General features: G+C 38.6%; 1 protein-coding gene and 2 long non-coding RNA genes across 6 annotated transcripts in view; 1 reads left to right on the top strand and 2 right to left on the bottom strand.

Annotated features, from left to right (window-relative positions):
* The window catches only part of TSPAN8 (tetraspanin 8), an 18,762-nt gene extending 904 nt beyond the window's left edge, over nt 1-17,858 (bottom strand). Inside the window, exons 1-7 of the mRNA XM_064655659.1 lie at nt 17,650-17,858; nt 11,996-12,058; nt 8,854-8,982; nt 8,163-8,237; nt 7,971-8,078; nt 5,565-5,714; nt 2,347-2,430 (exon numbers count right to left, since the gene is read on the bottom strand). Coding sequence (XP_064511729.1) covers nt 2,347-2,430; nt 5,565-5,714; nt 7,971-8,078; nt 8,163-8,237; nt 8,854-8,982; nt 11,996-12,058; nt 17,650-17,709 — 669 coding nt within the window. The 5' untranslated portion in view covers nt 17,710-17,858. The remainder of the gene's footprint in view (nt 1-2,346; nt 2,431-5,564; nt 5,715-7,970; nt 8,079-8,162; nt 8,238-8,853; nt 8,983-11,995; nt 12,059-17,649) is intronic.
* On the top strand, nt 271-5,134 carry LOC135414656 (uncharacterized). Of its 2 annotated transcripts, XR_010430771.1 has the most exons (3): nt 271-2,940; nt 3,109-3,379; nt 4,408-5,134. It is a non-coding gene; the product is annotated as an uncharacterized LOC135414656 (long non-coding RNA). The 2 variants fall into 2 exon arrangements; XR_010430770.1 differs by having other exon boundaries at nt 271-3,379.
* A 20,770-nt stretch (nt 17,859-38,628) lies between the features above and the next one.
* Nucleotides 38,629-71,694, bottom strand: LOC135414654 (uncharacterized). 3 transcript variants are annotated; one of them, XR_010430767.1, is made up of 5 exons: nt 71,602-71,694; nt 68,959-69,033; nt 65,905-66,049; nt 52,558-52,685; nt 38,629-45,084 (listed from the first exon to the last, which is right to left on the bottom strand). It is a non-coding gene; the product is annotated as an uncharacterized LOC135414654 (long non-coding RNA). The 3 variants fall into 3 exon arrangements; XR_010430768.1 differs by having other exon boundaries at nt 38,629-41,523; XR_010430769.1 differs by having other exon boundaries at nt 38,629-39,012.
* Between the last annotated feature and the right edge of the window lie 395 nt (nt 71,695-72,089).

The raw sequence follows: 72,089 nt of genomic DNA, 5'->3' as shown, positions 1-72,089 counted from the left end.
ATAGTAAACACAGCTTTTGTTGAGTCATCCTGACTTACAGAAAGTACAGGAAGTCCATTTCTGTCTTCCATCTTCTTCCTATCTGAAAGTTGCCCACATTCTTTTGCATGCTGTGTTCTCCTCCTTTCAGGGATATACTGTAATCTGGTTTATGTCCACTGCTTTGTCGATAAATGCCAGGTTGACAGGCTTGCTGTCAACCCCAACAATTTCCCTTTGAAATCTTTCTTCTTTTCCACTGTCACTCTCTTTTTTGTAAATATATGTGCGAAGTGTTATGGATACAGGTATACATATGTGTGTGCCTACTGTATACAGGTACACATTTATACACGCACCCCATCATTTTGAGTTGCAAATGATCATGGAACCAACATTTTATATTCATCAGTAATAGATTTGGGATAGAAACACTGATTCCACTGAAGAAGGTGTTACTTAGAATAGAAAATTCAGTAGGGTCACCTCCTGTGGTGGGAATTACTGGGTGAAATTCCACAGCCTGTGACAGACAGCTGGTGAGATCAGAAGATCAGAAAGTTTCCTTCCAGATTTAGAATTAACCAGTCTGTGAAGGTGTTCCACAAAAGTGGAAAGCATCCAATTGACATTTATTGACATGAACACCAGCATACTTAATTTACTTAAGGAAGAGGTAGAGAAGAGGATATGTAACACCAGGGGTGCAGCTAAGACAAGGGGATGGACTCACAGCTGGAATAAACTGACAGGGCATGCTCGTATTTTCACTTGCGCCCAGGTGAAACTGGGCCCTTCTTTTCAGTATCATTTCCACTAATAGGGTGAGCTGAAACCAGTAACAGCCCACAAGTGGCATAATGGAGCAGGCAGAGAGGGGAAGGGCCCTTCTTTTTATCTGGGGTTTTCCAGAGAAGAGAGGTTGTTATGCATGTGGCCTTTGATTTGCAATTGCTTGAGAAGACATAATAAATTAATATCTTTGGAAAGGCTAAATGTTTATCAAGTATAAATTGCCAGCTGACAATTTGTACCAGCTGAGGCTCATATTGTTTATTCAAGTTGTTTTCTAATCCTTTTATGATTGGGAGAGGCAGCCACCACAGAAAACGCCAACTGGAGAACAAGAAAGAATGATGGCCAATGAACTAAAGGCTACAACTCACATAACTGCAGTAACTAGAGCAAAGTGACTTATAACTTGCCTTAGGGATACAGATGTAATTTTACACTTTTATTATATTTTTAAGGCCTTTTAACATTGGTGTATTTCACCTGTTTTTCCCCCAAAGCCAGTATATGAGTGAGAGATCTGACCTGCCACATATAGCTTTTTAGATGCCATGAAGTCTGTGCCAAGTAAGAAGTTGGTGGCCTGTCTGCTCCCAGTCCTGCAGCTACGTAACTCTTCCCTGCTTACTATTATTTTCCTGGAAGTGTATTTTTGAGTTGGGGCTCTTGCCCACTCTTCTACCACAAGGAGCAATCCTCTGCCAATAATGTTAAGGAGTTTTTACTTAGAATAACAGAATGAATGCTGCACAGCAATCTTTGTCATTTGTGCTTTTCTCTCAAACATCCACTGATGGGGAGTGGGGGAGGAGGGAAACCAAGGAGGAAGAGTGAAAAGGAAAAAAATGACCAAAGAAAGCAACATGATGAAATCCCATTTCTTTGTTATTTTCTCCTAATCAAATCCAAATCAAGTAGCTGACTGGATAACCTCACCTATTTTCCTCCTCTCTTCAGAGAAAATTGTGCATGTTATTCTTCAGTGTATGATGAGGCAATTAAAATAAACAGTTCACATACTCTGAATTTTTTTACACACAAGCATGGAGTGTCACAAGTGTGCACTCAGACACATTCATGCACCATCTTGATGGCTAAAGTATGCCTCAGAATTATAATTTAGTTCTACAGTTTCTCCATGATACAAATATGTAGTTTAGGGGCTAAGTTTTCTTAGGAGATGAGTTTTTCTCACAAAAATAAAAAAAAGAGGAGGAAAAGTCTGGCTATTCTGCTTTATGTCTTCTGGCGCTATATATGCACATGCCTGTCTGTCCACCAGTCTCGCTATCAAGCCACAGCCTGGCTGCAGGACTGTCAATTTTTTTGCAGAAATATTCCCATGTGATAAGCTTGCACAGGCAGCAGGGTGGTCTGATCTCACCTGAAGTTCACAGCACAGCAGCCATATACTGTTTATATGAAATAACAGTAAGATTATAGCAAAGATGAGAGCCGGTTTTCCCTTGACTATTAATTGAGCAAGCCAGGTGTTTTAATCCCATTCCCAGTGTATTTCTAAGTAGAACATATTGCTTGTCAGCTACTAAATACTTTAATGGTGTACTCTCATACCTCAATAGCAGCCAGTCCAAAGGCGATCCCCATAATTATGACCAGATGGTCTTTAAGGTATTTGATAATCACTTCTCCACAAGGCTGAAAATAAGACAAAATGATTAATTACAGATAAGCAATATTATCCTAATATTATCCTAATACTAGGAGTGTATCTGCTAAAATAACTCACCCATGCTTTCTCCCTTTAATTCTGTGTTAAAGAAAGGTTATTTGAATTTACTTTGGCTTGTTGCTAATGAACACAAAATCACAGCTATGTGTACCTGTCATGGTTTGAGATGATCCCCCCAGGAATTGGGGGCTCTGAGGTGATTGGGTGCCAGGGCAGTGTTCCCTGGAGAGCCAATCACCACTTGTCGTGTTCGCTTCTGCTAAAAATCATATATACACAGCCACCAGAAGCTGCTGGCAGGTTTTTTCTGTTGGTGTCTGCTGTGTGTAGGTGTAGAAGGCCAGGGGGTGGCTGGGCTCCTTCTTCCCCCTCTGGGGGGGAGGGGAGCCCTGCGGCCCCCCAACTCTACCTAGGCCAGAGTTACAAACAACATTTAGAGTGAGTGTTTATGAGGGATGTGACTCACAGCACCTGAGGTAAGAGGAGAGAGGCAGGCCTTGCAGCTAAGCCCTCTTCCGCCCCCTTTCTGCAGTTAAGCTGTGGAGGGGGACCTTTTCTTTCCCTCCACTGTAAAGTGGAGGAGAGGCTCAGCTTTTGAAGCAGAGCCGAGTGGACAGGCTGATAATGAAGCAGCTCGGCGCTAGGGAGAAGAATCCCAGGCGAAATTGGAGACGGGCCAAAAGAGCTCGGGAGTTGCCCTGCCAAAGCTGACCGGGGCAGCCAAAAACTGACTTGGAGGAATGAAGATTCCAAACGCCTACTGTGATAAGCTACACTACAGCAACAGTGAACCGAGGTACGAGACTGAGAGAGAGAGAATGACACAGCAGAGACTGACATGGGACCGAGGAGAAAGGACTCAAAGCTACCTTCTTGGACTTCGTGAGGAGAAAGGACTTCAGCAACCAGCTGGAGGTTGGTGAGGGAGTGTTTCAGGTTCCCGAACACTCCCACGAGAGAGAGACTGCATTACATATCAGCCTTGAAAGGCTTCTCCTGGACTAAAGTTAAAGGGAGGGGCTTAAAGGACTGATAGAAGTGTAATACTATATATATATATATAGTTGCCTTTAGTTTGTATAGTATTTATTTGTGTAAATAAATGTATATACTTCCCCTTCCCCCTATAGAAGCCTCTGGCCTGAAAGTTTCTCTCCAGTGTTGGGATAAGTTGTGGGAAGGGGTGGGGGGAAGCCTGGAAATTGGATTCTGGATTTCTGATGTGGCTCAAACTGCCACAGTACCTTATGCTCTGAGAAAGATATCTAGTCATTGCCTTCCCAAATACAAAGATAAATTTAGTACCCGACCATAAAAAGGTAAAGTTTCAAACAAAGACATACAGCTGTAATGCCTAATGTTTGCATGATTTTCAGTTAACAAGGAAAGAAGTGTTTGTTCTTACTTTCACTTCATAATCATTCACTGCTAGGAAAGAGCCAATGCAGCCATGCCAGATCTGAAGAAGAACTTCAGTTTCCCACCAATCTGATCTTTGGATTTGAAGCTTGAAGGCTTATTATTAGAGTCTGGCTCAACTGAAAATATTTGGTTATAAAAACTGGCTTAAAAATTAATTTTGTCAAATGTTTGGTGGTCTTGGGCTGAGGGTGGAAGGGAGTGATCATAACTGAAGTTCCATGCAGAACTACTCTCCTTTTGAATATATGCATACATTTGTTGTTACAATAACTACATTTTCTCCAGGCATTGACAATACTTCTGCACACTGTAGCAAAACCCAAGTACAGCTTAAATTCATCAAAATTACATTACTGCTACAACACTACAACTACCTTCCCCTTGAATATAGTTATATTCTTTCACTTTATTTTCTCCCTCACAATAGAAGGAGAAGACTAATGTCTTTTAGTTCATCTGAAAACCACTCTCATTTAAGCTGACTCAGAACTGCACTGATCTTCAAATCTTTTTTTTCCCAGATCACAAGAGTTGGATGTCTCTACTAGCATCTCACACAACTATGAAATCTTTGAGTTCACGTGAGCAACATCTTGCACCTGCCGAATTTCATTGATGGCTTCTCGTGTGTCCTTTGAGGGTTTGCCCAAGGCCAAAATGTGGCCAAAACAGCCTCTCTATAAATATCTTGTTTCTAGATTGGGTTCTGGCATCCTCTACTTAACCAGACTGTTCCTTTGCTTTAAAAGAGTGTTTCCTTCTGTGGGACTACACAGGGAGGAAATTACTGTTTGGGCAGAACTTGACTAGAGAGCTGTGCATTTACAGAAGTGTACAACCAGAATGGACATCAGCTAATATCTGCTTTATGGAAGGTGCACACTGGCAAACTTTGCACCACTAGCATCCTAAAAATTAAATTATTCTGTGGACTTTTTTTTCTTTTTTTTTTTTTTTTTTTTTTACATATGCGTAGAGCCCGAATTTCCTTGTAAGGAGACAGGTAAACCTTGAAATTAACTAGTTGAGATCTTTACTGTCCATCTACCAATTTTTGAGTATTCTTTCTTGTTGCCTGTCATCAGATATTTGTCTTATTAATTGTTACAAAGTTTTCAAAAGGCTATAGTTGTAGGAAATCACATTTTAAATATGTTGCCATGAAGCCTATAACATGTAAGGTTTCTTCCCAGCAGATCCTGCTAAATGAATGTGGGGTTTTTTATTAAAGGATTATAGAACTCCAAAGGTCTTGCATTTAATGTGCTCATTTTTCAATATCCCTTAGCAAGTTGAAAGTCTCTGAGTCAACATATCTACTACCAGAATGAGCCTAGGTGGGAACATAACCGTCTGAGGTAGGAATGAGAGCCAAAGGGTAGCTGACATGCTACTCTGACCCAGAGGTACATCCTGGCCTCACAGCCACAATATTTTTTCACCAATAGTAACCATTGCAGACTGCTGAGGCATCCCAGGAAGAGGGAGGAGGAGAGTATTTCATGTATTCACAGTAATTTTTTGACAAATGGCACAGAGGCATCTGGGTAAAGAAAAGAAGACAAAATTTTGCTTTTTTGGAAAGATACAGAACTGCTGACTATGCCAGTCACCAAAGACAACCTTGGGTTAAAACTTGGTTTTGTGGAAAGAAGATGGAACATTACATTTTTCTTACCGTTTTATAGACGTATCTGCCTTGAAAGTTGAAGCAGAGGTCTTGCGCTGACGTCTCTACTTCACACTGACAGATTTGATAGCTACCAGAAGGATTTTTAAAATTGTTTCCCCAGTCTTCAGGTCCATTCAGCAATCCACAGCATTGATACTGCCGGAAAGGAGGAAATGGGGAGATGAGGAAAAAGTAGTGATATTCAGTTTGAGGAGAGTAGGTGAGTGAGCTGAGAGGAACAATGAAGGACAAATTTTCTTTTATCTTTTACCATGTGGAAATTGGCCCAAATTGGTATGTCGCGAACACCCTGTACATTTAGTGTGACTCTTGGGGATGGTCCTCTGCAAGGCTAAGGGTTGGGCTCGATGATCCTTGTGGGTCCCTTCTAACTCTGCATGTTCTGGGATTCTATGATTTCCATACCAGTTATAAGAATGAAAGTGCACAAGTTTAAAAAAAAAAAAAGAAAAGGAAAAGAAAAGAAATAGGGGAAAAAGACCTGGTTTTCATGATAAAGTGCTCAAAAAACATTAACATACTATAAAGCCAGTAATTGTCAATGCTAGAATGGAATTGGAACATAGAACAACACTGGGTATACTATTTTTTGAGAATCAAGTCTTCTTTTTGTAGTTTATACTTGCAGAACGTAAGTAACAGCTCCAGTAACATCCACATTTCACATCTTGAAAAACCAGGCTGGAAATGTAAAATTCAGACACATAAAACTCTAAAATCTAGAAAAACAATAGTGATCTTTGAACGATCCCTTTAAATTAGAAATGATCTGAGGAGACCAGGGCTCCATTTGGGGTTTGTGAAACCTAAACCAGGTGCAATTTCTTGTTCCACTTTATTCAAGCCACTAAAGCTCGGGGGTGCAGACCTGGGTTTGAGGTCCTCCCTTTTTTAAAAAGCAGCTGGAAATGTTCACATAATTTTGTATAAAAGCAAAGGCTGCGGGACACAATAAACCAGTCCTGGTCTATTTAAAAATTAATACAGTCATTATGGGATTTTTTATTTTGCTCACCCTTCAATCATCTCTCCAGGGAGTTCCCTATTATATCAGAAGAAATAAGCTGTGTCAGAAGCAGAGGACAAGACTGGGGGTGGAATGAGGAAGAAGAAGTGGAAGTAACGTAAGACACCTAAATATTGTTTCTTTCTTCTTTTTCTTTCGTGCAGCAGTATTTAAAAACATAGGAATTAACTGTAAGTCTATTCATCAAAGTCATCACCCCTTAGGAACTAAAAAAATAAATCAAACAGCAAGCATTCTGTCAATGTACAGTGTGAAGGAGCAAGATTCAGGATGGGAGAGGTTCCAGGCGTGGAGAAAGACATACAGCAATTGACAGGACTTTATTATATGGACTTTACTGTTATTATGTGGTTTCATTGTATTCACATTACACAGTGCACAGTCTGGACTTGCCTGGTCTTGCCACGAGTTTGCCTGCTCCCTGCTTCCCCGCTCCTTTCTCTGATTGGCTGAAGAAGCTGCAGAGAGGAGACAGCTACTATTCGCCCCTTCCACATTCCTCCCCCTTTTGCCTGTGCCCCTATCCCGATTTGTTCCCCTGTTTGTCTGTCTCATGCTCCACCCCATGTTCTGGCCCTTTCCCCGCCTGAACTGATAAAAAATCCTGGGCACACCTCAATAAAGCATTCCATCTGCACCCTACCTTGTCTCCTGAAACCATCTGTGCTGTGTCACGGCCCCATCCCCCCTCGGACCGTGGCAGTACAGATCCTTGTACTAGTGGAAGGGGAAAGGGTTTACGCTGTCGGTGATATTAGTGAGATTCAAGGGTATTCTCTGTGTGATGCCTAGGAACAAGCTAGCACTAAGTGTCCATCTGCTGGAGTCTTTGCAGCTGGGGGAAGCCAGGAAAAGTATAAGTACAATAAAAACAAACCTCTCATCATATTTTCTTCCCCCTTCTCAGACAGTAAGGTGTGTCATTTAATGACAATAGGATATTCCAAAATTAACTACACTCCTGAAGTTTTCCTCATCCCTGGAGTAGTCTTTCCTCAAGAGTACTGGATGGTTCTTATTTGGGACATGGTGAAAGATCAATATTCCTTCAGAAGGGAAAGCTATAACAAAGGAGCAGGCAGCCTTCTCATGAAAGAGTTTAGCTAACTGTCAGTCTCACTTGCATGTTGTGTGTCCTTACTTCATTGCTCTTATAAACACTATTGTACAAAGAAATCATTACAGAAAGACCATGTCATATCAAGAGAACAGAAGCATCTTCTGTAGTGTTTTAACTTGCCTTTAAGTCAGACCTTTCCCCATTTCCAGGAAATACAATTCAAATCTACAGCAGAGTAGTCATAAAATGAAGCAGAGATGGAACGGACAGCAACAACCCCTGCCCTTTATTGCTTTTTAATTACCTTTCTCTCAATTTTTTGGAACTTCTCCTGAAACACTTTAGAATCTTGTGAGGAGCTTTGCAGTGCATCCACACTAGCCATTAGAGTCAGGTTAACGGATGCCTCAACCTGCAGGTTAAAATATATTATTATTTTTGGGGTACAAATAAAACTCTGTGAAGACATCAATGAAAATATAGAATAATACTGTACCTGAGATCTGTACACTGCTCCTAAAATACCTCCTGTGACCTGAAGAATCAGGATAAGAAGCAGTCCAATAAAAAACTAGGAAAAAAAAAACAAAAAGGGGAGGAAACTATAGTACTTTCAACCAAGATGACATAATATCTTCTAAATTACCGTTAATCTTTCATGTGCTTGAGAAACCATGTAGGTAGAATGCAATTCCAGTCAGAGCTGCTCCACTTATTTCTTCTTTAGTGATAAGAAAATGAGGTGCTCGAGACAGAGTGTGTGCAGCTTGTGATCATAACAAGGTGCACACCAGAGCGGTGCCAAGGTGGGCAATGTGTACGTGAAAGTTGTTGGGCAGGAGGACACGGAGGACATTCTGGGTGGACCAGCAAAGGGAGCAACTGGGAATTTATGAAATTAAATGGGATAGGTAGTAGGGGAGGATTAACGGAGGGAACTTTGGTGATGGCTGGATGGAAAAAAAGCTCAAGTCTCTCTGGACCCTCTCGTCTTGTTGATGAGACCACCCATCATTTTTACCACACTAGAATTCAGAAGAGGCTCAAGCTCAAGGTAAGCAATGATAACATATGATCATAAAAGTGCTTTTGGTTAAACTAAAAGGCTCCCATACTACTTGCAAGGACTTTATCCGTCAAATGTAGCTGTGGTCTGCTAAAGGTAGACAAATGTTTTTCTTTCCTACCAAAAGCAGCATGCACCGGCTCTCCTTTACAGCACCACAGCACCCCAGAAACCCAAGGATCATAATGATGGAGCCCACGGCAATCAGCAGATCAACCGCTGCAAACGTACTGCTGTTTATCTCCAGCTCCTGAAATGAGAGGAAAAAAGTCTTTCAACTACAAGAAGGTCCTCCTAAAAATATCTATATCCCCCAAAACAAGATAGTCACTTCATAACTGATAAGTGAAAAGTCTGGCAACCACAGAGAAATTCATAAATAAACAAAGGTCTAATGCTACCTTCTTAAATGTTTTAGTGGGGAGCTCAGTAGAACCTGGCTTTTCACAATCTTTGTTTCTACACAAGATGAAACTCAACTTACCAAGTAAATAAAAATGTCTTGTCTTTAAAGTGGTTTTCAGTTGGCTTTCAGTTGATGAATCTTTGCTTTTTAGTGGAAGTAGCAAACTTGATTATCTCAAAACTTCTCCTATATTAACCAAATGTTAAAGAAACAAAACCTCTGTTTGTCATTAGAAGGCCAGGAACAAAGTCTGTGGCTGTTCCTGAGAGAACACTTCTCAGAGCAATGCTGGGTATATTACAGCATTACAGAAATAGATGTATTTTCCAAAGGAGCTTTCTTTTTCCTTTTTTTTTTTTTCTTAGGCATGATCTCTAATATTACCCTCAGAGATGAGGACTCTATTTTGATGTGTGGGATGTTCACTAAACAATTCATATACCTCAATATTATAAAATATCAAATTATTCAGTTCCCACAGGACTGACTAAGGCCAAAGGCCAAAATAGAGGAAAGCATTCAAAGGATGTTTTCCAGTGTGACTGGTGCCAAGATTAGCAAAAATGTCTGGAAATTGTCACATTTGTCTTCTGATAATTGCAAAGGTATATCGACAAGTATAATTTGAAGAATGCGTTGTTCTTTCCCCTTCCAAGTTATTTATTCTTAGAAAGCTCTATTCATCTACAGCCAAATCCTTATGCTCTGCTCAATTATTACTCAGGAGAAATATACATTGGTTTTGAATGGGAACTTTGCCTGCCTGGAAGCAAAACTGTGAGAAAATTCTTTCAATTTTGGTCCCAACTTTTAATTCACAGATTTTTGGGGAATACTAAGTGACACTTCAGGAAAGTAGTTTGTCACACATTTAAGTATGTTTTTCTGAATAGGAAATCTCTCAAAAAATAAGAAACGATAATAGTGGTTGTGGTTTTCCAAGCTCCATTGTACCATCTGAGCCATCATTCTAGAGACTGTCAACTAGCAAGTATGGCAATTTTAGCTTCTAGCAAAATACTGATTGAGGAGTGAAAGTTGTTATTCTTCCTCCTCCACAGGACAGAATGGCAGAGCTCTCCACCATGACTTAATTTACCCAGTGACACAATGTCGTCATGAACCAAGTTCTCTTGATCTGTCCTCTGCCAGTCATGAGACATCTGGGATTGGCTAAAGGTAACAGTGTCATCAGCCAAATGGCAGGAGACATATAAAGCTATTTTCCTATCTCCACCATCTTTTTATTACCAGATGGGAAAATACTGACTTAAAAACTATTATTCTTAACTGATGGACTGTGCTAGAGCAGCAGGGCAGTGATCTGAAGAACTGCAGCTTAATCTATACTAAAGCCTCAAACTGAAAGCTGAAAAAAATGTTTCCATCTCACATCAGGCCATTTTTTCACTTTTATGACTAGAAAGCCTTTTTGAAAACAGAAGAATAAAAGTTAAATTTTCCAATTCATTTGTATTTCTATGCCCCAAATTCACATGAAGGAATATACTGCTTAAACCTTAGAGTAAGTGCCACTGGGTGCACACTGGGCAAAAGGGCCCACGGGAGCAAAGGGCCTTTGCCACAACAGGACCAATCTCTGCTGCATGTCTGCAAGACCAAGGGCTCCTCAAAATTGTATTTTTCCTAGCTTTGAAGAAAAGAAAGTCATAAAGTCTGAAGTAATTTAATAACCCATACAAAAATGCAGGAGGGGAACTCAGGGACTCTTGTGCCCTCTAGGAGGGCTGTCAGGACATTTTAATGTGTCCAGCTCTGGGCCCCTCAGTTCAGGAAGGATATTGAGGTGCTGGAGCAAGTCCAGAGAAGAGCAACAAGGCTGGTGAAGGGACTTGAACACAATTCCTATGAGAAGAGGCTGAGGGAGCTGGGCTTGTTTAGCCTGGAGAAGAGGAGGCTCAGGGGAGACCTCATCACTCTCTACAACTCCCTGAAAGGAGGTTGGAGCCAGGTGGGGGTTGGTCTCTTCTCCCAGGCAGGTATCAGTAAGACAAGAGCGCACGGTCAAGCTCTGCCAGGGGAGGTTTAAGTTAGATATTAGGAAGAAATTCTTTACAGAGAGGGTAATCAGGCATTGGAATGGGCTGCCCAGGGAAGAGGTGGATTGTCCGTCCCTGGAGGTTTTTAAGATGAGACTGGATGTGGCACTTAGTGCCATGGTCTAGTAACTGCAGTGGTGTTGGATCAAGGGTTGGATTGATGATCTCAGAGGTCCTTTCCAACCTGGCTGATTCTATGATTCTAAGTAAAGATTTTTGGGTAACTAAAATTCTTTCTATATAAACATGAGGGAGGAAGGATACGGTGTTTTTAAGGAGCTGTTGAAAATAGAAAAAAATCCTTGCTCTCTTTCAAAGTTGCAGTTACTAAGGAAATAAGAATTGTATTATTGAGAGACAAAAATATCCCCTATAAATACATGAAGAAACCCTAGGAATATATATGACTATACTATTCTAATAGGGAAAAATATTGAAAATCTGTGAGCTGCATGGCTCCTCATTATTCTAACACTGAAATCAATAACATCATTAGTTTCCATTAAGGGAGAAAGACACATGTTTTCAAGCAGAAATCTGTGTGCATCTGCATGAAACTACATTAATAATACTAGCAGACACTTCTTGTAGTCACATATCTCTGCTTGCATCAATCACTTTATCTGACTGCCTGCACCATGTTGTTTAATCTTAACATCATAAAATACATTAATCTTTACCCACACAAACCACCTCAACAAAAACATAGAAAATTTTTGGAAATGAAGATGGTAAATTGAAATGTATGTAGTAGCTTCCACATTTTACATGGTGCTGGTATGACTTCATGCATTTACCTGCTGAACATCTTTGCTAACACGTATCCATATGGAGACTCCCAAAATAATGGAACCACACAACTGCAGGAGAAAACAAAGACAAGTTAGAAAAGTCAACAATTTTTACTAACATTCAATATCCAAATTGCACCAGATGCTGTCCAAACTTCTGAAATCATTTGTTTGGCAAAGTGAAAGAAACATGAATTGCTGGAGCATAGAATATTGATTCATATGCAGGAAAATTTGGATCTTCAGGTATGCACCAAATCCCTGACATTTCTACCTCAGAGGACTACACATTTCCTTGATGATTTATAGACGTGGTTGGGAAGCACACAGAAATTCTGTCAGATCCGAGAGGAATATAAATTGCTATTGTATGTATATAACATGTCTGTAAACAACATTTCTTGTATAATGGAAATGTGAGATTTGACAAGGGATGTTTGCATAAATGTTATTTCTAGATTTATTCAGGACCCATATCTAGAGACATATTCTCTGTGGTAAAACTACCAGGAAAAGTTCTAAATAAAGTTTTTCTGCTGTTTCCAATGCAGCAGTATCTGGCCATCTCCAGTCCTTAGAATAGTCCTCATAAAATGCCAGTAGTAATTATTTCCATTATATTTTTACAGAAAACAACCATACTTGGTCATGTACATGTGAATGTTAGACCAGAATGACTTGCTTAAAGATGTTGAAGTCAGGGAAGATGAATCCCAGGTCCAGATACATTACTTCATCACTAATTGAGCTCCTGTTTCATTATTTGTTGAGGTACTACTCCACTGTACAACAGTCACCCTATTCCTAATCTTGTTCATCATGATTCTAACACAGAATTTCTCTTTATTAGACGTTGGAGACAGGTTTTTAAGAGGCTAATGAGGAGTAAGAATTGTGCCTACTGAGACGATTGGTAGGAAAGAGAGATCACTGAGGATCAGAGATTAGTCATATTTAGAATTATCTTCCTGTATACCATTAATACTGAAGTCATAAATTGCCCTGAAATGTTGTTATGAGTTTCCCATGAAGGCTGGGACTATTCTTAACCTTTTAGAATTAAAATAATTATTTTTATGTCTTTTAGATCATTTTTCTTTAAAAATATTTTCCCCTCAAAAGTTTTCATATAATATTCAGCATCAAAGACTATAATGACTTCAGCAGATTATTTAATATGGAACAGAGCCAGCACTTAGACATGAGTACCACATATTTTCCTACTCTAAGTAAAGCTCCTGTAAGTACCTTTTAAACACGAAAAGAAAAGCTGTACAATCAATGACAGCTTTAAAACATTATCAAATTTAACTAGAGCTCCCAATGAAACCTTGTGAATCCCACTGAATCTGCCTAGAAACTGATTGTATCATATGACTCTACTTTTGGGTCTTGTTCAGCAGCACTATGTGGCTATCCGTCAGACAACATGGGCTCGCTAATGTGAAAATTTCCACTGATGCATCTTTTGCTACAAATCCAAACAGAATTTGGCACACCACCTTTCTTGTTACGTAGGACCTCCCATAAAAATACAGCACAGTAGTAGAAGTAAATATAGCTAATGTACAGGAACTTACCAGTCACATGGGAATACTACAGTATCTATTTCCTCCACGCAAAAGAAGAAACATCACTTATAAATCAAAATTTTAGTAAGCAGTGTATATATTTTAATTTTATAAATAGAGATGGTTTAGTCTGATAAAAAATGTTCCATTTCAGTAAAATCTTAACATTTTGTTTCTGTTTATTTTCATAATATACAAAGTGTATAAGAATATGCAGAGAAAAGTTTTGAAATTACAAATAAAAATGGTCTGTTCCCAAAGAGTCCAAGTTGAACATTTCAAGTTTGCTGGAATACTCTATCTTAATTTTTAAGTTTTCTTAAAATAAAGTTTTAACTAAAGAAACTTTCATATCAAGAAATTCCATTTTTAATGAAACCAGTATTTTCCGACGGAATAAAATTAGTGTCTTTGCAAAGGTCCTCACCCATTTTCCCAAAACTAGATGGCTATTGTAGTTTTGCCTCAACTCTTGATAAAGAATCAGTGATCTTATCTCAGTCTCATGAACTGAACAGGAACAAGACTGCTGTATATCAAATTTGATTGATCCTTCTCTTCTCAAGCCCTTCAGTCTTGGCCTGACGAAGAAATACAGCCTAGTTAAATTAATATCACCTCAGATGAGCCTGCTGTGATTCTGGATCACCAGTATATCAAGACTCTGCACTTCTCATACACAAAAATACCAAACCTATAGGGAATTCCCTCCATTGGCACACACTTTTCAGGCAGTTCAAGGGTATCAGGAGAAGCTTTCTACAAGGTTGCTTCTGTTCAGGAAAACATTTGACTGGAACACTTCCTTGAGATACCTGAAATTAACAGTACTAGGAAGGTTTTACAGAGAATGCAGTCTATGGCTCAACATAACTGCTAAGCTTCTTTGCTACTTCCAGGAATCGAGATGTTCAGATGTAAGGTTAGGAAAAGGGGCCACTTTGTTTGTAGGTGGAACTACAAGTCCAGTACAAACAACTGATCAAAGTTACTCTGTTAAAAATCATGTTGCCTCAAATTGGCATTACATATCAATATTTAGTGAAAAAACCAAGGTAATTCTACAATTTTTTGTGATGTGGCATAGCAGAAGCTGACACAATAGAGGCAGCAGGTGAGACTGGATATCCTGCAAACTCTGAAGAAGCGAAATAGGAAACATCTGGCATATGTGTGAGGTTTAATGCACAAAAGTGACAAAGATTAATTTAAAGACTATTAGAAACTCCATATAGGCACTCACCTCCAAAGTACAGATCTTAAAAAACCCATGATCAGCTATGTTTCAGCAAACTGGGAAGATGCAAAACTCTATTGATATGCTAGAGCCCAGCATGAGCTCATGGGACTGTAGGTTCCCAGGGGACACATGTCATGTAGTGAAGCCATAGTCACTTTGCAGAGCTATTTTAGACTATTCCAGGACTCACACACTTAGTGTGATGCTGTAAGAGCTGCTTAGAAAAATGCATCAGAAGGCTAGGAAGCCCATTCCTGAGCCTTCTAAGAGGGGACACTCCCAGAGAGATTGCAAAGGGTGTAAACTGAAAGGACACTAGGTAAATATGCAACTGTCATTTTTATCTAGTTAAGGTTAAAGTAACCTTCATTTCCCACTATCTGTAATTTTCCACTTGTCAACTGCTTTGTGCAGTAGAGAGAGCAGCTGTGACACCAGTGGATGTAGAGTAATCACTGTTCCCTCTACCTTGCTACAGCAATTTAATGATTTCCAGGAATTAGAGACAGAAATGTGAACCATTGTACTCCTTAAGCCCATTTTCCTGTTTGCACCACATCTGTTCTTTCCAATCTTGATAGTGCTAAACACCATCCTTTAAAAAATCTAAATATGGCTGCATGCCTGTCCTCCTCTCTTCCATTCTTCCCTATCGTGATAGTGCTAAACACCTTCCCTTAAAATAATTAACTACAGCTGCATTCCTGTCCTTGTCTGTTCCATCCAGGCAGTCATATGCACAGCAAATGCTCTCAGCATATTCTTCCTCAGAATACAGTATGGATTTTCCAACTTTGGCATAAAGATAGGAAGTTTGTTTCACACATGCTACTTTTAAGACTCCCCAGGATCGCGCCCCCTTCTTTTTTTCCCTAGGAAACCAATTCTGGAGGCATGGGGCATTATTCAAATGTTCATTTCAGAAGTAGTTTGGAACTTTTCTAATGCTAGTCTGAGACATTTGCCCCTGTTTTAGCTTACAGTAAATACAGGTGAATGTGAACAGGTATGCTGAGTTCGGTTGAGGTAAAGTTAATTTTCTTCACAGTGGCTAGTATTGGGCTGTGTTTTGGATTTGTGCTGAACACAGGGTTGATAACGTGGAGATGTGAGACACGGTCAGGACAGGTGACCCCACTTGACCAAAGGGATATTCTGTACCATATGACATCATGCTGAGCATATAAAATGGGGGGAAGAAGGAGAAAGGGGGGATGCTTGGAGTGATGGTGTTTGTCTTCCCAAGTAACCATCACATGTGATGGGGCCCTGCTCTCCTGGAGGTGGCTGAACACCTGGCTGCCCATGGAAAGCAGTGAATTAATTCCTTATTTTTTTCTTTGCTTGTGTGCACGGCTTTTGCTTTCCCTACTAAACTGTCTTAATTCACGAGTTTTCTATCTTTTACTCTTCTGATTCTCTCCCCATTCCCATTGGTCAGAGAGTAAGTGAGTGGCTGTGTGGTACTTGGTTGCTGGCTAGCGTCAAACCACAACAACAGGAAAAACTTCCTGAGGGGCAGGAATTCCAATTTAGAAATGTACGGATTTTTGTAAGTACTGTTGCAGAAAAACTTCAACACAAATGTCAGATATCTTCAATCTGCCTTTATAGAGGTGGAGGGAGAAAATGGGGGAGACAGTCCAAACCATTGCTGCCCTGTCAGGAATTTGTTTGTAAGGTCCAGAAACTATAAAAGAATTTTGTTAATTCTTCTAATTTTGGCTAGCCACAAATTTTCCAGGGCTACTCTTTGTGGTCCGTTTTGAATGGTATCACCTTTCAACTTGTATAAAATCTCTTGAGGCAAAGCCCAGAATGTGGCTAGTAGTTCCACTTCTGGTTTCATAGAATCATAGAATCAGCTGGGTTGGAAGGGACCTTCAAGATCATCAAGTCCAACCCTTGATCCACTACCGGTGCGGTTGCTAGACCTTGGCACTAAGTGCCACATCCAGTCTCTTTTTAAAAATCTCCAGGGACGGAGAATTCACCGCTTCCCTGGGCAGCCCATTCCAATGTCTGACCACCCTCTCTGCAAAGAAATTCTTTCTAATATCTAACCTAAACCTCCCCTGGCACAACTTGAGACCATGGTTTTAGTGAACCTCTGGTGAACCTGACAAACCTCTGTCAGGAAATCTGAGTGAGGTTGAACCATGAGAGAAATGTTCTTTAATTCGAACCTTTCCAGAGCTTCCAGGACTTGAAATTCTTGCAAACCAGCTGAGATGTCATAAATACACAAATATGGTTCAAATAACACTAGAAATCTGCCTGCTGCCCTGTGCTGTATCAGCCTTGATACAGCTATTTGGTAATACTGCCAGCTCATACCATCTTACAGACATTTACTGTCCACCACCAGAAACGAATTATGTACCGAATGTAAAGCAAAGAACCACAAAGAAAGATATGAAAACCATTTATCAATTAGGAGGCTAAAAAAATCAAGTGAATTTTCCACATCTTCTGCTGCAACTACATTTTCAAGATCATACCATTTGGATGCAAGAAGCAGACAATAAAAGAAAGAGAACTGTAAGTGGAAAGTCTGTTATCTTCTGAGTAATGTCTGTTGACATGAGGGGCACAATATGAACAGGGAGACAGACGTGTGGCTTGTCTACTTTTGAATGTGTAAGGAAAGGTATTTAGAAGGAAAAAGACAAAGGGAAAGGCAAAACTTAAACATATTCTCCCCTCTCTGATTAAGAATCATACTCTGGTATGTTCTATTTTCTTTCTATTTTATGTTCTATTTTCTTTACAATTCCTTTAACTGCAGCATTCAAATAATGGTGAACACATTTCATACATCACTAATAACAGTTTAAACATCAACTTACCCAAAATAAAAAGTTGAAGATGAACATGGAATACTTCATGCAGCTGCTTACACCCGCCATTTTCAACAAGCTGAGACAAAAACGAGCACTGCAGAAGAAGGTTTCCTAAGAGTTTGACCTTGATACAAAAGTTGGGTTTGTGTCTTCAGAAAACCTCTCAAACCATGTCAAATACACCATGCTCTGCTACTGAAAGCAAAAATTATGACCAAGTTATCGGCAATTAAATAGTTCCTTTGCCATGGGTAAATATTAACCAGAGCATTGGGGAAGCACTACCAGGTGTTATCACTGAGTCTCCAGACCCTTATTGTGTCATGGTGATTTGTACTTCTCCGTAATCCCACACCTCAAAAGTAAATAATGCAGCAGAAGTCATAGTTTAAGGAGAAAGAGAAGTGAGCATAAAAGCATTTTACAGACCTGCTTTTAAGAGGTGGAAATTATTGCATTTCTTAATGCTTTACATTGCAGGGTTTACTCTTTCACTGCCTGGGGATCATTGCCAGCATTTGCTCAGTCATGTTCACAACTACCACTTCAAATGTTCAACTGGCATAAAGGGATGGGTCTGCTTTATACTGGCAGAGGAGGGGTAAGGAATCTGCCAACATTTTCTCCCTCTGAGTATCTACTTCAGATCCTTTTCCTCTTCCTTACCAAGTCAGGATCCCAGGAACCTGAGCGCTGTGGTGCACAAAGCATCCTGCTGTGTAGGTTTTCAGAAGTGTTGTGAACCCAAGTGCAGCAATCCCAGTTCTGGCATCAGATGCAGGATACCTCTCAGCAACAGGAGCTAGATTCATTCCAGAAGTCAAGGCAATAAGCTTATTTCATTAGTTTTGATTTATGTCTTGTCTATTTTCTTCTGTGTCCCTCCAACTAGGAATCTTGAAGGAAAAATAAAGGTATCATTGCTCTGTTTTTTCTATCAACCTATTTTCTGAAGAAGCCCCATACAGCAATCCTTGTAGGAATGAGGGTCAGACACAGGTTTCTCTGAGTTTGTCATAAAAAAGAAGCTTTATTTTGGAGGTGAACACAATGTAAGAGATTAAGGACACACTGGTCAGAACTGATTTATGAAGCCCTCTTAGCTCAAACCCATTTTTCAATCTTCAGTGTCAGTCCCCATTCCTCAAATCTGCTGTCTGTATTTGAAAAAAATAGAAAGTGTTAGTGTATAACGCACCTGTAGATGGTGACAAAAAGATGTAACTTAGTATCTGGCTTGTGTAGGATCCACAAAAAACCCATCCAGTCTACATTTAAAACAACTTCCTCTAGCTGCTCTCTAAAATAGCTTTTTAATGAAGGTGTGATGTAATCTCTCCCTTCCCTTTCACTAATTATATTTAAACAGACACAACCATTCCCATTTTCAGGAGTGGCTTTATATCTGCCTTTGACTTTCTGAGCTCCTTTCTGGAATAATACTTCATTATAACTCTAGATATCGGCTGTCTGAATGGCTTATTTTGCAATATTCACCCTAAATCTGAGAATGTTCCTAAATATAATTGCGCTCATGAAATAAAGATTTTATAAGGATTGGAAGAAAAATCTGTGTGGTATGGTTTAGATCTAACACACTCAATAAATAAGTAAGTTGAGAAATGTGGCTGTCTTTATGGAGGGATGCCACAGCCACAGATGAATCATGAGAGAAGTTTAAAGGGCCATATAAAATTGTACGAAAAGGACCATAAAGGGTAGTAAGGGAATCACAGATGACACATAGGATTTGAAAAGATTAGTCTGCAATCAGACCATGCAAACTAAGTTTATTATAAGTGGAGTTTGGAAGCAGCATTATGTACAAAAACGACACAGCTATAAATCTTTGCACTGAGTAGATATTCATTAAGGAAAGTCTGAGCTGTAGCACTGCTGTCTATCAGATGCTTAGCCCAGGCATTCAGTCAGAGATGTCTGAGGGAAACTGTGCAAAGGCAATAATAATATGGGAAGCAAGATGAGCATTCACACTGGCTCTTCAAAAAAGGCCAGTGGGCAAGGACCTTTCACGTGCGAATACCCAGAACTTCTGAGATTTTTCTTTCTTTTTTTTTAGTATATCTGTTGAACATAACCACAAGCAAGTTCTGGTAAGATCCCAGATTTCAAGATGCTAAATCAGCTGATGAATAGAAATCAGTATCTATCTGAATTTGCTACAGTTCCTGCATGTTTCATGTCTATATTTAATGGTATCCAAAGCAAAAATATGTCATCTAAAATTAAAAGCAAACAAGCAGTTTCCACTAAGTGACAGATTTTCAGCTTAATCTTCTCTATGGGTTGCCTACTTCTTATTTCCTGGCTACACAGTGCTTTTTATATGTCTTGCAGAAGGGAAAAGCCACAGTTATGGCACAGATTATGTTAGCAGTTGTACCTACAAGTACAAAGGTCATGCAGATTATTGCAGAGGCTTATGAATAAGAAATTTTGCTGGTATTTGTCTGCATGTGAAATTGCTCCCATTACCCCTCCACTAACTGTTTAGATGATTGGCTTATACCCTACTGTCAACCGCTCAAAAGCTTTTCCCAGTAAAGAAGTTGCAACAACCCATTCACTTACTGCTCCTCCTTACAGATTAGAAAAGCAGGGTTATCAGTGCACAGCCTGGGTGCAGCACAGGGTGGGACCCTCTGACGCAACACACACAGCTTCCCAACACAACAGGGGAGCTATGACAACATGCTGACTTTGCCCACTGTCTCACCCAAGAAACCGGAAAGGGAGAGGCATATTTTGGCAGAAAAAAAATGTCAGTGTGTCTGCAATGAACCTGGAGTAAAGCATCTCCCCTTTGACACATACCAAGCAGCTACAGTTGGTTTTACAATGCTTTTTTTCTTCTTTCACTGCCAAGCCTTTCTCACTTTGAGTCTTTTTCTTCTCATTTTACAGCCTTCATTTCCTCTTGTGAGGTGCCTCTACAAGATCAGACTATGACCAAAGTCCTATATCAGATGATTCACTGTACAGCCAGTCATACATTGAGGTCCTGACTTGAAAAACTGGTTTGTCCTGGGTAGCGGTGAGGTCTTTGAACCTTGCCTTTGAGTGGGATGTGGAAAGTAAATAATAAAAGGCTTTTTGCCATCAGAATTTCTGCTCAGTGTGGTGACAAATCCACAACAGAGAAGTCAGGTAAGAACTATATTCAGACAGGAGCTTGAAGCCTCAAAGAGATCACTACATCTTGGGATCTGCTGAATCAGCAGTCAGCGTATACAAGGATTTTAGGCTGTCACAGCATCTGTCTTTCAGCCCAAGGAGTAATTCGCCTCTTGCAATCTCACTTGTTGCTCTGCGGTCTCTACTCAATACAAGTTTCTGCATTTCCTAGTTAAAATCCTGTTTAAACAGTAATGCAAAGTATAAGAGCTTTTTCATGCTTTGACAGTGTTACTCACCCGTAATGACAGGTGAAGCAAATGTTGTGTGTCATCAGCCTTGACAGCATTTTTCATGATTTTGGGTAGCTGACATGATCAACAATAAGCGCACTTTCTGAAAAACTGCATGCCTCACATGGTTTAGATAGGTATAGTTGAGTCCAAGACTGATACTGCAACTGACCACATGAAAAGCTTTGAGAGTGTTTTCAACCAATGTTAGGCATGTGTATGGCTGGCTGAGTCAGCTATCTAGGGTGCCTTCACAGCTTCTGCCAAGGATTGGGGCTGCTAGGGAGTGATTTATCTTACCCTAAAATAGGCATAAAACCAGGCCAGGTGAACCGTGCCCTTAAACTGCCTGCTTCTTAACACTGACCAAAAGCCATATCAGATGGATTCCACCCAAGAGTCTCCTCAATGGGACAGGATCTCTGTTTCTCAGCAGATCCTATTTGCTTTTAAAGTACTCTAAAGGAAGAGTATCTGTCTTTCACTTTCAGAACTTCTTTATTATAGTGACAGAAAAAGTGCGGGAAAAAAACAACAGGAAATTAAGATCTTGACTTAGTATGTTACACTGTGGGCATGTCTGCAGAGGTTTTGCCATGAGATTTCTTTGCTCTGACCCAAAGCTCTGTAGCTGCCTTAGCAAGGTGTGTAGCCCAAAGCCGCTAGCCCAGTCTCTCAGAGGCACTGATTGATCACTGCTCAGCAGTGCTCTGACCTCAGCACCACCCCAGACACAGCTCAGAACAAGCGAGAATCCACCCAGGAAGCAGTCTTGTGTGACCCCTCTGGGCCAAATACTGCTACTGACTTCTCTCCTTTCTATTCCTCCATTCTACCTCACCCTGAATTGTTACAAGGATGAGCCAAGTTGTGTCTCAGATGCTCAGGATCTGGAGCTTCTCCGTTTCCTATGAGCTGTAGGAGTGAACTGGGTTCTTGTTAGTGTCATACTGGGAACTGATTTCTGGCCTCTTATGGCTTTTACTTTTGCTTTGAAGTAATAGGTTTTTGTAGCCATTAGCAATGTAAACCCTTCTGTCATGGTGACTATGTTCTTTTGCACTCCAGCCAAGAGAATTGCAAACTCTTTATATAAAAGATACAGCCCGACAAGAATTGTTGAACAACCCAGCTCACAAGGGGCAGTAGCCTGATCATCAGAACAAACCTAGATGTCCAGGACATGTCCATACACACAGGAGCAGGCCAATCTTGCCATATGCCATGCCAGTCCCAGCTCCAGGCTGAGAAATGTACAGCTGGCTTATCCTGGTGCTCTCCCCTCCTCAGAGGCCTAAAGAAAGGCAGCGTGGATATATAACACACCTCATACCAGAACAGGCACTTGGAGGGCACCGGTGCTTCTGTGGTCCAGGTGAGTGTGTTGGCCATCGGGGTGCTGGTCAGAGGTGTGTCATGCCTTCCCTCTGACCACATTTTTCACATCAGCACTGGAAACCTTGTCCCCAGAGAGGGAGTTTAAATGGGGAACAAAAAGTTCCTATTCTGACAAAAGTTTCATCAGAAATTCCCCATCCAGCTCTGTGCTGAACTCCTACCCAAGTGCTCCATGGCCTGGCTCCAACATCACTCACATATTCCCGCTTTAGCAAGGTCTAGTGTCTCAAACACTCTCATTTTCCATAAAGCAACAGCTCTTCCAGAAAACCAGAAAACAAACCTCAAGCAGCATGTCTGCCTGTGATCTGCTCCCCTCCCAAAGGATGCGGCCTCCTCTTCCCATACACCACCAGTTTTCTTCAGAGCCCTTCATCTGAAAAAATCTTTGAAATACATATTTTCAAGCTTTCTGTGATACTTGGCTAGTATTAAAATAAAAGAAGTCCTTAAGTATGGATAAATTCACATACTTAATCCACATATTTCTCTTTGCACTTTCCCTGCCTCTCCAGATCTTTTTTTCTGCCAGCTTTTTTGGCTGCTTTACATAATTTTTGTTCATTTATGCACTTCATGAACTAAGCTCTTCTTTTATGTCAGGGCTTATGTCAGAGATTTCCTATTCACCAGTGCCTGGTCAGGATTCATTTAAGCTATGTGTCTCCAGGTTTAAGATCTTTTGGTGGTTTCAAAATTAATTCATCATGGATTAACATGCTAATCAGTGTCAGTAAGGGCTTCGCTATCTAGTCTGTAAGTATGTTATTAAGCCTATATTTGTTTAAAAAAAAATGCTTGCTAAAGAACTCATACTGAAAAAGTTTCTTGTAGGTTTGTATTATGTAGGCAGGGCTCCATGTACAGGAGCTGTGACTAACATAAGGGGTTGTATTTCTGACCCTTGGCATTTTCAGCATATTTTCAAATTGTCTGTGTCATAAAATACAGATCGCTGTGAAAGATGCCTTAAATATGCAGAGAACAGCCTGTGTCAGAGAATCAAAAGGCTTCACATGCATCTTTAGAATATGGCCTTCTTTTTCAAGCAGTGGGAGCTGTTCTAAGAGTGTTTCTGCTGGAGAAGGACATGTATATTTCATATTCAGGTCTAAACACCAGGAACTTAATTATGATTTTGTTTATGCCTATGGAAATCAAAAGAAGTTTAGAAGGCAAGTCACAAACAGTGCAAATTAGAAATAACATAGCTAACCTTTCACCCTGTCCTATTTTTGACAAGGAAAAAGAATAAACCTGTCAGATAAATGTGACACTTTCTTTCTGCATTTTCTCTGCTGCCCTCCAGCCGTGGGTGGGAAGTGTCCCAATGATACAAGGCCCAGAAGTATACAGTTATTTTGTGATCCAAAGCCAGATACTTACAGGTTAGAAAATGACAACTGGGTCATTCTGATGTTATTTTATATGCATCAGTTATGCAACAATAATTATATTATGTTTACTTAATGCCTTACATGAAAACTCTACATAACACAGGTAGGCAGACAATATGGTCACCACAGTTATGTTTAGAATTAGAACACAGGAAGTACATAACATCTGTTATGAAATTTTGCTCGAATAATGCAGATTTGATGTTTATTTTGACAAGTGTATTTCTTCTATTTCAGGCTAATATAATACTCAATTCCTGCTTTCGCTGAGGCATACCTCTGTTTGGCAAAGTAAATGCTAAACACAAAAAAATTAAAAAACAAGCTTTAGCTTTTGACATTATTAATTCCTTAAGTCACATTTGAGGTAAAACATCCATGCTCTGAAAGTTGAATGGAAACTTCTTTATTTTTCTATGGTTGCTCTAGACAAAGTGATGCTATCAAAATAATACTACTCAGCAAGTGAGCTACAGGCTTCACAACCCCCTGAAACTCAGAGATCCTCTGGGAATATTCTACCAGATGTGTATAGTCTTTTCACAGTCAGAGACAAGTTTCCATCAACCCTCATCTGCTCACTGACCTTCACAATCCCACTCACATTAAACTCTGCTGCTCTGCAGCACTCTGTGGACACTGGGGTCTTTTCTGATTCAGATAGTTGTATTGCTTTTTCAGTTTAATCCCCTCACACACAAAACTCTCATTTCTATCCCTGAGTGCTGTTTTTTGCAAAACTTCAATATGAAAATTCTGTCATTTGCAGATTATAAACACTTGCTGAAAAAACTCTTATTTTAATTTCCATTCATCTTTGTCCCGTAAGTGCTATTCATTTATCCCCTCTATAAATAAAAAGATTCTTTTCTTTCCGAATGTTTTTTTCTTTGGCTGAAAGGACAGGAAGAGAACTGAAGAGTATTACTGAAAACTTTATAGTAACTATCAAATAGCAGAGTTAGAGACTTTACCTACTGGCAATGATCCAGATTTATAACTTGCACGTGTGCAATTTACATTTATACTAAAAACTAATTTCCTACTGAAGTCATTGAAGAAAGATGCTGTGAAGAGCCCAGTCCTCAGGAAAGCTAAGAAACCCATGCTGACTGTCAGACTCCCAAGCCTGTAATCAGAGCTAAGAGTGCTGAGCTGCTTTCAGAGGAATGTCAGTACCACCCAGTGCTAATCTCCAACCACTACTGTAAAAAATAGTTCCGCTTTTTTCATCTTTCACAAATTGTGTGGGATTACCTCCCTCTGATCAGACAAACATATAGAGCTGGGATACTCCTGGCTGTTGCATAAGGATGAGTCTCTTCAATGCTGCAAGAAGCATCCAAAACCTTCCTTTGCTGAGATAGAAAGAAAAAAGACTCATACTAGAATAATCCTGGGGGTTTTGTAGCCACAGAAGTTCTTAGAGACCACCTCAGCCTTTTGGAGGTCATGGTGTGCTTCCTCACTTGCTCTCTGATCCCCCTGACTCATTCTGTGACAAACACTATGAAAATGAGACTCTGATTGATGCCATCCGTGAGAGATTTTAAAGTTCTACACATAGCTGGTCTTAGAACTGACTCTGAAACTTTAAAATCCCCCTCTGCAGGGCCAGGACAGATCATCTTTATGGACCTACTCTGCCTCAGAGTATCTGTCCTGGGTGAATAGCTGGAATGGCAGAGACCTCTGTTAACCTTATGGATAGAGAACTAATGCAACAACTCAAGCCAAAATTAAGTTAGTACACTTCTTATTTTATGTTATTCAGGTTGCTATGAGCCATACTTGCCCCTCGAAGGTATTTGGCCAAAGCCAACTCTTGAGCAACCGTGTTTATATCTATGGCATGCCCCAGAGGAATTTACAGGAAGTGTGAACTAAAATCAATGCAAATAATTAAATCCTAGTTTAAATTTAAAATAGAATCTATATAATAGATAACAGTTAAAACAGATGAGAATGCCAAAAGGAAGAACAGACAAAACTTCATGGCTAAAAGTGAAACAGCATCATTTTTGTGGTGCCTTGGAACACAGTTGCTGTAGTTAAGATAATAAAAGTCACTTTTCCATTAAGTTGTAGGCTTCCCATCAGCATAAGGTTAGGCTTTGTGTCTTCTCTTTGCTAAACCACTTACTCTCCCAAAATGAAGAATTTCTTCCTTTGTCATGTCCATAGATGAGACTAACAAGCACACACACTTTATACACTTCATTAATCCTTGTGATGATTCATGCGCATGGGGGTCATGCTCTAATCCAAGTCAGACCTCTAAAAATACTTGACCTCCACATGTCTATGCTGACTGCTCTATCTAAGAGCAGATTTTGGACACATTGTCTTTCTTTTCATAGCACTGTAGTACAAATTAAACATGTTCAAACAATCCTTACAAAAGACATGCTTTAACAGTGTGCTGAATATACATTAAAAAAGGTCATTTGGGCAAGGATTTTGATTCTCTGAGATTTAGTTTAAAATCTGGCATGAGTGCATTTTGCTTTTGAAAGAGTCTCTGGGTGTCAAAAATAAAGCATAGCCACAGTGCTGCACAATAAGCTTGGTGCCAGAAATGTCAGATGTAGAGGGACCATCCTCTAGGGGCCACACTGTCAGTTACATATGATTGTTGTTCTCCAGAGTGCCTGAGACCTTTACAATGGGTGTCAATGAAATACTCCAACTAAACAGAAATGTTGAAAGACAAGAATAACCATGATTCTAATCACTATTTAGCTATGCTTGGATTTAGTCCATTCTGGTTTTTGAGATGTACAGCTCTTCATGAGGAGTCAAATCTATTCACAGATCTGAAAGGCTTTCTCTCCTGTTCTATCACCCAGTCACAGAGAAATCAAATCTCTGCTTTTGAGTACTGCTATTTTAGTCTTACCACTGCACTACTCCAAATTTATTCTATGACAGCCAACCAGAATACCCTGACATGAGGATATTTCTTTTCCAGACTTTATCAATATGATCCCCTTCACTTAATTTCAACCACTTAAAAAGTAAGAAATTCAAGTTAGGTTTCTAACCTGCAGGAGATCCATCCCAAGTATATAAAGCAAGTGAGATGGCTCACTGTTGGCAAGGATATTTTTTTTAGAGACAAATTATTTAGACTGAATTTAAAGGATTAGCTCAGATTACATGACAGATTTAGGAAGCTAGTATTAAAGGAAATAGGTATTACCCTAAAAGCTTTCTATCTGTGCAAGAAATTAAATGTTGTGCATTGCACACATTTTACCATAAAACAAAGTCTCCTGGCTTTACTCAGAGACAAGATATATAGATATTTTCCATCCTGTTGGATTACTTAGGAAATATTTACTCATCCCAAGAAGTCTGTTAATCATATGCATAAAGGATCATATCTGGTATAAATGAGAAAAACTTCACTGATTTTAAAATTAGGCTTAATAGCAGAAGGAAAATATCACAGGCCATTAAGTCCATCTGAGACTATTGAAAAGGAATTCATCAGATCAGAATAGATGTAGGAAGTTTAATATCTTCCACAATGATCCATCTGATGTATTTCCTCATGAAGCCTGTCAGCGATGGCAAAAAAAGAAAAAAAGTCACAGAGGTCAAAAGCTATTCTCTCAAACCCCATCTGCATTGCAGTTTCAATAGAAGTTGCTGCTAAATGTGGTGGACTCTACTTCACTTGAAGCATTTAAATTAAATCTGAATATCTTTCTGAAAAGATATGCTACAGATCAAAGGGATGCATTGAGCATGGAGCAAAAATGAATGAGTAGGTTTCTATTGGCTGTATTACATTAGAGTTAAGAATAGATGATCTTAATGCTCTCTCCTCACCTGAACATATGAATCCAGTCTCGTTTAGCTAGACAGTACTTCGCTGCCATAGCTATGTTGATTTCATGAGCTATAAAAATACAATTTCTAATTTAAAAAACTGGCCTTTGAGCTCAGTGAGTACTCCTGAGTCACATAAAGCAGTCTCTTGTTATTGCAGACATCATATTATATCCTTTTTTATCAACTCCCATTTTAGCAATTTGTCTTCTTCCCTTCCTCAGCTCCCATTGCTATATTGGTTAGGAATGTTCTTCTAATTTTCATTCTGAACGTGCATATGGCCAGTTTACATTCATATACTTTATTTCTGTCTTTTCTTACAACCACATCTTTTAGCTTAAATAGTTATTTTCTTTCTGTAACACCTTTAAAACCTGAAAGACTGCTTTGTTTAAAAGGTGACACATTCTTCTAGTTTCTCCTTGCAAGATGTTGAACCTAACCACGGCTCTGCGCCTCTTCCATTTGAGTTCATCTTTTCTGAATAAGAGAGCTGCACAAAGGATACGGAGTTCCAGATGAGGTCTGAAAAATAGCGATAGCCATCCCTCTGTCTACAGGTGATTGCTCTCATGACCATAGTTGTCTTTCTTGTCTGTATCACAGCGCTAGTGCATACTTACTATACATGCTGGTAAACAAGATACCCAAATTCCCATCCTCAGATTTTACCTGATTAGTTTCTGGTTTATAACACAAGGGTTTTTTCTTATCCCTGTCCAAGCTAAATACTTCACATTATATTTTGCAGAAATTCATCCCGCTCTAATCCTCCAGACCTCCGACCATTCAGTTTTCATGCATATCTTGATTGCTCACATCTTGATCATCTCTCAAACCTTTGTGTCACTAGCATTTCCCATCTGGCTCTCCCATTCTCCACACTACAGGAAAAATGCTAAAAAAATAAAGGTCCCGACTCTGCTCCTTTGATGCTCCTGCTGTGCTCCTTTATAAACTAACTTCCTTCAATGCCAGAATCTTCCCTTTCAACGCTACCTGATGATATCTCCTCACCCACCATAGAATGCTTCTGTTGATCTCCGTCTTCACTGGTTTAATGGATATTCCCCTATGTGGCATCTCATCAGATGGGAATGAGAGAGATAGAACGGAAAAGAGCTCTTCCATTTCTGCATCTATTCTGCAACTTCTCTAGAAGAACAGCCTTGAGATTGCCTTGTGCAGTAGGTATCTGCAAATTCTGAATTTTCTGTGAAACCTTTTCTGTACCATATTTCTGTCTAATATGCATCTGTGCTCCTGCACCAGTTGATGCTAAGTTTATTGATCTTTTCTTTTAGCTCTGTTATACTTAATGCATGTGCAGCTCTAATCAGGTATACATTCTAAATTAATAAATAATATGAAGTGCATCCCCTGACTGGCTCTACTGATTCTACTGTTCTTTGGATTTCTTCTCCTAGTAGTCTCCTACTCACCATTGTCTTCTCTGAATAGTCTCTGCTTTTAAAGACAAAAATAAATTATATTTTTAAGAAAAAGAAAAATATGTATAAAATTAGCCTTTCACTACTTTCTATTATTTCATGCAATAACTTGTTTTTGATTGCTGGAATGTAATATCTGGCTGTGATCTCTCAGCAGCAAACTAGACTTTCATAACCAGCTATTGCGTTTCCTGGCAATGTGTCTCCCAAATTATGAGAACATACCAATACAGACAAAATGTGTTTATGAGTCTTCAATTATGCATTGGAGGATGTGAGATCATTGGGCTGAATTCTTAACCACACGAGGCTTGTTTCGGCATCACTGCAGATTTTATGAGAAAACTTAAAGGTAGTTAAAGAGCAAACCGAGTGTACTTGGTACACAGAGGAACCTTTCACATTTGCCAAATTGGTATAACTTCTTTGGCACCGGCTCTGGCTATAGAAAGTCTTCCGGGGCATGGCCAAGAAATACTAACCCTGACTGCTGCGATGGAAGCAGGCTTTTGCAACCCTGACACTTCTCCAAACCAATTGCTCAGCTTCAGCATCAGGAGTGGGGGAGAGAAAAAGGCAGAGAATCAATGACGGGGAAATACAGGGAATTCAGGGGAAGGAAGAATATCTGGGATACTTAGGGCAAGGGAAAACAAGAGTCATGAGGACTATACACGAACTGTGCTACACAGTAAACTTTTAGCAACAGAGAACAGAGACAAATTAAAATGCTCTTGAGCTTCCTGATATTTGAGGTAATAAAGCACAGCTTTAGATACACATTCATACTCCTCAGTTTGTGAGTCATATAACCTAAGGTTAAGCAAAAGAAACCCTAGTTAGAAACTGCACCAGCCTTTCTCCTCCCTTGTTCTGTTAATAAATAATTTTTGTAGATAACAATAACTGGTATGTGAAACTTATGTAATGATGGAGACTTCACTCACATTTACATTACACACTATCTACAAACACACCTTGAGAGATAATAAGAACCTGTATGTGATTATGTGTAACTGCTGGTGCCTGCTACATTACCGATTAAATTAAAATATGGTGTGTACTGTAATGCATACAGTTGCTGAAAAAACAGGAAGGAAAAGGTATACTGCAGCAAACAAAATGTTCATCTGCTAAACTCTCTTTTTCAGCATGTGCTCGGCTTCTTTACTAAGGTGAAACTGATACTACATCTTTTAGCAAGTTTTAGTAAGATAATATTGTTCCAGAAATTATAAACTTAACACAGCTTTTTCATAATGCTTTACACCTTCCCCACCTTTTAATTCATTTCTTGGAGGCTTTTTGTCTGGTGCTTATATCTTATTCCTCGGTGTGTAAAAAACATCATTCCATTTATGGAACGTCATTACAGTCTTTACATTACTTCAGATTTTGGCCCTGAAAGTCAGAGCCCTGTTTAACTCCCAGTGACCAGCTCTGTATACAGAGCTTTGCTTGGAAAGGGTTCGTTGACCCCTGGGATGTTTGGGAAGCCAGGCACAATAACCCCTGCATCTTGCTCAGGGCTGCTCGGGACTGCCCCAACCACAAAAAAAAAAAAAAAAAAAGGAAATAATTGATGTAATAAATATTTGCATTCATAAGCAAGGAAACAAACCTTACAGGTCAAGAATGCCCAAAACAATCTGGTGGAATAAATTGTTCCCTGTTAAAATTACAGTACAACCACAAAAAACCCCAACATTCTCTGTATTTTGAAATCTTAATAAAGGTTTACTTAGCTTGTATTTTCTCCACTTTTATGATAAAATCATGTGCCAATGTTAATTAGATGTGCTGAACAACACATAAAAGTAACCCCAAGCAGAACTGGAAAAAAAAAGATCAATTTTTTAATTAACTAAATTTCTATGATAAGAGGAATTTTATTGAAAACCTTAGCATTGCAAAATCGCACACACAAATAAGCTCTAGTCTGTAAAAGTCACAACCATTCATAAAATATAGTACACAAGGTTGTTGGAAAGAGCTAAGAGAAAGACTTTTCTATTCCAAAGCAAATTTACAAAGTCAAAAATTAAACAAAGATGAGTGGAAGATAAGACACAGCAGAACAGAAAGCATTAATTATTTTGTGCAGGGACAAAAATGTAACAAAAGCAGGGAAATGAGAAAGAGCGTTTTGTCAGGAAAGCCATCATTTGAGATTTTAGATGCAGTTGTTCATAGAAATTGGCAGGAAGGGGACATCTACATCCCTAACTCCAAGTCAGATGTGAATGGGGTGACCGCTATTTTAGCCTTATACTTCTGAGAAAACGTTTGTAAATAGAGACAAGAGAGAGACACATCCAGGGCCAAAAAGAGATGAGGAAAAACATATGAAAAACTGTAAATCAGTTTCTTAGGAAAAAGCAGATAATAGTTGAGCTTCTCCACCTTCTCAGATAGTGCTGTAGCTTAGACCCAAATAGCGGGAACACAAATTGGTAGTTGTTACTGTTATTGTTGTTTAAATGCCAGCAGCAAATGCCTCACAGAATATATGTGTAAATATAGCTTGTAGCTGAGGTTTTCTCAAAAGCTGAAAACATTATTTACTAACTGATAAGCAAACAAATGCAGCAGAATGCCAATGCAAAACCTGGATGTTGTGAGATAGCTGGCAGCATGGTGGATGGATGCATTGGAAACTGGATAATGCACCATTTACATATGCAAAATATTTTCAAATATTTCACTATTCATACCCCACCTAGCAATGACAGGGACTAATATGTACTGAGGTGGGGGCAAGCTTGGGAGGTGTTCGTTTAGTAGCCTTACCCCTTAGTGCATAAGAGTTATCCTTCAGTCTGAAAGTTTAAAAAAAGCGGGGCAAAGGAAGGTGATTTTTGTTATAAGGAAGCAAAACACCTGAGCACCCATGGGAGTGTGTAGCCATCTACTAGCACTGTGAAAGTAGATGGTTTCTTGCTTTCTTCTTTGAGTGCCCTCTTGATTGTCTTGAAGGATGCAACCTGTAGACTTCCCTGCAGAGATGTTGGGCATCTTGCCTCATTGGAGTGGATGAAGCTCCTTCCTCAACAGAAGTGAGAGCATCTAGCAAAAAGATCAAGGTGAAAAACCTTCAGGGGAAAAAACAGTCTTTTACTTTTGTGAGCTATTCTCTAACTACGTACATGTGCTCAGACAGGGCTGCCTAAAAGCGTTTTAGAGCATCATTTCCATAAAACATAATTACTGTTATAAACAAGTTCTTTTCGATTATTTCGTGGTGTATGACTATAATCAGATCATCTGCCCTTGAGCAAAAGCCCAGGTCCTGCTGCCAGCGACCAAAGACCTGTGCAGGAGGCTGAAGCGTTTGTTCCCCAGCTCGCAATACTACGAAGAGGCAGAAGATGGCAGAAGGGAGCCCTGAAATGGCATCGCACCAGCCCAGGTGGGAAAGCCCTGCCTGGCACTACTTAGCACAGAGGACGAAACGGCCACATCTGACCTCCGTGTGAGGATGACTTTTCATCTCGGCATTTTGGAGTGCTTTCTTTGCCTTTTGTATTATCGTTGACACTAAAAGCACTGGAGAATATCTGAAAACTGAGTGGAAATATAAAATGCTTAATCCAGTAATGAGCTGGGTGTGAATTTCTCTTTTCACCCCTTTATTTCATTCTGCTTTTGTAGCCACATCTGTTGCTGAGATCGGATTCTGCTCTTTTGTGGCAACCTTCAGAAAGTCATGTTCCAAAGGACGACAATCATATGAATTCTCAAAAACAGATGAACCACCAGATTTGGAGCTCTTACACAGGTTTTTTTGTATGTTTTAGCCTGGTGCTTTGTTTAATAAGACCTTTACACACTTCCTGCTTCCAAGGGTTCATTTGCAAACTGGTCCCACCACATGTAAGCAAGAACATACACCAGCACAACACCAGTGCCAGTCCTGCTTGCTTTCATTCAGTGTTAAGCAAGCTGTCAAAGGCAATGTTCCTCCTTTTTGAGTAAAACTTTAATGAAATCACAAAATCCTTTCATCCATGTGAAACTTTAAAGATGAGTTATTGGATTTTGACAAAGCTGCAAAGCTGAGGACAGAAGCATTATTTGATGCTTGAACATCTGCTGCTTTCTCACCAGTCTCCTCACTTGATCAAATACCTTAAAATGAGAGTCAGCAGCTAAAGTAATCTGTCCGGGAACAGATCCTACAGGCAATGGCCAAGTGAGTGATGACCACAGCTAAATTTCCCAGGGTAGCTGTAGGTACCACAGAAGAGCTATTGCAGAGTGGATTGTCTAGGAAGCTCTCCATCTACTTCTCTGCTCTTTTCTTTCTCCCCACTTCAATCTGCCTGGAAAGCTCAGTACTCTGGGTGGCTCACTATCATCACTGCTTTTCTGTGTAAGCTCTTTTCACCCTTTTTTCCCCACACACAGGGAGAGCAAGGAACAAGGGGGTTTCAGTGGGTGTCTCCCACTAGACTGCATCTCCTGGTGTGCCTGCAGCACCCTGAGGTGATGGCCAAGTACAGGCAGCCTCTGCCTCCAAGGCTCTTCATGGAGCTGTACATCACTGCAAACAGATCCATGCTCATAATAGCAGTAAGAATTGAAAATAGAGGTTCTCAAACTTAGTGCCACTTACACCACATCCTTTTGCACCATCAGACTGGTGTTAACCTGACTTCACAGACTAAGGCAAAGTCCACTGTCATTTTTAATTCATCCATTTTGTTCAAGGAGCAGCACGTTTTAAGAGAAACTGAACCTCTTTAATGTGTCTGTCCTCCCTCCCAGGTCCAGGTGACCAAAACAGGAATGGCATTGCCTTGGTGGCCCATCAAAGGCCAGCCCAAGCACTTCCCTGCTGTGCCAGCTCACTTCACTGTCTACTGACGCTCTTGCCCTTGCTCTCACTGCCCTTATAAAGTGTGGTATGAATTGGAGTTGTTTAGGCTGTTAAATAAGACCAGCTGTGTTAATTTTATCTCCACTCAAAACAAAGCAAAACAAACACACAGAGAAAGGGTTTGACAAGGGGAAATAGAAGAAGGAAATCAATAGGGAAATAAATAATGTTTTTTAAGCTTCTAAGAGGGTATTAAAATAATGCAGATTAAAGAGCAAACAAAAGCTCTGAAGCAAGCTGACGGTGTCCTTTTAAGTGAACATGTGTGGGTTTATACATTCACATATGCCCTACAGGTGCACTTGCCAGATATCCACCCAGACTGTACAAAAAGTATGTGTGATTTTCCCTCCTTTCCCTCCACCACACCAGACATGTTTACTATAAAAGAAGCTGAACAAGTTTGGTTCTTCCTAATAAAAACTGCTAATAATTATTTAAAGTATACAAAGACTTGCTGTTTGTCTTTTTCTTATAAGCCAAAAATATCAGTAAGATATTCTGTTTGTTACTCTCAGCACTTCAGCCATCACCCTGGTTTTTAGGCATTGGCTAGAAATTTTGTAGGAAAAAAGAATTACTACCATCTCTTCAAATAGTTTCCTTGGCTTTTGCCTCAGTTTCTCAGCAAAATAATCTCTGAGAATGTTGTTGATACTCTTTTACGGAGTTAAAACCTGTCATAAGATGGATTCAGGAGCAAATTTGAAGGCCAGCTCATCTTGGCCATCTCATATCAGACACCAAGTCTGCCCCCCTCTGTGATTAAAGGAGAGAGCAAAAAAGGGCACAGAAGCCCTGACCGCCCCACTCCTCTGAGACTGGCAGAGGGAGTGCCATGTCCATCAATGACTGGGGAGAGGGAGGTGGCAAAGGAAGTACAGAAAAGCTAAACCACAGCATGTTGATGGAACTTAATCTACCTGGCTGCAAAGCTGATGGTTTTGATGAGAATGACATGCCCGTCAACAATTTCCTGGTCTGTCAATCTCTTTTATATAGAATCCATAGAAGGCCAGGACTGTTTTAAATTCAGTAGATTGCCACATTTTGGGATAGGTCTGGTCACTGCACTGAAATATTATCCTTGGTCATACAACTCACAAACTTTACCGTGACCATTATTGTCCTTAGCCCCCATCGGTGCCTGGGATATCTGGAGCTGAGTCAATTGGCTGTGCACAGTCTGTAGTAAATGTGAGAAAAAATATGACAAGGTTAAGAAAATTACGCTTTTAGTAAGCAAAGAAAGGAAGAATTGCTACTGGTGATGCCCATGGGTTTTCCAGCTGCCTACACAACAGGAGAAGAAAGCCAGAGAGGCAGAATGATTTCTTGAAAGTTCTTACTTCTATCCCATTTGTAGGTGCCTATCTCCTAAAAATTATCTCTGCAAATTATTCCCATATCTCTATCTCTTTCTCTATGTAATCCTCATTCTAACACTTCACTGCCACATCTCTGACAATTATTAATGGCTAAAACTAAATTTACTGCCCGTCTTCCCCATTTTTTCCACTGCTCTTAACCTCACACTTCCTTCAGCCTATGTTCAAGGAAAATTTTAGATTCTGCTTCCTCTTCCCGTCACTGTATGAGCCAAGTCAGTTTGCCTCCTCCTACACAATAGCTCACAGATTCATCCTTTCTTCAGCAGCCAGCAAAGGCTCATAGCAGGATCTTGTCATTTTGCACTTCATCTGTATTAATCTGGTCTCCAGCCATGTTCCAGCACTACTGCTGCCTTCACTTCATTCAAAATAGCAAGATTATAACACTGTTTCTGGCTGATTGCTTTGGCTGCATCACCACTCTACTTGTGTCCTTCCCGTGGCTTCACATTTCTGAACACAAGCATCTTATCTTTGCCTCTAAGATCCTTCACATTTAGCTTCACCCTATCTGTCAAATATATTAGCCTATCAAACTGTCAGCTTTTGCCTGTGATCTGACAAAGATGACAGCCTTCATCACTACGTCTGCTTCTTCCTTAGTCACTTCTATGCTTTCATCTGCCTGTCCCCTATGCATAAGGAAAACTACTGTGGAGAATTCTTAATTTAACCTTCCTTGCAGGCTTTTCCATCTGGGGACAGAGAAATAAACTCTATAACTCCCTTCCTGCAGTGGCCAAGCAAATGCAAAGCTGTGATTTCAGTATCCCTGCTAAGCCCTGTTCAGTTTATATTGTTGTATCTTTTCATCTGACTCTGCTGCATCAACTACTTTGTCTGTCTCACACATATTCTCTTCTTCTCATCTCTTCTTCTCCAGTCAGTAAATTTCACCCCTAGATAGTGGCAGTATCCTATAGCCATAGAAGTATTCCTGCTTATGCTGTTGACATGCTGGCCAGTTCCAACTCAGATTGTCACTTCTAAGGTCTTCCTCCCATGGCCTAGTTATGTGCTGTGAAAGAACTGCTTCATGCCCTCTGCATATGAGCTTTTCCATCCTGGTTGTTCAGCTGCCGCAATCAGGGCCTGCCTTTAAGATAATGACCTGGTCATAGACTCTAGCATTGCAATGATTAATTTTACTGAACAAAGCTATCATTATTATTCTGCTTGCTTAGGTCTTGGGAACCTCTTTAGGCTGTTGGCTTGATGCACTTCAGGAGGGGTTATAGTACTGGATTGCTCAGGACTTTGAGACAACTAATGGATATTAATGACTAGACTCATTGTTATATAATTGCAGAATATCAGGAAGCTGTTATACTCAAGTGGTTTTGGCAACCTACCCTTCTTTCACAGAAGCCAAAATCTTGTACCTGGACTGTACTGCCTAACAAAACTGTGCTCTTTCTGGCCATTTTTCATTTGCTGCTTCTACTACTACAAATTCTTGGCAATGAACCTTACTGTAACAAGACTTACGATATGGAGTTAAATGACAGAGTATGGAAGAGGTTTTAACTTTATTAACTCTTAGCCACCGCAGTGGAATGGTGTTATATTTTGATTTTTTATTCTTTTGATGTTTTTAGAAATCCCACAGAAACATTGCTGACTAAAGTTCAGTCACTCATAAAACTTTATAGATCATTAAAATTTCTGTTTATTTCAGCTCTGAGGGAGACCTAGGTTGCACTATTTTAGATGTTACTAACTTTTATTTCTTAAGGGCCAATAAAAATCAGGTCCAAATTACACCCAGAGATTTAGTTTAGAGGTTAATTTTGCCAGCTGACAACCTGGAAAATTAAATTTTATCCCAAAGAAATCACATTCATTTGTGTTTAATTTCATGGACCAATTTCAGAACATGCACCAGAAATCAAGTAGACAGGAATCCTTGTGGTGTTCCTCATTCCTTATAGAAACTGATACTTTTTAATCTAAAACACTATGTTTAATTAACTTACTTCACTTTGCATTTCACTGGGCCTTGTACCTTGACTGCTCAGAGGGAGAACACACAAGCTTACTCTGGTTCTATTTTGGATGAACTAAGTCCCCAAAAATCAAAACCTTTGAAATTTCTCTATTACAAGTATTGTTCAAATAAGTGTATAAACTGTGTTATGTTGTTATGGCAAAAAGACCTCTCATGTGCCTTGTGTTCTTTGGACAACCCAACCAAGGTTCTTCAGCCCAGCAAAGGTTTTTTAGCAGCATGTCCTGAGGAGGAAAATCTGCCTTAGACAACGGGATTCATCATAAAACAGTGAATTTAATCATTGTGACTTCCTTTCCACTACGTTGTGTCTATTTGCCTTTTTTGCTCCCTATCCAGAATTATACATCAATTTGTTCGCTCCTGTTTCCCAGTACTCCTCTGCTACTGGTTTCCATATCTATGCAGACCTGCCCCAGGGCTGCACTTAAGCAGTAAATTTCAGCATGTGAACTGCCTCAGGAGATGTTAGCTTGTGCTTAACTCTAATGAGTTTTTCTGATCAACATGTTTAAATATTGAAATGCTGGCAAATATTCAGATAGGAGCATCACGTAGTTTTCTTCAGGCTCCTGCTGTCTTCATACAAGTTTTGCAGGTAGCTGTTGCAGGTGCTGTCTGTGTCCAAAACTGGAAAGCGCTAATTATTTTCCCATGCTAAATCATCTTCTTGGTCAGTGTGTTACTCTCCTGTTTCAGGTTTCAGTGATGATTAAAGTCGTAGAGAAATCTTAGCTACTCTGAGGTCAAAAAAATCTCCATTGGAACCTCTAACATTTAACATACTCTGCTGATACTGCTCTTCTCTATAGAAACTTTTTTAAAGCTTTGCATAGTAAATGAGACATTTACATGCAGTTCATAACTCACCGGTTTCAAAGGATCTGTGTCTCTGTCCAAGAGCTGCATAAATACATCATGTTTTTCCTTTTTTATAGGATTACTTTAGAACAAACACATTGTGTTATGATCGGTAATAAAATTAATAAATCTCTGAAACAATTCACAGCTTTCTGATTTATTTCAATGGTCAATGCAACACCTTGTGTTCACATTGAGCTTTTTGAAAATTATATATGGCTATGTTGACAAGTTAATTTTTTCCATACCATCTCTTTCTCACTACCTAATGAGACTGAAGACACATATAGCTCAACTATTTTTCATAATGTACTTTCTGGAGTATTTAGCACTTATGTTTTATATCAATTTTTATTTTGAGTTATGAATTAGCACTTCAACCCTAAAATCCCTCTGACAAGAACTTGAATGTACATGTATTTTTCCAAGTGTCACAAATAACACATGCAAATGTGCATACAATGTACATGTTTGCTTGTCAAGGAGAGGAAGGAGGGTATATCAAAACATTTGGATCTTCATTTCACACAGGCATGCTGAAGTTTGGACATTTGTTCGAAGTCTATCCAAATGTATCTGAGTATTTTGGCTCTGGAAATCAATCGGAAATCTTGCAAGGTCAAACTTTCTCATGAGATTACCTCTAATACCTCTTCAGCTTCAGTCAGGCCAGTAAAAATACCACAAAATACTCTCTTGTCCACTCTTTCTCCCAGCTGAAAATGGAAAAGTTGAGGAATGTGAAAATTAAACAATTAATCAAATTTTTTCCAACCCTCAGGAAAAGGCTTGGTTCAGCTCAATTTTTTTTTTTTGCAGGGTTTCAGGTTTGCTCTTGTTTTATGCAAACTTGTTCACAGAGCCCAAGTCTGTATGCGAATTGCACTAATTCTCATGGTCAGAACTGCTCCTATAAACTTTAATGGGCTTAATGACAGCTCCACAGCCTTTCAGTTTCAGAGTACAGTGTTTACTAGGGGTTTCTATCCCCACATGCAACCACATTTCCACTTTATTCCCACTTTCTGATATTTTTTCAAAATACTTTTTTTCAACAGCTCTCCTGACACATAAGGAAAACACTGATCTATAAATCTCTTTTAACTGTGCAGAGGTGTACTCAAGCCTATATACCACACAAATTATACTGTGCTGATGTGGAACTGACTGTGATACAGACATACTCTTCAGAAATGTTGCATGTCAGTGTACCATACATGCTTTTTTCCCTGGTGATGATACCCTGAAACACTATCTTATGATGAGAAGGAATTCCAGAAATGCTTTTGCTTTGATCCTGATACTGCAAAGATCTTCTTCAGAATAGGTGAGCTCCTGAATTTCTGTTCAGTTCCTAAAGCCTACATCTCGTGCAGATTAGGAACAGTTTTAGATTATGCATCAAACAACATTTCTTAAAATGACTGTGAACTGTTACCTTAAAGTTACATGTAAACAAACCACACTGTAATAAACAAAACAAAACAAAAAATAAAATAAATAATATATATCAACATGCAAATACAATTCACTATTGTAACTGAGGAAGGTTTTGAATAGCTGCTGATTGTCACAGAACAAAATGGTAGCACCAAATAGAAGGTTTCCAGGCAGAAATTCCTCTTTCTCTCTCTTCATTCTTCTTTACACTGGTAAGTAAAATGTCAAAGAAATTATTCCAAAACTAAGTTTTTGCCAAAGTGCTCTGTAATCAAAATAGAATAAAAATGCTCTTTTTGACCATTTCACAAGAAAGGACGTTAAAACCATGAAATTACACAAATTATATTATTGGATTGTTGTTTTTTTCTGTAAAGAAGATCATGATACAATAGATGAAAGGTCTGAAGTAATTAAGAAAAAAAATACAATTGCAAGTACAGATTTGTATTTTCCCTTTGTTTCAACAAATGTGAGAATGCCAAGCTTTCATTTCTGAAGGTGTCCATGTAGCAATATGCAAAACTTAACTAGTTTTTCTTTTAGATTTTAATGACATCTATTCATTTTCCCGCTTGAACTGAAAATAAAAAGGGTTGCACGTTTTCCAGTCCTCTTGCTTCGTTCTGAACACCACTGTTAATTTTGCCTGGAGTTTGATGATTCCATTCTTTATAGTCCTCTCTACATCTCATGGAAAAACATATACACACTGTAACAAAAAAAGAAAGAAGAAAATCTTATCTCTATAAGAAGCCTTCATTTTTCCAAGAGGTGAATTGAATAGAAGGTGTTTTGGACACTCATGATACAAACAAAATGACTCATTGTACTGAAGTCATTGGCTGGCATGAGGCAAGTAACTTTACTGGGATTAGTCCCAGTTGCCTTTCAATTCAGCTCCCGAATTTCAGCTGCACTGAATTATTCCTGGTTAGACGAGGGAATAAAGTTATGGAAGAAAACGGATAATGTTATTTCAGCAGCCTAGAGAGATGTCCATCATTTGTTTTTAAAGTTACATTGATGTGTTTATTCAACATTATCAAAGGTTTGAGTTTATTTCTTAATGGTGTGTTTACATGTCTTCAGCATTTTTTCTCTGTTCCCAAATTACCACTAAATGGCAATAGTGGTACTCAGTGAGTCTTCAATTTGTCAGAAAGACCAATGAGAACTAGTATCACACTAGAATTTGTACTTCCCCTGTGAACTAATTCAAGCTTACTCCTTAATGTTCCAAGTTTAACAGGGTGGATTTGAGATATTTTGTACTATGATTATGCTAGTAAAAAGGTTACAGCCAGGACATCAGTTTGAACAATTTCCCAGGATGATCTGTTAAATATTATTGTTAGAATATTTCCCAGTTGTGACATGAGACAATTAATACTCATTCTAATAATGCTAAGGGGTTAGCACAGGAGGAAGAAGCCCTCTTTTCCCACGAGCAGCATGGACAAGGTTGTCCTTTCTGAGAAGGAAACATTTCTAGCAATCACAAGGTCTGCCATGGCATTTTTCACTGAGATTGAGATCTGGCCCATTTTCTCTGCTGTAGGGATCAATTTTCCATATGCACGGCAGGGAGTCCATGTGCCTGCTCAGGATGCAGTGGTCAATGCAGGCAAAGATGGAACTTAAGTGAGTTGCCACGAAGAAAGACAAATCTTGAACTCCATTCTCCATCAGCAAAGACCAAGATATATCTGAATTGGACGTGTTTGGAAGCATAACAGCAGGTCCTCTATATGTCATTTGTTTGACCAGTGAGCTCCATATCTTTCCTTATGCAAGGAAACAAATTAATTATAGCAGATTAATCTTGAACTGATGGAAATAGGATTTCTTGCAAATGAAAAGTAAATCTGATAGTAGTTTTATACTTAAAACTGAATGGTATCTATACAAATGAGAATGCAATTACATAAAATAGCAATTAAGATGCTGATTAATTTTTTTATCCTAAAGACCTCTTTGTTACATTGTGTTAAGCAGTTACAAAATTCTTTTTCCAGTAGTTTGTGCATTCCTTGGCTACAATAAATAATTCTTTTTCTCCCTTTCTTATTTTTCTTTAAGGGAATTCCATAATTATGAGTGGTGCCGGATTTATAGCACTGGAAAAGGAAGACTTCAGCTTTATGGAAGGTAAGCCAGTGGGTGGCAAAAATGCAAATATACTTATGTTGCACTTCCACTTTTTAGCTTCACAAGGAAAAATGGTGTCTGGGACATTCTGGGGTTTGCACTTTGTTAAGAACTTCTACTATGCTCAAATACATCTTTCTATGTGTATAAGCATGTAACAGAGTAGAGAATGGAAACATTTATGTACCCTTTTCATATGGTTTTCTTTTCTTTCTTCAGTCAGAATGAGCATTTGCTGTTTCAGTGAGGGGACAGCAGAGGGGTTGTCTCTCGAAACCAATGGCTCTCTCACTAACTGGTGTTCAGGGAGTTGCATCAAAATTAAAAGATCACAGGTAGAAAGACCATGGGAACTCAGCATTGGTTCCTGGGTTGGATTGTAGGCAGGCTTTCTGCCACCAGAAGACAGTTTTTCTATTCTTTCCTGGAACTTCCCTCCCTTACTCCTTCTAGGAACCTGCGCCACAAGAGTGGAAGGCAACTTTATAACCCATAACAATCTCAGCATTCACCAGCTACTAAGGATTTAAACAGTGGCCCAGACGAATTAACTAACAGTCCTCATTTTGTAGTCCTCCATCCTCAAACCAAGTGCACAGAAGGAAGGGAGGGAGGGTTGGAGTTGAAGACAAAGGACAAGAAAGTAGAGTTGACACTTGTGTCTCTGCACCTGCAGGACAGCATGGCAACCTGGATCTTACACTGGGAACTGTACCAAACTACTCCAGGAAAACTGAAATTTACATGATGGGAACAAAATACACAGGGGTAGGAACTGGACTAAAACCAGTGACATATTTCACTGGGTAATGTCAATGATAAATTACCAAATTTGGTAGCCAGATTTTACAGAAGTACGAATCTTCTATGTGTCCGGAAGAGAAGATTTAAAATGAAATGGGATACAATTGGTAGGAAATAATTACAAATTGTTGCCATTAGTAAAAACACAGTTTGAATCTGTTGTCTAAGCAGAAACATGCAATTTTTCAGGGTATAAATAGAGTTGGTGAAGTTCTGTGTCAACAAAAGGGCAAAAATGGTTTAAGAGAAGTTAATAGAAAGGTCATAGTTCAGTGCCAGTCATTTCAAGTCAGACTTTTCTGACTGCACATCAGATGAATACAGACTGCTCTAGTTTCAAGCTAATTGGTTTGGGATTTTCCAGTGCTCCTTGCTGCTTGATCAGGAACACATGAGACCATAGAAGTGTCAAAGGATATCATTGGCAATACCCCAGTAGCAAATCTTTCTTCTTTTCTTGCATGGCCCACTTAATTGAACACTCATATCAGTGGCAGATTCATTGCAAAATACGTTTTTCATTTGTATGCCCTTTTTATGAAAGCTGTAAAGTTATATGCTTAAAAGACTTTGGCTAAAAATTTTGTGAAAATGGATAACATTTACTTTTCCTATGCTTGGGGTGGAGTAAGTGGTTCACATTTGTGAATATCCCTGAATAAAATGCATTTTTATTAGCATTTCTATTTACAAGCTATTACCAGATGTCTGATTTAAAAGGCATTTTTGAAAGATTAAATTCAAAATACCTGATATACTCATGCATATGAGGGGGTCCAACAAGTCACATAAGATGCATTAGGGAATACTGAAAACAAGGCTGACTGATGAATTATTTTTCCTTACTTTTACCTTTTTATGTCAATCTGAGGGTGTCTTCAGTACATTACAGAGGCCTTCTGCCCACCAGTGGGTGTTTAGAATAATGGCACTATCTGAAGTAGTCCAAGCTGACAAAACAACAAGGGCCGAAACCTGATCCTCTGTTTTTTATGGAAGAAAAATTCCCACTGATGTCAGTGAGAGTTTTGCCTAACAACAAAATCAAGAAATTGCCCCCAAATGATATCTCCAAAGGAGGCTTTACTTATGTCATACAGCTGTATCTCATGAGCCAGCACTCCAGGATTCCATTATTCTTCTCCCAATTGTTAGTGAAATTACTAAGCAAGCCAAAATATAATACCTCTGCTCTGGGAAGTGAGGCTAAAATGTGCACTGAATATTCTGCATGTACATATAGAGCTTACAGTCAAATCATTATTCTCAGAATAAAAGTTACAGTAACAGGCCACCATGATTGCTACAGTAAAATGAAGGGAATTCACAACAGGGTTATCAAAGTGATATAGCACCATAAAAGTTAGCAATGAAAGGACCTATGGTTAGATCCAAAAATACTTAGGCCCCTGAAAAGGGTTTGTATTGGGTTTTTTTTCAATTCAGTTCATTTTATCCAGTGACTTCTTGATATAATATACAGGAATAGTTCTCTGAAAGTACAGGTTAAGAGTCCAGGACTCCCCTCCTTCAGGAAATTGCCCAGATCTCCCTCTTTTTCTCTGGCCAATGAAGCTTGGATCTCTTTTTTGCATTTACTTTGACAAAATGGACTAAGCTCACCTCCCTCTGCTTCCCCACAGCCAAGGTTTAAGGCACTCAAGTGGCAGATACGAATCTTCATGTCCTTAAGAGGGCCTGAATCTGGATTTCCTACACCTTCATGGTGAAGGCTCACACCAATACATTATTATATAGAGGAGGATGGGGAGGGTGTCTTTATGCTCTAGCTTTATAATGAAGGTGGCACCCACAAACAAATTTTGTGAGGAATGCCTTTGTTAGTACATTTTGAGTGGGTCCTGCTCTGTAGATGAAGTCTCTCAGCATGCTTTGGTGAGTAGGTGGCTAAGTTCTGAACCCCAGATGAGCTTTGTTTACTGGGGTAGTCTTCTCTCACATACTCCATTTCTGTCCCTTACCATCCCTGATCCATGTATCAATGTGGAGTGCAAAATGGCATCAGCAGCTCAACAACAAAATTCAAAGATGAGTCCCTCGTTCCAGTAAAGCCATGAAGCCTTGGTGAATAAGCCCATGGACATATATATGTATACTCTCTTTTTAATAGATTTTGCTCCAAAAATGGGAAATGTTAAGCCACTATGCCCCATGCAATGCCTGCCACATGAGGTCTTCCTTTCCAATACTCCCCCCGGTACCAACACATTTATAATTAAATGTGTTCTGGGCCGTGCAATCTGCACATTGGTGTTTCAATGAGCAAAGTACTGAATGCAGGTTATGGAGAATGTAGCCAGGTTGAGCAATGAGATTGCTGAGCAATGACATGTGGGTTTTTTTCTGATCTTCACTTCTTCTGGCATCACCAGCTAGAATAACATCAAAATACAAGTATATGTCAAAAGCATGAAAGAAATGGAAAAGCAAGAATTTTTTTCAAAGGTTATTGAAAATTCACCTTGAAAATGTGGGGACTTGAATACCAGGATGTACATCAGAAATAGTTTATCATCATGAGATAGAAATCCTGTAAGGAATATAACTTTAGCAATCTCTTTTTATGTTCCTTTATTGTCTCCAGTGGTCAGTGTTGATACTTGCTGAGCTGGTCTCAAGTTGTGCGTGCTAAAGGTCTGACAGCTCAGTGACGTTCACTGCATGGTCCATCCACATGCCAGTCAGCTACGTGGGAGCTACCACTTTGATGGCCTCTGAGTCTCCATTTTAGTAATCAGGATATGTCATTATGGATTAAAGCATGGCATTTTATTCATTTCAGCAGTTGAATGGGCTGCTGCCACGTTAACGCTGGCATCTTCCAGGTCAGGAGGTAGGCTGTATTGGCACAGTCCAAAGAGCACACACACATCTCCCACACAAACATGTTCAGCGTTACTGTCAGGCCATCCTTGTAGAGAAGTCCAATAAGACTCTCTGGTGTATCAATCATTAATCATAGTTTTATGCCATCAAACTTAGTGAGGCTACACTCTGCCTTATCATCTAGATCTTTAATAAAGATTTTCTCTTCATAGGGTGAAAAAACCTTGCAGTTTTTCAAGCTGACACCTGATTCTAATGTTCTATTGGTGAGTTCTCAACAACGGCACAGGTTTAAAATAAGTTGCTAGTTAAAGTTAGGTATCTGCCAAACAGAAAAAGCAATTAGTATACAGAGTTATGTTTTTCAAATTGATGCAGAAATTTCCCTGGCATTGAAATGAACATCAAAAGTGCTGCCAGTTAACATGATCAAATTGGTCTCCTAAAGATGAAGTAACAACACATATTTCACCTTCACCATGCTTCTTTCACAATATGTTTCTTGCAGGAAAACAACTTTTGTCAGCCTTCTGGAGTCAATGACCATATACTGCAGCAGGCCTGGGTGACAGCCAGAAAGTGATTGTCTTTGGAGGATCATGGGTAATGCCTTGCTAATTAACTATAATGGTAACCTGGTAATGTTTAATAGTGGGTTAGGCATTGCTTTCCCCTCTCTCAGATGTTATTCGTTCAAGGAGAAAAAATATTTGTAAGGTGATTTCACTTATGGTTTCAACATATTCTAAATGAACAATCTTTGTTCTCTCACAAATGGTATTGTGTTGGATAACACAGTTGACAAGGTTTCATAAATCCTTTTCCAAGTTCAGTTTAATTGCAATTCAATATTATTTTGTTTCTATTAACCCAGGTAAATAAATAGAGTGAACTGGCAATTTTGAACTGTGATCTATGGCACGGTCCCCAGTGTATTGGCACATACAAAATTCTTGCAGATCACAAATCTGCAAGAAACATGTTTGTGTCTTCCAACAAAATGTCATCAAACCTCTGAAGGAATCCATATTTATACTTCGCATGGTGAGTTACAGCTCCACATTAAAAGCAGGCAGACTCTAAAGCAGCAGGTTTGAAACAGGGAGAGGGAAGAATCCTCCTATAAACCTTGCTCTTTCCAAGTACTAGAATCGTAACATATTTAAATTAATTTATTTTAATGAAAGCAATTATCCTATTTTTTTCCATTCTTTCTGCTTTCCACACAATTACTGTCTTATTTACTATAAGATGATCTTCTGTGCTTTTCCTCCACTACCTAATACCCTAGTTCTCTGATAATACAAGGTGTATTTTACAACTCATTTTATCTCTCTGTGGTGAAATCCCCTTTCAATCTGTAACAGTAAATACTCACTATAAAATTTAGCAGATTATGGTGAGATCCTCTATCAAAGAAATTCTAAAAAACCTCAGCTATTACAGGATAAATAACTGTTTAAAATATACAAAGCAAAGATTGAGGCTAAGAGGTCACTCTTCATAGAAGTATATCTCTGTCACCCTATATCAAACTGTTCTGAAATCTGCTCTGTTTAATGCATTTACACAGGAACTGAACAAACAAGAAGGCAGCAATACTATCACTACTTGCAGATCATATAAAATAAACCAGAGTAGCCATTGTCAGGATAAATGCAAAGAATTACAGAAAAATCTTCTAGGGTTAAGGGAGAAAACAGAATTTGAAGTTTACTTGACAAGTGTAAAGTAACGCACACAGGCAAAAAAATACCCTATGGTATATTTGTTTATTTATTAATTTCCAGTATTAAGAAAACTAGTTCTGGAGTAATGGTGAATAATTACCTACAAAAATAGTGTAATGCTAAGCAGAGACCAGTAAGACAGGTAGAATGTCAGGAAATATTAGGCAGGAAACAGAACAAAATACATCAATATGATCCATGCAGTACATATGTGTTGAATACAACATGCAGTTCAGTTTTTCAGAGGATATAACAGAAATAGAGAAAATACAGACAAAAGAATCAGAGTGATTAGATTGAAACAGATTCCATATGTGGACAGATTAGGAGTAGTAGGACACTTCTAATCCTGGACAAGAATCCTGAAGCATCAGAGGACAGCTGGATGGGCAGAGCTAGCGGGGTACATTAATTCACTAGCCTAGACAAATGCATAGAAGACATCACGTTTCAGGGGGAAACCTCTGGCACATGGAGACTGTAATTTGTTGCCTACCAGAAGCTGGGAGAATATAACAAGGTAAGATAATACTTGCTTGGTCTTGCGTTATTCTTTAAGTAACTTGTCTCAGGCATCAGTCTTTGGTGGTATTAAGCCAGATGGTCTGGCCTTGTGTGGTAGTTTATCTCCTCTTAAGATCTTTTTAGGTAAGATTCACTTCATCTCCCTTTGGATAAGGGTTTCTAAAGTGAAGAAACCTACACCTGAAGTTGTCACCAGAGGCTCTCATTATGCTGAGAATCAGACATTTTCAGGACATGATTCATGCAAACTAGTTTAGACACTATTGTGGTTAAACTCCAGCCAGCATCCAAGCCCCAGGCAGCTGCTCGCTCACTCCCCTAACAGCAAGATCGAGAAGAGAATTTGAAGGGAAAAAGATAGAAAAATCAGAAATTGAGATAAAGACAGCTTTGTAGGGAAAGCAAAAGCCATGCACACAAGCAAAGCAAAATAAGGAATTAACTCCTGCTTCCCATGGGCAGCCAGGTGTTCAGCCACCTCCAGGAGAGCAGGGCCCCATCACGTGTGACGGTTACTTGGGAAGACAAACACCATCACTCCAAACATCCCCCTTTCTCCTTCTTCTCCCCACTTTATATACTCAGCATGATGATATATGGTATGGAATATCCCTTTGGTCAGGTGGGGTCACCTGTCCTGGCTGTGTCTCCTCCCAACTTCCCACACAACTTCCTTGCCAGCATGTCAGTACAGAAAGCAGAAAAGGCCTTGGCTCTGTGTAAGCACTGCTCAGCAGTAACAAAACCTTCTCTGTATTATCTATCCTGTGTTCAGCACAAATCCAAAACACAACCCCACAATAGCCACTGTGAAGAAAATTAACTCTACCCCACCCAAAACCAGCACAGACATCTACCTCGGAATGAGATGAATCATACTCTACAAATGTTTGTTTCTCTCCATCGACTACAAAGGCAGCCAGAAGTGATTATTTTTATTGTAGATGTTTATACTGAGTCAGATGAATTTCATCCATTTTATTTTTTTTGTCCTCTGCTATCAGAAGAAAACTGGTTAAGACTGAAGCAGAGCAGAAACAAGGCCAATTAAGCACTGCAGATGCACATTCATGGCAATTACCCACACCACATTATGAACTATGATTTCCAGGGATTCAGAAGAGAGGCAAATGGGCTCATATGGCACAATTCTTTTTATGGTTTAACCATGCTAAGCAGCTAAGTACCATACAGCCATTCACTCACACTCCCACAGCAGGATGGAGGGGAGAATCAGAAGGGTAAAAGTGAGAAAACACATGTGTTGAGGTAAAGGCAGTTTAATTATTTGAAAAAATGGAGGACAACCAAAAAAAACATGTGATGCAAAAGAAAAATAATTGCTCGCTACCAACCTACTGATGCCCAGCCAGTTCCTTAGTAATGGCAACCCCCACAAAACCTCCATCCCCCAGCTTTTATTGCTGAGGGTGACACCACATGGTCTGGAATATCCCCTTGGTCAGTTGGGGTTGTCCAGCTGTGTTCCCTCTCAGCTTTTTGCACATGCATTCACTGGTGGAGCAGTCTGAGAAGCAGAAAAGACCTTGACTCTGTGTAATCCTCAACAGCAACCAAAACATCCCAGTGTTATCAACAGTGTTTTCATCACAAATCCAAAACATAGCCCTCCACAATCTTCTATGAATAAATTTAACTCTCTCCCAGCCAAACTCAGTACAAATCAGAATAAGGAAAACCTCCTGTAGGTACCATCTCCACAATGCTTGAGCGAAAATTTTTAACTGCATTCCTGGTCAGGATATCTATGGTATAAGGAAGCTCTTCCTAGGATTCCTCCAGTAGGTATTGGTGAAAAGATGAGAGTGGTCCATTCTGGCAAAGTCTGTCAGTTAGTACTGATGGCAAGTTGAGTTTTATATATATATATAAAAACAAAATACCTAAACTGCAGAGAAGTGAGAAGACTTTCTTGCTGTCAGTTCAGGCAGATAACTCCTAGGGTTTGCTTTTCACATGGCAACTACAAGTAAAACTGCCTGCACATACATTGTCAACATACAGGCAAAAAGCTGTCAAAACATTGTATCATGCACATTTAAATGGAAACAATCAAAATTTCCCAAGTGCTAGACTGTCCTCTGTTTTAAGCAAAACACTCCACTAAAATCATTGTGGTTCTGCTTAAAAACACAAAAGTAAGGTCAGGTACACAGAATTTCCACCTTCAGTGATGGTCCAAATTTCTCCTGTGCCTGAGTTCAAGGGAAAAAAGATGTGCTGTTTCTTCTGGTTTGGATTAAAAAATGAAAAATAAATATTTTTCATGGAGTCTTACAGGGATTTTGGCCTTCCTGAATCACACTGCATCTGGATTTCTCCACCCTTTTGTTTAGGTAGGAGACTCAAATGGAACTCACTAGCACAACCTTTGGCATCTCCAAAGCCTTGGCAAACTGTTTAGGCTAAATAGGTCAACAGGGTGGAGATAGCTCCTAAAGCTCAAAACTGTTCTTGAAAGTTGAAACATCACCAGCTATTTCTATCAACATGTAGGTTAAGATCAGATTCTCATGAAGCATAAGAAAAACCTGTTTTGCCAATGTCCAAAGAGGTCAGCAATCCTGAATTAGAGAGAGGTGGTGGAAAAGTCTTGCCTGTTGCAGGCCCAAAACAAACTTTAAGGGGTTTAAAAGGAGGAACTATGAACGATAAGGAGCGTGTTCTGGACTGTAGTGTTGGCTGCACCACTAGAGGCAGAGAGGCAAAGGCAAAAGAGGTGTGGCTGAGCCCTGTAGACATGTATGATGTGACTCCAATGTTTATGGAAAGAGAACCACAGCCAAATATTTGGAACCTGATGAGCATTCTCAGCTGCAAATAGCAGTTATTTCAACAAGCAAATAGCCTTCATACTAGATTCTCTGGACCTTAGGTTCCTCTGTGTCCTGTCTTATTTCCTCATTCGGAACCTTCTTCCATCACTTACACTTTGTAAAAAACATAGCACAAAAGCTTTCAATATATCAAACTAAGAAATTTCCAGATGCAAGGTGGTAGGAGCAAAACAGATAACCTACTCCTTCCTCCATCTTTAACATTATTCTTACATTAATCATACAAAAAAAAAATTTTTTTTGAGCAAATTAAAATTTTGGTATTTACATGCTACAAGGTAGTGATAAACCAAATCATCATCTATGTCAGGAAAATAGCACCTGAGGGTAAATGACATCTGAGTAAACTTGCTCCTACAGCGTCATTCATCCCAAATGCCTCTTAGTTTTAATGAGCAGAACAAGGACTATAAGGCTACTGCCCAAATTTCTTCTAAGTCGTGTTAAATCAGGCTCATCAAAAAGCTCTTTGAACATAAAACCACAATCTTTGTTCATCAGGCACTGCGTGGTCACATGATGCCTTAGTTTCATACAGTTTCCTAAAAACTACAACATTCAGATATTCAACTAGGAGCCTATTTTAACAAAGGAGACAAACACAGATTATTTAAAATATTTATGTTTTAAATTATTAGCACAACAGAAAACACAGGTCAGTGATATCTCTCTACATATAAATGCAAGTGTGTGTTTGTTTGAGAACATATTAATAGTTAAAAGGAATAATTATGGGAGGGTCATTTTGTTTTAAAATGGCACATGGCTGGATATTCATACAAAATTTGGGATGTTCATGGGCACTACAGAATGAAGAAACTGACATTGCTGGTATTGTTTATACTTTCAATTTCATCCAACAAACATTTAACAAACATTTACTTTTTTTTTTTATTTTAAAGTCTCTAGTGCTTTTTTGTCTAGAATTCTGCTGAGTTTATATACTCAGACTTAACTTTGTTCACCTCATTTGGTTCACTCATGATTTCAGTGCTGTCACATGTAGAGAATTTTGCATTGGCTGCACATGTTTATATAAATGGGTTTATATTTTTAAACTAGCAGTATACTACTAAATTATGTGAAAAGTCCCAGCACATAAACTGCTGTCTGAGTACATGTGTCTATAAGTCCCAGTAGAACATGAAAAGTGGCTAACTTCCCAATATATAGACACATACCAATTTTGTGTACTCAATACATTTGCACTAAGAGTTAGATTTTCCACTCTAATGGGTCTACATTTGAAAATGGTAGAGGAAATGGCTAAAAAAAAAAAAGCGGGAAGAAAAAGAAAAACTGATTGTAATTCCTTAATCCCAGGGGGTGTGAATTTATAAATAGGTCCTTTTATTTTCCACTGGATGAACAGCCTTGGCAAACATACCTCAGTACTAGCCTGCTCCACTCTTCACGTATGGCAAATGGCTTTCATTTATTTCAAAGGTGAAAACATGACCAATGCACAAAATGCTTCCATAATGCCATGAACTTTCTGCAGGCAGAGGATTCCATTGCTGCAGAAAAACCTCTGCTGCTTGTTCCAGTAATTTTAAAATCACTTCATACTACATAAGCAGACAGAAGGTTTTAGCCAAGTCTGTTCTAGGTAAAGCATTGAATACCAGAGTGAGCTGAGGTTAGATGTTACTAGGATAAATAGAGACATATTCTCAGCTGGCATAAGCCAATCCAAAAGCTACATTCATTTAAATTATCAGAGTATCTGATTTTTTTTAATGGATATTTTTTAATGGATATTATGTCCATTGAAAAAATGGAAAACTTAATCAACTGAGTCCTTGTACAACATGTTGTGATCAGATTGTAAAAAAAATGCAATTTAGGAAATGTACTCCCCAACACTGAATCATACTGTAAGCACATTAATGGATGTAGCTCTTACTTTTAACTGCATGCAAGACACAGATTATATGCTGTATCATGCAACAGGAGAGATGTCTAGTTCCAGTCACAGGTTCTGATGCAGGGTTTCACAGTCCTCCATTACAGCACTGGAAAAGAGTTTATTTCCTGAGTGGAAGAGACAGGAAAAACTGTTGAGTTCATGAAAATGCAAGAGAAAATGGCATTTTAGGGAGTTTTGGCCAAATACTGTGACTAGATCCTTTTGCTGAGACCATCTGGGGCATTTTGGCCATTAGAGCAATGACTAATTGTTCTAAACTTTTTAAAATATATTTTCAGTACTATAACCAACACAAGTATTATTGTTCTTCCATTCTCAACATTGCCATCAAAAATGGGCATCTTTTAAACTTAAATCTGATGTCTGATTATTTGGCACGTTAGGTCCTGGTCAGAGCATTAGAACAGTCTTAAAATTACCAATAGCATTTGCTCTCTAATATGTATCAGGGAAATTAATGTCCCCAACACAATGCCTATTAAAATTATTCCCACATTAATGTTAAAGGGAACACTGGCAACACGTAAAACTGATCTTCAATATCTGTTCATAAAATAATTTTCTTAATTTCTTCCTCAGATAGAATATCTACTGTCTTCTATGCATGCTCCTTTTCCTCATTGTTCTTCAGCATTCTACATCTAAACATGTATCATGCCTGCTCTGTGCATTTACTTCTCTGAATACTGTATTCCCTTTAACAGGTATTTCTCAGTTCTTCTGACTCTTCTATTATGTCTCTTTTTTCTCTATAATACTTAAATTCATGTAATGTATCCATTGTTCAGATTCCTCTGCTTTCTTTTCTAGGTTCTTTACCTTACTTCTTTCAGTCTTTACCTGTTTCAATTTCTTTCTGATTCTATTTAGTTCTCTAGCTTGATTACATGATTTTAGCTGCAGCATCCACTTGACTGTGACTCTACTCATTATAAAAATTTCTCTTCATTCCTTTTAGTGTTCTTTTGTTTTACAATAACTTTGTGCCCTTTAACTGTATTTTTGCTACCCTTTACCTAATTTCACTCTTGCCATGAAAAAAAAAACCCACACATTCTCTCTGCATTTATTTGTTTAAAACTTTCCTTATGAATTACCGACTTAATTCCATAAACTGGAACCCACAAACTGTCCCAGTAGCCCAGTTCTTTATGTTATCATTGCTTCTTTCTGTTACACTAGAAAAGATAGCAGTGCTACTTAGGTTCCCTGCTTTGTTTCTCTCAGAATGCTACCTCTCTGGTCTAGTAATAACATAGCAATTTTGGTTTTATTTTTTCCCACCATAAACACTTTCTGTCAATTTGTATCTACTTCCATTCTTCCCAGTACCTATAAAACAGTATGCCTTTTTGTGCTCTGGGCCTATTCTGGTGTCAAGCTGTTGATTCTTCTTAGTGAGGAATACCAATCACACAATTCTGTACATTTTCCACGAGGGCCCAAAGAGGGTTCTTCCATATGTTTGAAACTCATTTCATCTCATCTGTACTTCTCTTTCAAATCAGGTGTGAATAGTCCATTTTCTCCATTGGGTTCTAATCCACAGCTATCGTTCATACTCATACCTTATTTTCTTGTACCAGCACTCTCTTTCTCTCTTCTGCCTTCCTGTTCTACCTTCCATGCTTTCTTTACCATAGTAGCTGTATCTTGTTATCCTATTTCTCTTCTCCTAGGTAGTACTTCTTGATGTTGGATATTTCTTTGATCTCCCTTTCCACCAAATTCTGTTTTCCACATCTGCATCATTAAAAGTTATATACACCTCTGTAATTACTTCCACCATCTTCTCCTGTTCCATCATGTCCCATCCCTGATGTTGGACTTGTCTTATGGTTACATTTTCAGTAGTCCCAGGCTCTCTCCTAGGAATGTGAGTAACATTTCAGCCAAAAGTACCTTCTGCCATAAATGCTCTAGAAGATAATACTCATCTCATAAATTCTGCAGCTGGTAATCTTTGTCTCCTCTCTTACTTGAGGCATTGATGTCTCTCATTTCCAATCCCTAGCATTAACAAAATATCAGGGCAAAATGCGAACTCCATCACATAATTCCTTCCTGTATCTTCCTTAACTTTTTTTATATTTTACATTATCTAAAAGAGTAAAGAGTGGTCCCTCTATGTAAGTCAAAATCTGTAATTAATGGGGTCAAAATTTTCAAAAATAAGAGTTTAAACTCCCAAGCCTGTATTTGGATAATGGCTTGAATTTCCCAAATGCATGGCTCTCCACACCTCCCAGTGATCTAGATCATTAGGAAACTGGACTGGAGCAAAATGCACTCTTCAGGGTTTAAGTTCAAGCACCTTAAAAAAAATCTTGACTTAAGACTACCAAAATTCTTATAATTTAAAAGAACATTGTCCATATAAAATATGTAAAGGAAGAAGTGCCTGCAACACTGGATCTTTTATGTGCATGGACAGGTAATTTTTTTAAAAGGATCTACAGGAAAACACAGATGAAAAAAAAAAATGCAAAATCCACTCCATGATATTACTAGGAAGCTTTGCATTTCTAAGGGGTGCAGAGAGCCCAGAAAAACTGAGTTAGTACTGATAGGCAAATTCTGAGCATGGAATATCCATAGTAGTACACCTGCAAGTTAATGTGACTCTGAAACTATATTAAACCTGGAAGTGACAAGTAGCTCTCCAAAATGAAATAAAATATCATGGCCTTTTACAGCAAGGACTGCAAATGAATTATACAGTCAAGCAGTAGCTGAACCTCCAGTTACATAGGGAAAGGAAATACAATACAAACCTGACTATGACATTTCCCCATGATCCTGTTCTAGATTTTCTTTTACCAGACAAAAGTAACAATGCTAAATTGAGACAAAGAACATTATATTAACAGTACAGCATTATGATGCTAAAAAGCAGTGACATTTTGAGGAGGAAGTCTACTGAATATTGGAACACCCACCTTCAGGAATGTCCAAAGCGCTCTATGGAACAGAACTGAGAAGGAAACAGTGCCAAAAAGCTCAAAAACACAATGATACAACTTTGAGATGTCTATGTGAGACAGAGAATGTATCCTACCAGGAAAAGAGCATAATCCTTGCCACATAGGTATACAGACTGTATTTTTAGCATGTCTGCAATTCCCAAGAAAGTCAGTGGAAATTTCCAGCCAATAAGAAGGGTTCCTAGCTCCTTTTCCCAAAGAAAACTTAAGAATGATTTGGTAATGGATAAATGTTATTAAATATTCATTCTTAGTATTATTTTCTTCCCCCTTGTAAAGTAAAAGTTATAATTATTTGGTGAGAAATCATAGCTGTGAATAGCTAGTTATTGTTGGCATCACACCCAAGCATCACAACATTTTTTCCCACCTACTTTGTAGCATAACTAGCAAGTCCTTGAAAATTAATGACCTACTCAGATATTTTGACAATATTTTGTGAAGACTGGAATGGTCTTTACTACTGATATTGAGGGATAAGCAGCTATGCAGAAACAAGAGAACTCCAGGAGAAACTATGTAAGTGTAAGAATCAATCCTCTCCATCTTTCCTCATCACCAGCACAGAGGAATCAGTCATTGACTCCTGACTTCTAACATGAGCTACTAAACTCCAGTCTAAAGCTAATATTCTAGTAAAATAAAACACACTTAAAATCAAATTCTGATGAAAAGTGGTGAAAAAGAAGCTCATAGTGACTTTTTTTAGTTTTGTTTGCCTATTTTTGTGTCTTTTTCTCTTACTGTATCCAGAATCATTTTTTGTGCACACACATACACAAATTCTTAGAGTAGTAAATGTTATTCCACAAGGCATCAAGAATTTTTTTTTCTGGCAGAACCATGTTCAGTAACTCATGCTGCTTATAGCACAATATATTAATATTGCACAATATTGCACAATAGCATTAACCTCTCCAAATTCTTTGTGTGAATAAAAAAGATGCACTCAGTTACAACACTCTTCACAGGAACTATAGTGGCACAGGAACTGAGCAGACAGATCTCTCTAAAAAGAGAGTGAAACAAAGATATTACCTTCTTTCGAGGGAAATTGTTGCTATTTATGTAGCTGCATTGAACATTTACTGAAAAACTGCTTTAGATAGTATTGGTCATGGAAAAGAACTTCATTGGAAATTTAAGTATGCAGGTCTCATATTCTGGTAAAAATATTTCAGACTCAGTGTAATGGAAGACCTGTGCTAATCAGAATCTGTTTATTTACCTCATAAACCCCCTTACACCTGCAAAGGTGTAAATTACTATATCAGCTACCAGGAAGAACGGATCCAGGCCCAAAAATTAAATACAGGAGCATGTGGGAGTGTATGCACAATCTGAAACATTTTCATATTTTCTGAAATGTAATGAGTTCAAATAATTATGGAATTGGGAAACAAATTATCAATCTGTTTTCTATCAGGAAGACAATTGTATCAAGAAGACTCACTTGGAGCCCAATGCTGAGTAATAAACCACCCATGCAGTTTCCATTTTTGACTTCTTGCTTTTGGGGGGTGTGTGAAATAAGCTGCAGATGACAGTCAAAAGCACAGTCTTTGGTAGCTTCTTTCCAATGAATATATTCTCCTGGACACTTGATGTTCTGTATTTTTACAGTGTGAAAGTAAAAAGAAACAGTTGTGCAGTTTTACAGAGGTTTCATTTGAAGAAATAGCATGATGGTTTCATTACTGAGATGGCAAGTACAGCTCAATCTAGTCAATATGGAATTTCCTTTTTCCATTCTCTAGATATAACAGGATACAACAGGCAGTGAAATGAGCACTTAGTCACTGGGGGTTTTGTACAAATCTTTTTAATTCCCCTATTGCCCAATTTTGCAGTTGTTATGAACTTGCCTACCTTTTTCTTGCCATAATTCCTGCAAAAGAAGGCCCTTAAATGCAAAATATAATAAAAATAACCTTTAGCTGCCTTCCATGGATTGCCACCCATAAGGCTAGGAATTGGGAAAAAAAAAGTATTAATAAAAATAATGTGACATTTCTTTAAAGACACCATCTAATAGGCTAACTAAATGTGCTAATTATGGGCATGGTTCATGACACCATGACATCATTTTATTCCCCACAAGACTTACTACAGCAAGAAACTGCCATTAACAGAATGGGCTTTCTTATATTCAACATATGCCTTAAGTATGGCAGGAACTAATTTTTGGGTACTCTCTGAAGGGTATTCAGAAGTCTGGTCATAGTTTCCAAGAAAATGCAGAAGCAATGAGATTTGCAGTAATAGGCTGTACAGGGATAATCATATCAAATTTGATTCAGAGCCTTGGAGTTAACTTTTTGGTGACTGAACATCTACAGTACATAGTCAAGTCCACACATCTGTGTCCTAGGAATAGATATCTGTCTTACTTTTGCCCTGCTCTGAAGAAATCCCACACTTTTTTACTTGGCCTTTTTCTATATATTGCTCTCTGAGAGTGTCATGGATGACCAAACAGTACTCCAATTTTATACCCCAAGAGAGTTTCCATATTTTTATATTTAAGAGACATGCTTGTTCATTCACACCCTCTCTTTTGAGTTAAGACTACTAAAGTTTTTGTCTTACAAAAGCCTACCTTACGTAAGCATGTATTTGGATGAACTCCGAGTAGTCTTATGCAATAATGCATACTGATGATGAATAATAGGATGAAAGAGAAATATAAACACTTAGGAAAAGACTAAAAAATTACTATGCAGCAATTTTCTATTGGTCATTTTGGACCCTTTTCTAATACTGTGGAAACAGAATAGATCAAAAACAACCAAGACAAAAAGGTAGGGTTTTTTTCCAAATAAAACCAGCAGAATTTGACTAGTAACATTCAAACATGAGCAATATCAATGGTCTTGTACAGAATGAATTATTTGTGTCAGAAATAGTGTGGTCAGCAGCATCAGGGCAGTGATCGTCTCCCTCATACTTGGCACTGGTGAGATTGCACCTCAAGTCCTGAGTTCAGTTTTTGGCCCTTCACGACAAGAAAGACATTGAGGTGGTGGAGCCATTCCAGAGAAAGGCAATGAAGCTGGTCAAGGGTCTATAACATAAGTCTGATGAGGAGCAGCTGAGGGAGCTGGGGTTGTTTATTGTGGAGAAATGGAGGCTAAGGGGAGATCTTATTGCTTTTTATAACTACCTGAAAGGAGATTGCAGCCAGGTGAAGGTCAGTCTCTTCTTCCAGCTAAGAAGTGACAGGATGAGAAGAAATGGCCTCAAGTTGTACCAGGGGAGGTTTAGTTGGGTACTAGGAAAAATTTCTTCATGGAAAGGGTTGTCAAGCATTGAAATAGGCTTCTCACGGAAGCAGCTGAGTCACCATCCCAGGAAGTGTTCATAAAACATGTGGATTTGGCACTTCAGAACATGGTTTAGTGGTGAACATGGTGGTGGTGCTAGGTTAATGGTTCAACTTCATGATCTTAGAGGTCTTTTCCAACCTTAACAATTCTACAATTCTATGCATTTTTTATCCTGAAGAAAACCAGTTATCTCTTACTGAGAAATTGCATTTGTTACTTGGTACTGGATCCACAATGAAATATAATTACAAAACATATATTTTTAAAAATAGGTAATAGAAACTTTCACTAGTGATGTCACCAGTGTCTAGATCCTGATTTCCTAATAAAGCTTCCATCCAATTTTTTCAGTACTGTTCCATGTCTTTCCTCTTTGAGCATTTGACTATCTTTTAAAACACTCTATTTCCTCTGATGATTAAACAAATAGGGAAAATAACCACAGAGTAGAATAGAATGTGCTGAGTTGGAAGGGGCCCATAAGGATCATGGAGTCCAGCTTCTGGGCCTGCACAGGTCCCTCCCCGAGCGTCACACCATGTGCCCAAGAGTATCATCCAAACACTTCTTGATCTCTGTCAGACTTCATGCTGTGACCACTTCCCTGGGGAGACTGTTCCAGTGCCCAACCATCCTCTGGGTGAAGAACGTTGTTCTAATATCTAACCCAAACCTTCCCTGACACATTCCCTTGGGTCCTGTCACTGGTCACCTTAGAAAAGAGATCAGTGCCTGCCCCTCCTCTTCCCCTCACAAGGAAGTTGTAGACTGCAACAAGGTCTCCCGTCTCCTCCAGGCTGAACAGACCAAGTGACCTTAGCTGCTGTTCACATGGCTTTCCCTCAAGGCACTTCACCATCTTCATTGCCCTCCTTTGAACGCTCTATAACAGCTTAATATCTTTCTTATATTGTGGTGCCCAAAACTGCCACAATATTCAAGGCGAGGCTGCCCCAGTGCAGAGCACAGCAGGACAATCCCCTCCCTCAACTGCCTGGCAACGCTCTGCCTGATGCCTCCCAGGACACAGTTGGCCCTCCTGGCTGCCAGGGCACTGCTGACTCATATTCAACTTGCCATTGACCAGGACTCCCAGGTCCCTTTCCGCAGTACTGATTTCCAGCATCTCATTCCCCATCCTGTACATACACTCGGGGTTGCCCCACCCCAGATGCAGAATCTGTAACTTTCCCTTGTTGAATTTTATATGGTTGGTGATTGCCCCCCAGTCCTCTAATTTGCTGAGAGCTCTCTCTAGGGCCTCACTTAAATTGTGACATTTTAAGTCCAGTAAGTTTACTGATTGCTCACCATTTATATTATGAGCCAAATGATTCATCATAGATCCAGACTTGCATGCTTCAACGTAGAACACCATCTTCCAGTATTTCTGGTGAAGATTCACACAAGAAACAAGACCTTATCTCTGACACTGCCAGATTGTTCCCCCTTTCATATCTCTTTATGCTGTACTGTACCTCCTTTGGAACTGTCCCTCTGTTAGTTCACATCATGGTCAATTAAAATCTGTATATTTAATCAAGTCTGTACAAAGACGTTGCTTTCATTGTTTATTCCTTTCACATCAATGATAATGATCAGTAAGAGCTTCATCAGGCAAAATGTATCGATACATTCTCTAAATCAAAAGCAGTATTCAGGTGTTTATATACTTTTTAGGCCATTCTTTTTACTACTGGCAATTTTTCATATGTCTGATTCTAAAGATAGATAATGTGTGTGAGAGTTCAGGTATGTTTTGCACACTCCAAATATATTCTGAAAAACAGAGGTATGGAATTTTTTACTCTTTCACTTGCCTGCAGCCTTCTCTTCTCAATCTCTTGCCTTCATACATTTTTTATTTGTGCTGTAATTTAAATATAAAACGAGCTTACCGTTCACCTAGGCTAATCAGATCTGACTACATATGAATGATATTTGGGATTATGCCCTACATGAGGACATTCACTGCCTCCCTGAGGTCATAATTTTACTGTTGAGGCTTATGATCAGGAAGACTAATCAGTCTTGTGATGCACAATTTTCATTATTATGAGATTAATTTTTTTTCTCCAGGTGTTGAAAGTAGAAGTACAACTCACTGTTTAATATGCATTCGATGGACAATTTCATATTTGGTTTTCCAGAACTGTGTTCTAAGAAAAGAAAGAAGAAAAAATTTAAAAGATTTTACAAAGTTTATAAAGTGCTCCAGCCTTTTTAACTGTGTGACACATGTAAGGCAAGAGCATAAGCCCACAAAATTTCACAATGGTAGCTCAGAAAAATCTTCAACAGTACATGAAGTGTGACAGTTTCTTGCCTGGCTACTCTCTCAGGTGACCTACATTGAGAAATACTTGAAGAATCAAATCCTTTTCAAGATCCCTGAAGTCGAGAGATTTTGTCCATGCAGCACTCAAATACAGTTTTGGAAAGAGGAAGCAAACAGTTTGCATTTTCTTCCCATGTTCTGCAGGAGGAACACAGGAGCTACACAGTGATTGGTCTTGATTTATTTTCTTAACAAATTTATTTTCCTTTGTTATCATAAGCCCAAACATCAGTGTCCTCTTCCTCCATATTTTCCAATGAAAAATATACCTATTGCATAAGGTATTGTGTGTAAAAGGCTTGAATTGATAATACACTTTCACATCCTATGACTTCAATGGCTTTTCAGCATAGAAAGACCAAACAGAAATAAAGTTCTGAATTCATGCTGAATTTTAACCAGATGTCTGTTATCATGGCTTAGCACAGTACATAACTATGCACTGAAACATACATTGGACTGGTTCCTAGCAGTGACATGGTTTACATGCTTGAAGTGCAGTCTGCTCGTATGCTTTGCTGAATCTCATTTACTTATCTGAGGAAAACAAGAGTATTTCAGTATGCCACCTGAAGCATCATTGGAAAAGAAAAGTAAGATATTTAACATATGTGAGCATATGTGCCAGTATCTTCTTGGGGAATAGAATGTATGAAAAGGTTTCACTTACAATAACTTAACAAGTAGGAGCCCTAGCCACGGACCACAACTGTAGAACACAATAGAAAGACAGTCTCACTTCCAAAAACTTTACCCTAAAAGAATGAGAAAATTGATAGACATGACAAAAGGCTAGAAAATATTTCAGATGGCGACAAGAAGTGAAATAAATCTTTGTCTGCTATGCAGTTATGGTTGCACCCCAGCAGTCTACCCACTGATATTCTTTTGCAGACATCAGCAAGGACAAGTTTTGAAGAGACTTGTGAAAAATAAAACATGGAGTGGCTTTGCAGGTTTTACAGGGAGCTCTTCCCAACTTGACAAACTTTGATTAGAAACATTAACAATTGAAAAAGCACTTTGCAGTGATATTACGTTGGATGACTCTGCTTCCTTTCCTGATCAGCTATTAAAATGTTGATAGCACTATACAAGACTTAAATTTATTATAATCATAAGGGAAATCATCAGAGAGGAAGAAATAATTTATAAAATCTACCTCCTGGGTAATTTTTTTGTTTTTTCCTGAATATTTTAGTAACTTCCCTCAAGTTTTTCTCATTTGATAATTTTCATTTACCTTTCTTTTGCTTTGTAGACGCAAGTAAAAAATCTGAAGTTCTACTTCAGATGTAAGTGATCTGACATTGCTTTTGCTTTCAGTATTTTTAAGTGTAACTCAGCATGAGGTTTCTTGTACCAAAATTTACAGAAGCTGCCTATAGAACTTGTACTCTTCACTATTCAAATAATTGAGCAGAAAAAATTTGTTTGCTTCTGGGCCTGTTAATACAGGTTGAATTCAGTGGCAGAAAGCAAACAGCTAAAATTGACTTCAAGCTATTAAATGAAATATTTACAGTAAAAAATTAGCACTCTTTGTTAGTTCCAGAAATAATAATAAAAGTTTTCTTCATGCACATTTTTAATTACAAGCTGGAATTGTATTTTTAAAAATATTTTAAAATTGCAGACATCTCTATTTGAATTATCTCTAGGTTTACATTATGAAGCACAGCTGGACAGGTTTTTCTTTGATACATATGATTTACAAACATGCCACATCAGCTCCACGCTCCTTGTTTTAAAATTATTTATAGTTTTATAGCTCATACTTACAAAGTTATGCCGGTAGAAGTGGCTTTCAGCACAGGTCTTAATCTTGTCCAAACTTAGCATAAAAGTCAGTTAAAGACAGAAGAGTTCAATGGTTCCTCACATTTATGTATTTAAAGATACTGAATATGCAAATGTTCCCCACTTGAAAAATGTTGTTGCATAAAATTAGTTGACAGAAAGGATGTGTAACAGGTCCCCTGTTTCGATCCTCGGTCAGATCTGCAGTCTGTGGTGTCATGTCCAGCTGCTCTATTTGATACAGAGTGTGACTCATGTGCATGTAAATATGAAGTTTGATAACACCAGGGCTTATTTCAAAATGTTCAATTGGATTTTGCTTTAATAAGAAAGACGGAGGAAACAAATCAAGACTATCAAGAGTTGGCACAAGAAGAACTGCATAGGCAAAACTACAAGTACAATTGAAAGGCTGGATTCAAGATCTTTTGAGCAGCAAAGCAGTTTAACCTAGTAGAGTCTTGATCACATAATGGCAACTAACTAAAACACTCATTCGCTCCTAAGGATTACGGTAGAGGAAATTATTTGGGGCCAAGGGATCTTAGAGTGGGTGAGATTTTATCACCATTAGTGCATATTATCCTCAGTAAGAACAGCAGGATTTAGCCAAATACAAATAATCTCTCACAATGTTTTCTTAACAAAATGTGGTATTTTTGAAAAAAAAAAAAAAAAAGGAAAGCTTTGTATACCCAGGCAGTTTTGAAGATAGTAATCCCCATCCCAAAATCAACTTTTAAAGTGCATGGAAAGATGGAATGCAGAGGTTTGACAGAAAAGATTTACAAGCTCAAACAGGAAGGTAAACAAAGCAGTGCAAGAAAAGCAAGGCAATTTCCACTGACTGATCACCACAGTCTAATTAGAGCAACAGCATTGTATCCAGTTCCCTCACCTAACAGCCACTGAGGCATAACGACATAAAAGAAACCACCAAGAGGGTAGAAAAGCAATGCGCAGTGGAAAGTTCCATGAAGTATTCCTGCTGAAAATGGCTTACAGGGATGCTCAGAAATGGACACTTCACATGTATTTTGCCATAAATGCATCACTCAGGAGGTATGAATTAGAGTCAAGTATGTCTATGTTGAATGACTTTGACAGTAATAAACTGCCTAGTGATATTACATTTAACATAAAAATTATTTCCAAAGTATTGAACACTACCTCAAAAGTATAACCTCTTCTTGAATTGTCTGACTAATGTATCTCTCTCACAGTGCATAATGCCAGCAAAGGTGCTATTCTGAAGTTAAGTATTTGTTGTGACTGTTTCTCATTTTAGTTGCATATGAAAGTTGGATTGTTCTTCCAGAATCTGTTGCTTGGCATGAGAGATAATGAGTCCCTCAATCATGCATTATATTTCTAGAAGTGAAGGGCCTAACCCATGTCGTATCTTAGAGGTCCAGTTTGGTGTCCTAAAGAATACCATATTCTATGAGTCTACCCTCGTCACTGTCATTCATGGTGATAGGAAGTAACATCTTTAAGAAGAAATGTACAGATGCTGAACCATGGACACAGACAATACAGTGGCATTTGGCTTATAGTGAGCTGATTGGTTAGCTTGCCTCCTTGTCCAGCCTGAAACATAAGCTCTTCATTCCTCACTTCCATGTGATGGTCTTTTTTTCTCCAGATGCCTATTTAATGGTTATTTCCCCCTTTTTTGTGTGTAACTTATGGTATCTTCTGTTTGAGTTCATGCTGCTTTCCTAGGGAAAATGCTGGGTTTAGACACAGATCATGCAGGTTGCTGCATATCGTGTAAGTTGCAGGAAGTGTTAGGATAGCCTCAGCCTTTACCTTCTTTGTATTCTCAGGAGGAGTTGGGGTAGTAAGAAATATCTGGGCAGAGAAAACTACCTTATTTCCTCTGCTAGCAAGGAGACCTGTAAAAGCTCAATGGTTCTACCACTACTATCTGGCTCAGCTCACTTCCACTCTCCTTTGGAGCAGCAGATAGCAAAGGAGTCTACTTTTCTGGGGTGCTCTGGGCAGTGTGGCGAAATGTGTTCCACGCCAATTCTTGCCTTGTTATGCTGGTAATTATATTTTGTCTTTCTCTTATTTTCCATTTCATCATACTATTCCACAGCATCACCAGAAAACTCGTCAAAATCATGATTATTGACTAATGTCTGTTTGCAATGTAGTATAGACAGGGAACATATTCCTTGAATAGAGAGATGTATAACAGTGAAGGGAGTGGTAATTTCTTAGTAATACAGTATTAATGGATCACTGCTGAAATGCACTGCTGTCTGCACCTCTAAAGGAATCTTGATGGCAGGGTCTCAGAAAAGAACTACAAGAATAGTAAATAGTCTGGGAATAAAAGTAAGAGCATGACAGAAGCTCTATTCATACATTTAATTAAGAAAGTGACTAGATCATATGCTACAAGTAGCCATGCAGGGAAGAGATTTTTGATAACAAATCGATTTTTAGCACAACAAAGGAAGGCATAATAAGACACAAAGGTTTAATTTAAAATGGTGAATGGAGTTTTCTAGTCATCTAGTATTCTGATAAACAGATCAGGCTTCTCATAATCTCTACTTCCAGCTGATAAATTCTCAGCTTACAACAAGATTTTATATTTTCTCTATAGCACCTTTCTGAAATGCTTTGCAGTTCTTACAGCTGAATCTCATGCCTAGTTCCTCAGGCCCTCAAGGCAATGCAGCTATTTTCATTGGTTGTCCTGGTTATTTAAGTTTCCCAATATTGTACTATCAGGAAACTTCAATCCCACTTTTCTTTTATGACTATCAGTGGAAAGATTTCTTCTTAAGGGTCAGACCTAACCACCTACCCATCCCACAGCCTAATGGTTCCTTTTTCAATACTGCCCTAAATCACCTACCATGGTCGTCTCACAGTTGTGCTCTTGAATTCCACATTCTTCAAGCAAGTGAGCAATTTTCTTTTCAGCAGCATAATGAGTACATTGTAAAAGGACACACAGAATATACCCCCTTTATTTCCTTTCTCTTTAAAATGAAGTCATTCTATTTAAAAGAAAAGAAAGAAAAAAAAAGAACAGATCAAGTTAGTTTGGGGCATCCTGCTTTGGTAAACCAATATTCCACTTCCCTTTTACCTGTAGCTTTAATGGTCTTTCCCATCAAGACTTGTTTTAAAATTAAATGTATTATTGAGCCAGACTCACCAGTCTGCAGTGGCACACAGCAGTTTCCTCTTCTTACACAAACACAGGCAAAGCACTTGTCATTAGATCTGGTACTATCACTAATTTAGTAAGCCTGATTTAAAATACTTGCTACTAGATCTGTATTTTCATGCCAATCTCAAATAGGACATTTTGTTTACCCTTCTGGCAAAATCAGTTGTAATTTTGTTTTTACTTCAGTTATAGTTATTTCCATTATTTCATTCCCATTTATACTTCATTTTTTCTCCTGTAGCTAGTAATAGTCAACTTACTGAAAAGCAGAACAAATTACTCTTTCATTTTGTGTCAATAGCTATGGTTTCTTTAACCCCTTTACCATTCAGCTAATTATTTTATGTCTGTAGCTTTTGTCTTCATCCCTGGGTATCTGTGTTTAGTGCATCAACACAGTGAAAAATTGCAGCAGAGTAATTATTTTTTAACCTATAGTTTTTCAGCTGCTTCTCTGTGGTCATCTATGCCCATCTGGTGGTTAAATCAAGGCAGCTGATTAGTTTCAGTGAGGTCTGAGCTAATGAGTTTTTTCATGACTGAGGTGTGTTTACAGATAATTTCTGTGCCTCAGCTGACAGGTGGTCACTTGCAGAGCTCTTGCTATTCACCAAAGGCGTGTTCTGTATCCACAATTCACCAAACTCTGGTCTTTTGAAATCCTAAATCCACTTACAGGTCTAAATCTCTGCCTTCTTCTAACTAAATTTCCAATTGCCTGGTCTGAAGTTATTTTCTATAATGTCTTCCTTAAATGCAGACTGCTCCAACTATTTATAAGCTTGTAAGTCTTTCTAATGCCCTCCAGTTGTGTCAGAAATTGTTGGTGAAGAAATGTGCATGCTGTAACAGCACAGAGATTTAACTCTGTCTTCAGAATGTAATACAACTGTAAAATAAAAGTCTTTCATAATGACATATTCTCACTCAAATGTCTTTTTCTAGTATAAGCAATGAACCAGATTATTTGAGTAAGCAGTTATATATTTTGTGAGTAAGAGTGGCAAAAGGCATGATTCCTTGCATTTTTATTTAAAACTGTGGGAAATATGAAAAAAAAACCCTCAGGCTGTTGGGGAGATGATTGACTTATATTCAGTTTTCTAAATGTTTTGACCCCAGCAGTGTCCAGGAAGTATCACATTGCACTGAATAAAGAACACAACCCATAATCCAGTCTAGAAGTTGCCTCCTTTTAGCAATTACTCCCTTTTGTCACCTTTGCATGCTTATGTGTGAAGCCTGTGGAACCCAAAACTCATAAGTTTTGGACTAAAATTCATGTCTCTTATTATTATCTCCTCATGTGATCTCTCACTTTGAGTGAAGTAATTCCAGCACAAAAGCTGACCAAACTTTCTTCTACACTTTTTGACTATGGAAGGTGAAACACATAGTTTAGGCTGTAATCTTTAAGTATAACCTTGATAGTGACTCCTGTTTATTCCCAGAATTAAAAGGACTTTCATGAAAAATAACTATAAAATTTCATTAGTTGTCTCTCAGTTATTGACTGATACTTTCTCCAGGCATATGTTTTCTTATACTTTGACAAAAGTACCCACCTGAGTGAAACCATGGTCCTTTTGATGTCAAAGGCAAAACTTAATTTCATGACTGGATTTTACCCTCTGGGTTATATTTTCAAAATATACATTTCAACAGTATAAAATGTCCTGTATATCCCATGCCAACACCACCACACATAGTAGGACATTTTTGCATTGGCATGAACAATCCTGGCACCACCCTTCCTGTGGTTTTGCTTTTTCTGTGCATAGGCACTTAGTTTTAAATTTTGGGAGAAAATACTATTTATACACCCATCTATATAGCATGTATATCACTGCTGGTACAAAATAAACAACACTGGTAATAAATAACAATAAAATTATGCTTGTTTTGCTTCTTACATTGTCTTTACATTATCTCTAACCAATGGTGTATTGATTTTACATTTCTCAAGTGTTTTTCTATTTTAAAGTCCTTTGCGGTGCGGGCCTTTATTATAGCAGACTGGTTTTTTATCCTCATCATAATGGGTGTTCTCAATACCAGTAGCCTTTCCAGCATTCTCATCAGAGTAAAGTGCTCATGATATATTTACAATAATGTGGTAAGCAAAACACATTTAGAATTTGGTTTTCTCCATTATATTTCACATCACTCTAAAAACCACCAGAAAATACAAAGCATAAGGACATTTAATGTATTTTTAATGGACATTGTATTGTTTCCATAATGCACATTTTTCTTGAAAACAGATTGTGTCTTTACCATGTTAGGCTGAAGAACTCCTTTTGATAGGAATGCATTCTTGATTTGACTGACTGAAGACGCATACTTACCAAAAATTCTCATTGGTTTGGCTCACCAGGATGTCAGAGAACACAAACCTTCTTCAACACATTAAAGGTACAGTAACAGTAAGGAATAATAAAAATTAAATGCAATCCAGAGAGGAAAAATTACAGAGAATCAGGAATGATGGACCAGTGCTCTTTCTCCAGTCTTTTTTGGATAACAGCAATACAAGTGTTTTATGAAAATAAAAGTCTTTATCAAAACGATTTATTTTCATAAATATAAGTTGAGTAACAGGTAACTATGATTCTTTGAGAAAAACAGCATTTGAAAATTATTCTAAAATAACCTTCTGTGGTAAAAGACCAGCACGAAACTAGACATGAACCATGGGCACAAGAACTTTTGGCATAGACAGACCATACTTACAGGAACAGCACTGAAAGGATTACTTGGCTTCTGAGAAAACTTGTCCCTTGCAAGCATAGATAATCCTCACCAGAGCTGAATAATAGAAATTTATATTTAATATACAATCCATGGTTCTTATGTATAAAAATGTTCTCTTTTTTCATAGATTGCCTTGTGTAAGCATGAATATATGGAGAAGTATAGATGGAAAATGTAAAAACTGAAACTGAAGATCAAAATTATCCAGCTTTTACAACAAACAAACAAATGAACAAAAATTATGCATGTGATTTAAACAGATGTCTTACATGTGGAGGCTGCTTATATTTTCCCACTCCCTGTAGTGTTTCTGTATATAGTTATACTGCATGATACACAATTCTAAAATGCCAGAGAACTGTCATACACTATACTTGTTTTCATTGGGTGAACAACCTATGCCAGAGCTCCTTGATCAAACACCATTCAACAGTCCCACAAAATTCTATTAAACAGAACAGAAAAAACTTTTCTATCAACACTCACACTTACTGTAAATATTATCTTCTTACTCAACTGATCTGCTTCCTCTCTGATTATTAGGTTTGTATCTACTAACTTTATTGACATAAAAACTTTTACTTAACTTTATAAGCCCCGCGAACCACTACTAAAAAGTGCTTATTACTAGATTTACTCACATTTGTGCAAAACTGCAGAGTTGTTTGTTCATTCTACTCAGACCTAGGGTTTTTCAACCCTATTAAAAAATAGAATTAACATGGAAATCACCAGGAGACTAATCCAAATTTTTATAACTACTGAGAAAATATAGTCAGGAAAGATCTCATTTTCATTGTTTGCTCTCACAATTTGCAGCTTTGGCAGTTTACACAACACTTTTTTTTACTCTATAAACTGGGTTCTTTTATTTTTTGATTGTTCAGACTCAGCAAACATGGAACATATTTATATCAGTTTTATTCCCTTTTCAGATTAAACGTAAGCTTTAACTGTTCTTGAAAATCGGTTCCCAATTCTATGGTTCACAGAGCACAAAGTGCCCCACCATGTGAGCTGTGCCTTCATATACACCTGACCTACTCCAGTTTCCTGGCCTATCTTCACAGCTCAAAGAGAATTACAGAAGATAAGTTCTGATGCAGTCGAGTGGCTGCAGGGTACTGAAAGCAACATTAAATAAATGAACTATTGTTAGCTATCAGTTTGACTGTCTGCCAACCAGCTAAATGAATCACTTTGAAAAATTAAACAAAAAGAGGTTTAATTTGACACGACTGTTGTTTGACTTTCCGCTTTTTTGTTTTAGTGGGGACCCAAGGCTGATGCCATGCCATGCCAGCCAGAGAATAAGCACCACATATCTGTCCATTACCAACCCACAACTAATGCATTAAACCCTCTTATTTTTCACTTCTATTGTTTGCAATTAGAAATCTGCAGTGTAGACCCATAAGTCTACAATAAAGCCCCTGGATATTTTACAACTAAAACTTCTCTATCCTCTTAATATGTTTACCTGGTTTTCTTTGCTCTTAATGTAGTAAACAAACCTGGAGGGATACTGAACACAGATAGCAAAAAAAATTCAGGCCTTTTAGCAGTTTATGTGTGCCTTCAATCTCTTTAAAAAGCCAAAGGGTGGGAGAGGCAGGGTTGCTGCAATAAAGTGTTTTATACAGTAAATTCAGCTTGGTTGCATAAAATGTTAATGTTGGAGTAAATCACCAGTTTGGCAAATAAAGTTAGCATGAGGCCTGCTGCCTGGCCATTTACAGTTTTGTGTTTCTTCTCTTCAATAGGTTTCTTTTCCTTATTGCTACTTACAATAAATACTGTGGGCCAAATTTTCCACCCTGCTACAGCATGTGACCACATTGGCACTAATTCGGTAACACTGGTGTAACCAAGGCAAAAGAATTTGCTCTTCACATTTATAGCCTGCCTTTCATCTGAGGATATCAAAGAACAGGCCTGACCAAAATCAAGTTCCAAGATCTAAACACTCCAAAGCTTTGGGAAAGTACAGAGCCAGACTTTGCAGCCAGTTCTATTTCTGATCCATATTTAAGGTACTTCTGCCTTGAACCTAGAGATGAAATTAGTTACAACAATCTCAACACAAAAAGGGAACCTGAAGGGAACACTGAGAATTATTAAAACCTGTAACCTGCTTCAAAATTAACTTCTTGTTTAGAGACATAATTGTGGTTCTAGAGGGAATAAGTACAAAACAGTTCTGAATATTTTATTTTCTGCCTAGCGAAAACCCAATTGCATGAACAGTTTTGCCTAAAAGAAAAAATAAAATCTATCTAAGGAATTTGAGAACTTAGTTCAAGTTGCCTGCAGAAAGAATTAAACAAAATAAACCCTTAGTATGATACACATTATTCCATGCCCTCTAATCACAACAGCAGAAAAGCATTTCAGTTTCTTAAGTCAATCAATCAATTCAGTCAATGCAATATATGTCCTGCAGCATTCAGAAACTAAAAGGTGAAAAATACAAAAGTGTCATCACTACAGAAGAGAATTCATTATTTTAAAAGAACCTGCAGTAGGGGTTATTTGTATTGAGTTGTCTTCCACTGTGAGAGTCTATTGAAAGCATGCCCTTGTCTGCTTATGGACCCTGGCTTTGCCTCATCCAGAACTCACCCGGGCAGATGGCTGGGCTGCTCTGAAGGCAACACAGCCCGTTTCAACTTGTGATGGAAGTAACAGGCATGAACCTTTTTCCCTCCCTGCAGAGGAAGCAAGGGGAGGTCAGTGAAGTTTCCTAAGACCTTGTTCATGAGCAGACACTAAACCCACAATTTTTTCAAGCTACTATCAAAAGTATTAAAAAAAAAAAAAGGAAAGAAAAAGAAAATTGTAAATATGAACGTAGGCTAGGGAATGACTCGGTAGAAGTAAATCTTGAACTGAATTAATTGTCTTTAATTTTTCTCATTGGTTTCTAAAAACTACAAGGGTGGGAAGGAGGAAAGAATAATTAGTAGAAAACACACAGCTAAGAAATTTAAAACCCCTAGGCTTAGCATGGCACAACACCACCTCTCTATACAGAATTCAGCTGTGGGGCAGATGAGAGCAAAACAACATTTCTAAAAGCTGTAAGTCTCCTTATGTTGTCCTAAAGTATG

This window comes from Pseudopipra pipra, chromosome 5 (genome assembly GCF_036250125.1).
Source record: "Pseudopipra pipra isolate bDixPip1 chromosome 5, bDixPip1.hap1, whole genome shotgun sequence".
Lineage (NCBI taxonomy): Eukaryota > Metazoa > Chordata > Aves > Passeriformes > Pipridae > Pseudopipra > Pseudopipra pipra.
This window is presented reverse-complemented; position numbering and strand designations above follow the sequence as displayed.